Consider the following 72,089-nt stretch of genomic DNA (forward strand, 5'->3'; position numbering starts at 1 on the left):
TAACAATCTGATTCCATCATCAGCGTTTCTAGAGAGGAGATATAACTTAGGTTCCTTCATAATCATTGCATGACATGAATCCCCTCCTTCTCCAAATTCCAGGCTTATTTATGGACACAGAGAAAACTGAATTCTAGGGGTATAGATGAAGGGCACCTGACAAGAGTGATGAAATATGTAACTGACATAAGCACAGATGCTTGGCAGAGATTTCAAAATCTGTTGAATGAATCAAAAGGGCATTTCAGCAATCAGACTTTCTTTTCATAGTACATTGTCTGTTGTTTTTATTCCTTTGCACTTTATTTATAAATCAAACATGCCTTAATAATGCAACTCAATAGTTCACATGGATTTACTAAAGAAGAAAATAAAGTCTAGTTAATGTGATTTAATGAGCTTGTGAATTAAACCATTTCCTCTAATAATAGAAGGGGTTTAAACTTCTTATAGCTCATCTGGTCGTATTTTTGAAATTGTGATTTTCCAAATTCGTTTTTCTTTTTTTCCCGTTATATTGTCTCAGCAGTACAAAAAAGTTTAGATTCAAATTGAACACATTTTAGAAATGATTTTCTAGGAATTCATGGACTGAATTTATTGGAGTAGGTTAAAATCAAATGTGAATCAAAATATTTGAATTTAACTTGCATGTGTAATTCTTTAGTGTAAACCCTTTGTCAAATGTCTCAGACATAAAGTTTGAATTCATTTATTAAAAATAAATATACCCTTTGGTTTAGAACTCACTTTTGTAGGTACCCATGAACTTGCATAGACATAGGTCTGTAATGGGACCATTGATTCCAATGGAATCAAGCTCTCATTATCCTTGACCTAGTTATCTTTAGGAGAGTTATAATAACAAAACGAAGCTTTGAAATGCTTCTAAATTGTCCCCAAATATCATTTTAAAGTTATTTTCTTACAAAACTGCACAAGGTACAATCTTGATACTAGATACTGTATAAGCATGGCAACTCTATCAGATATGAAGAATTCAGTACATGTGACCAAACAAAGGAAATAGAAAAATACTCAATTAAAATCAATAAACTTTCCTGGTAAACTAAAGGTCCTTCATGAGATTGCTGAATAGATATTTTGCATTCATTGTTGTCCTATACTATCTGAGCAATAAGCAGTAATTATTAGATTTCTTGGCCCATCATCACATGGTTTTAGTCTGCCATCTGTAGGGTGATCTTATTGAATGCTTTCTTCTCTTAAAAAAACATTTTAAGGAAATCTATTCTTGGCATTGAACCCTTAACCTTTGCAGCTTTCAGGCTCATGAAATAATCTCAAAGTCTTCAAAGGCCATTTCCCAGGTTTGTTTGTCACAGAACTAAACTCAGAAAAAAGAAACATAAACAAAAACAGTAGTAAAGAATTGAGTGATCTCATCTAAATAAGCACATCTCCTACTTCCATATGCTTGATAAAAGTTTCTATGTATATCATGAAAAGGGGAAGAGAAATTCCTCACCACCTTGTTATCATTCTGAAGGAACAAAAGCATTTGAAAATAGGGAAGGTTAGAGGAGGCTAGGTGGCACAGTGGATAGAGCACCAGTCCTGAAGTCAAAAGTACCTGAGTTCAAATTTGGTCTCAGATACTTAATAATTACCTAGCTGTGTGGCCTTGGGCAAACCACTTAACCCTATTTGCCTTGAAAAAAAAACATAAAAATAAATAGGGAAGGTTAAAAAAGGGAGGTGTTATTTCTTTTCACCTTCCCTGAACCTAAAATTGGAAAGACTCCTCCAACAAGAGGGGCCTCAGTCAACAGTCTACAGGTAATAATAACTCACTTATGGAGGATGAATAGAGGTCACTATTTTCTCATAGCATTAGGTAAAGGCAGCTTTCTCACTGCATGGAAGATGTCCCTTTCTGATAAACATCTATAATCTATAATCTCATCAATTTGATTGATGGACTCAGACTGATAACAGATTTTCTTGATCAATTATCCACTACACACACACTCAAACATACACATGTGTGAGAGTGTACATATGGACACACATGTACACATATACAGTTTCAAATATATAACACAATACACATGAATCTAATATATAAGTGCACATTACATGTGCATATATAGACATATATATGTCTGTATATGCAAGCATGTATTTATGAAATCTGCTGAATTCACACTAATGTAGGTGTATTTAAAGAGTGTTCTATATACTTTGATTAGGCAAAAGTAATACCATGGAATGAATAAGAACAGAGATGCCTCAATGTATATAGGGAAATATATATCAACTCATGTAATTATCTTTCTTAAGCATATGAATTCCATGACTACAATATATAGTAGCTCTTAACCATCTATTTTTTTAATATCCAGTGACTTTATTCCAGGCAAATCATCAAATAAATTCCTCAGATACACAGTGAGTATCATATCATATATTCAGGACCTTTGAAGAAAGACATTGCATTTTTTTATTTTTTTTATTTTTTTTAATTTATTTTTTATTCTCATTTTGTACAAGTGTTTTTTTACATTAATAAAATATTCTTGTTTACAAGAAAACAAAATACCCCTCCTCCCCCATGGATATAGATAGACTTGTTTGGGCAAAAAAGTAAAGGGGAGAGAAAAAAATTAAAATTAAAAAAATAATAATAGTAATAATTGTAGGTATGGCCAGGTGGCGCAATCGATGAAGCACCAGCCCTGGAGCCACGAGCACCCGAGTCCATATCCAGCCTCGTAAACCCAACAATCACCCAGCCGTGTGACATGCAAGCCACCCGATCCCCACTGCCCTGCAAAACCCAAAAAAAAGAAAGAAAAAAAAGACCCAAAATAAAATAAAATAGTAATAATAGTAGGGGTGGCTGGGTGGCAGACAGAGCATTGGCCCTTGAGCCAGGAGCACCCGGGTCCAAATCCGGCCCCAGACACCCAAAGATCACCCCGCTATGTGGCCCCAGGCAGGCCATCCAGCCCCACTTGCCCTACACCCTCCCCCAAATAATAATAACAAAAATTGTGCTTGAGTCTTTGTTCCAACACCAACAACTCTGTCATGCGTGGATCTCATTCTCTATGATAAGTCCATCACAAAAGTTATTTCCATATTTTTCCACCGTTGCCATTGCTGATCACAACTCCCTCCTTTCTTATTTCTCCACTACCATGTACTCTATTTTCTCTTTCCTTTCACTATGACTCTGCTGTAGGATCGCTGAGTGGCGCAGCAGACAGATTCCTGGTCCTGGGGCCAAGAAGCCCTGAGCCCCCCTACCACCCCTTAGGCCCAGAATCCACCCAGCCCTGTGGTCCTGGGCAGGCCTTCCATTCCCAGCCCCTTGCAAGAAGTAAGAAAGAAAATGTGTTATATCTGGCCACTCTCCCCCCATGGTAACCATCTCTGATGAGAGCAAAGTTTCCCTCATTCCCCCTTGCCTCCCCCTTTCCATATCATTGCAATAGCTCATTGTAATAAAAAAAAAAATCTTATGTGAAATATCTTGGACTATTCCCCCTCTCCTTTTTCTTTCTCCCATTCCATTTCCCTTTTTTTCTATGGACTCCATTTTTACACCATATTTTATCTTTGAATTCAGCTTTCTCCTGTGCTTCAACTATAAAAGCTCTGTCTACTTGCTCTGTTAACTGAGAAGGTTCATATGAGTATTATCAGTGTCATTTTTCTATGCAGGAATACATGAAGTTCATCCTCATTAAATCCCTCATATTTCCCCCCTCTCCTCCAATCTCCATGCTTCACCTGAGTCCTGTATCTGAAGAGCAAACCTTCTGTTCAGCTCTGGCCATTCCAAAAGGAACATTTGAAATTCCCCTGGTTCATTGAAAGTCCATCTTTTTCCCTGGAAGAGGACATTCAGCCTTGCTGGTTAACCATCTATTTTGATCAAAAAAGAGTATTTACAATGTATGACCATTATGACAAATGTTTAACTTGCTTTTTAAGCTCAAATTACCTTTTCCAAAAGGAAAGATGGATGTTCAATATAGACTTTGCTGAATCAAATCATGGCAAAATAAATAGATTGTTTTATGTAGAATCAGGTATTCTTTAGTTTAAAATTTACATCTGGTATCAGAAGTAAATAGAATATAAAATCCTTGAGAGCAAGAACTACTTTAAATTTTGTCAATGTGGCCATTTTATAATGAATGTTTGTTGGATTGAGTAGAATTCACATAAACTTTTTGAGCATCAGTTTCCTCATTTGTAAAATCAGTATAATACCTTTAACGCTTCCTTCTACAAGGTTTCTATGAGACTCAAATTATATAATGCTTCCAAAATGCATTGTTGATTTAATATCATTATGGGGCGGCTATGTGGTACAGTGGATAGAGCACTGGCCCTAGAGTTAGAAGTACCTGAGTTCAAATGTGGCCTCAGACACTTAATAATTACCTAGCTGTGTGGCCTTGGGCAAGCCACTTAACCCCATTTGCCTTGCAAAAATCTAACAAAAAATGCATTGTTGATTTTAAAGTGTTATAATAATAACAATTATGAAATGCTTATATTTTTGCCCTTGACTATAGAGCAGAAAGAACTTGGTTGCTTCCTTCCTGATCCTCTTTTTGTAGTCTTCCTCATTTACATTTTCTGTTATTCAGTCTAATTAGATCCATTGACTTGAGACTCTATTTTCAAATAAATTTAAATGTGGCTATATTCATGGAGAAATTTAAAAAAAACTGTTAAGGAGAAGGGATGAGATTTTATTATACTTTCCCTACTTGTAGGTGTACTGATTACTCCACACCTCTAATAAAGATTAGAATTTACTAGATTAGACTATATTACCTATGTGTCCCTGAAAAAAAATGGCAAATCAACTCACAAATTGAATCTTATGACCTGTTTACTTTGTATTAAATGATATTCTGGTATTATAGGTTTTAAGTAAATTACCGAGTATCAGAGAAGTAGCAAGGAGAGGTATTCTGAATCCAAATCTAGGAGGCCATCCTGCCTTTTCACTTCTCTTACAATATTATTGGCATGCCTGCATGGATCTCAGTATCCCAAGGAGGTATATGGGGTGTCCAAGGAAGAGTTACACCTCTGGTGTCATGGCTGACCAAGCACTTTTCAGATATGCCTATCAACCTTTGATAACTACTTGGCACTCTACTCCCTACCTGTAACTCTAAGATGCTGTTGCATGTGTAGGAACTACATGCTGGTAAACTAACTGCAGATAGTCTAAACTAGATTATAAGTAACTAATTGGTCTCAAACCTGTTTTTCAATTAGGGGAATGTATACTCCAAGCACATAAAGATTTTCCCCAGGAGGAATGGACAGACGACAATTTATTCCAGTGTCCATGAAAGTACCTGAAGCAGGAATTGTGAAATACTTAGAACTTAGAACTTAGAGACTGAGGAAACTGAATATACTGCATTTTGGACCATTGGTAGTCATCTTGACTTTTGTGTTGCCACTGTACTTCACTGACTCTGGAAGAGACGGTGAAGCTGACAACTCTATGAAACTCTGTTTCACTTAAATATAATTCACACACAAGTTGAGCCATTTCCCGATGATGAAATTGGTCCTCTTTGAAAATGTAAGAACAATAACCATAATATCCCAAGGAAGCCATAGCTCATACATGTTTTTCATTTATACCGAGTTTCTTTTTTATAAAGGAATATCTATTCCCTATGTTAGTTATAAATTTCAAAGGGAAATAGAGGGAGAAGCATTTGTCCTTTCAACTTTTTCCTCTTTAAGGTGACTGATACTAAGAGCAAAAGACTGGTAATCAGTAAGTTGTGCAATTAGGGGTAAATCACTCCCTCTCTTTGACTCTGTTTTCTCATTTGCAAAATGAGGGAACTAACTAGATAATTTCCAAACTTGCTTCTAAGCTTGAAATTCTGTTTCAGAGAAAAGTGATTCTGAGTCCAGAAAAGAGAATCAGACTAATATTTACTTTAATTTCTCTTTTTATGAAGCTTTTGTACTAAATAAAACATAAACTTCAGGAAATATTTCTGCTTTTTTGGTCAATTATTAACAACTCAAATGAAGAGTCATTTTCTTTGTAGACATTTTCAAGGATATGTATTTGAAAATGAGTTGTTTTTCAGACTTTTAAACAATTTGATAGCCAGCCTCTTTCTTACAGATTGACTCCTGGGAATGATGGGGAAAAGTATCATTATGGAATCAGAAGAAACATGTTTAAAAAATAAAAATTTGTCTTAAAAAAAACTAGCCTGGAAGTACATACACAGAATGGTATCTGGAGTTCTTCTGTGTTCAACAAGGAAGCTATCTGGTACATTGATAAGGTATTATACTTGCAGTCAGAAAGAATTCTGACTCAAAAATTTATTGGTTTCATGATAGTAGTTAAATTGCTTGACTATATAGTCTCTTCTTGAAAATTAAGAAAATCGTCATACCCACATCAGAGGATTTTTGCAAAGATAAATCAGACATAAGATTTAACATGCATGGCAAAAATCAAAGGACTGGGCAAATATTAGCTATCATTTTTAACCCACATGAATGTGAGACTAAGAAAAGAGTTTCATTCTTTTTCTTCTTTTTTACAGATAGAGATCTATATTTATTACATTGTACCAAACTTAGCTTAAATTTTTGTTTCATCTGTTGCATAGAATGATTTATCTGTACAAAACCAGAAGAACAATTGTACTATGGTAAGTGACTACTTTTTTTAAAACTGAACTACATTAAAAGAACAATTTTGCTTCCTCTTTATGGTTTTTAAATTGATTTTCATTGACTTATATATTTATATTTGTATATGTATTTGTCTATCATCTATCTGTCTATCATCTATCTATCTATCTATCTATCTATCTTTCTATCTATCTATCTATCTTAATTATAACAGTCACATAACCTCAGATTGAGAAGGGGCTATAGAACTCTTTTAGTCTAACCTATATCTTAAAAAGAATCTCTTCTATGAAACCTTATGTTTGAATATCTCTAGGAAAAGGGAACATATTTCACTTTTAGGGAAGTTCTAATTTTTCTGAAATTGTAATTATTTTATCCTGCCCCCCCATTATTAAACTAAATTTTAGCTTAGCAATTCCCATGCTCTGCTCCTAGATGTGACTTTTGGGACTGAACAAAGCATATCTAATTCCTATTAATGTCAGAACTTCTAATAAATGACAATAGTTATATTTTTCCTAGTCACCAACACTTTAAGTGACTTCTGCACCAGACTAAAATTCCCAGCTCTTTCTCAAGACATGATCTTGAAAACTTTTGCCATCCTAGTCTTCTTCCTATGGAAGCTTTCCAATTTTCCAATTTTTCAATACTGTTTGCTTATAAAGGATAAAGTGGTTGTTCAAAAAGCATGGTATTTTCTTATAAATTTCATATGGTTTAGGGTTGTCATACAAATTGCTCTTTTTTGAAGAAATTTACCTGTCAAACAAACAAATTAATAAATAAATAAGTTCCAACTACTAAAGTCAGGTACTCTGTTATCTTGCTTTATCCTTGAAAAGGATGGTTCAGTAAGATAACATTTATTTACAAACACCTTGAGTTTAATATCCCATATTTACTTTCTGAGGTAGAGATGCCGAGCATGTCATTGCCAGCTGTAAGTTTTTTGCCTGTGTATGGTCTTTTAGATCAGACAAGAAAATCCTTGTCTTCTCTGTTTGGCTAGACATCAAAATATCCCTAAATCTCTGGAAGAATTGATATTGGTCCCAATTCTATCACTTAATTACAACGTGTTGGCAAGAAACATTCTGAATTATATGTCTAGTGTATGGATCATCCTGACAAAATGATAATTTTTTTTCTAAGCTAACAAACTCCCCTATTTTGTTTCCTTTTGGATCACCAAGTGAAACCAAAAGGACTTGTTCAAAGCCTTTGAAATACATATATATACATATATGTATATATATGTATATATATGCACATATATATACATATATATGTATATATACTGCCTGATGACAAGATCTAGTTCTTAGTTTGAAAGCGTACGTCAACTTGTACTGTAACTTCATCAAAAATAGCACTATTTGCCAAGAAACTGGTCTTAAGAACTTTACAAGAGCATCTACATGACTGTTTCATAGGGCATTAAAGTCATATTAGTGTGCAATGCTGCCAGTATCTATCCAAAGATCTCTCAAACTTTAAAGTTTTTTTGATTCCATAGGCAGAATCTTCCTGGAAAATTTTCATTGGTCGTCTGCTTTGTTTTCTTTTAGCCTTTTTTAAATTTCAGGAAAAGTAACTTCTTCTCTCTTTAATTCTAAAATGATTTCGGATTTCAGTAGAAGTTTAAAACTTGAATTCAGCAGAATATATGAAATATGTAATTTTATATATAGTACTCTCTGCAGAGATTCATCTCCATGCAATATGTTTGTGATGCTACCCATTATTTTTCAAAGTTATACTAGTATAGCTCAACTGTAGAATGTTCTATCAAGTTAGAAAGGCTTCTAAGACTAAAGTAATGAGTAATTCTTTCTAGATTACCCAACAAGCAATGGATGAAAAGTCTACAGGATTATCGAGATTTTTACCACAATAACTCATGAAGGAGATTTCAATGTACTATCTTTTAGGATGGACATGACAAGTCAGAATACAGTTGAGGAAAATGGAAAGATGTTGAGGAAGCTCAAAGATATTAAAAAGTCTTAAAAATAGAATGGATAAAATAACTATTTTCAGGTATTTAAATACATGTCATTTAAAAGTGGCATTAAGGATTTCACCAAAGAAATATAGCATCTAAAAGGTAGTGTGTGTTTTGGCTATATTGAACAAATAAGAGAAAATAATAGACGTCCCTGAATTGTGCTCTGAACCCTCCTGATAAAATAAAGCCCTAAAGCAGAGGGTTTTAGCTGATCCTTTGTTTTGGACCCCTGGAGGTTAGATGGATTCTTTGTGCAGTAATGGGGGGCCCAATGGATAGAGCAAAGGCCTGGAGTCAGGGAAATCTGAGTTCAAATGTGACTTCAGATAATTAATATCTGTGTGACCCTTGACAAGTCACTTTATCTTGTTTGCCACAGTATCCTCATCTGTCAAATGAGCTGGAGAAGGAAAAGACAAACTAATATTTTGACAAGAAAACCCCAAATGAAATCAAGATTGAAAATGACTGAATAACAACTACAACAGTGAAGTACTTAAGAAAGAATGTGCAATAATTTCATAAGATGAGAAGGGATTCACAGATAACACTTTGATTTTTTTTGAATTTTAATTTATTTATTTTAGATTTTTTTGTACAAATGATGCTTTTTATACATTACTTAAATATTCTTGTTTAAGAGTAAACATAATACCCCCTCCCCCCCAAAAAAATTAGATCCTGATGAGCAATAAAGTAAAGAGAAAAAAATTAAAATTAAAATGAATAAATGATAACATAGGCATCCAGGTCACGCAGTGGATGGAGCACCAGCCCTGGAGCCAGGAGCACCTGAGCCCAAATCTGGTCCCAGACACCCAACTATCACTCAGCTGTGTGACCTTGAACAAGCCACACCCAACCCTTTGCCCCACAAAAGCAAAAACAAAAAATCCAAAATAAAATAAAATAAAATGAATTAAAAATAAAAATGATAATGATGATGATAATAATAATAACAACAATAATAATAATTATTATTATTTTTATAGGGGTGGCCAGGGGGAGCAGTAGACAGAGCACCAGCCGCAGAGCCAGGAGCTACCAGGTTCAAACCCTGCCTCATACCCCCAACAATCACCCAGCTGTGCAGCCCCAGGCAAGCTACCCAACCACATTTGCCTGCAACCCCCCCAAAAATAATCATAATAATCATAATAATAATAATAATAATAATAATAATGATGATGATGATGATGATGATGATGATGATGAAAAATGTGCTTTAGTCTGTGTTCTAACACCTCTAGCTCTGTCATGGGTGGATCACATTCTTTATTATAAGCCCAACACAAAAGCTATTTCCATATTTTCCCCCCTTTGCCATTGCTAATCGCAGCTCCCTCCATTTGTACTTCCCCACTACCATATAATATATTTTCTCTCTCCTTTCACTCTGTCCCTCTTCTTAAATGTGTTGTAGGGTAGCTGAGTGGCTCAGCAGATATATCACTGACCCTGGGGACAAGAAGTCCTGAGCCCACATACCACCCCTTAGGCACAGCAACTACTCAGCCCTGTGGTCCTGGACAGGCCATCCAATCCCAGCCCCTTGCAAGAAGTAAAAAAGAAAATGTGTTCTGTCTGACCACTCTCCTCCACAGTCCATCCTCTCCTCTATCACTCACATCTCCCTTCTCCCTGTCCCCTTCCTCTCTTTGTTACTCTAGATGTCTATACCCCATTGAGTATATATGCTGTTTCCTCTCCAAGCCACCTCTGATGAGAGCAGTTTCCTTCATTTCCCCTTGCCTTCCCCACACCATATCATTGCAATTGCTCATTGCAATAAGAAGAAAATCTTATTATATGAAATATCTTAGCCTATTCCACCTCTCCTTTCTCTTACTCCTATTACATTTCTCTTTTAGCCATTGACTATTTTTTACAATATAATTATATCTTCAAATTCATCTCTCTTCTGTGCTTCATCTATAAAAGCTCCTTCTAGCTGCTCTATTAAATAAGAAGTTTCTCATGAGTATCATCAGTATCATTTTTCTATGCAGGAATACATGTAGTTCATCATCATTAAGTCCCTCATATTTTATGATTTTACTCCACTCTCTACACTTCACCTGAGTCCTGTATTTGAAGATCAGACCTGCTGTTCAACTCTGACCATTTCAACAGGAACATTTGAAATTCCCCTGGGTCATTGAAAGATCATCTTTTTTCCCTGGAAGAGTATGTTCAGTTTTGCCATGTAGTTGATTCTTGGTTACATTCTGAGCTCTTTTGCCTTCTGAAATATTATATTCCAAGTCCCACGATCCTTTAATGAAGTTGTTGCTAAGTTCTTTGTGATCCTGACTGCAGCTCTACTATATTTGAATTGTGTCCTTCTAGCTGCTTGTAATATTTTCTCTTTGACTTGGGAGTTCTGGAACTTGGCTATAATATTCCTGGGTTTGTTATTTTTGGGGGATCTTTTTCTCAGGAGATCAGTGGATTCTCTCAATTTCTATTTTGCCCTCTGCTTCTAGGATATCTGGGCAATTTTCCTGTAGGAATTTTTTTTAGCTTTGTTTTGTTTTTTGTTTTTGTTTTTTTTGCAAGGCAAACGAGGTTAAGTGGCTTGCCCAAGGCCGCACAGCTAGGTAATTATTAAGTGTCTGAGACCAGACTTGAACCCAGGTACTCCTGGGTCCAGGGCCGGTGCTTTATTCACTACACCACCTAGCAGCCCCACTGTAGGAATTCTTTAAAAATGATTTAAAGGTTCTTTTTCTGATCATGACATACAGGTATCCCAATAATTTTTAAATTTTCTTTTCTGAATCTGTTTTCCAGATCAGCTGTTTTTTCAATGAGATGTTTCACATTTTCTTCTAATTTTTTCATTCTTTTGGTTTTGAAATAGTGTCTTGATTTCTCATAATGTCAGCAGCTTCCCTCTGTTCCATTCTATATCTGAAGGATTTGTTTTCCTCAGAGAGCTTTCTTATTTCTTTTTCCATCTAGCCAATTCTGCTTTTACAGCATTCTTCTCCTCAATAACTTTTTTGAACTGTTTTATTCATTTGACCTATGCTGGTTTTTAACATGCTACTCTCTTCAGCATTATTTTGGATCACCTGGCCTAAGCTGCTGACTTCTTTTTCATGTTTTTCTTCATCTCTCTTTTATTTTCCCAAATTTTCTTCTATCTCCCTCACTTGATTTTCAAAATCTTTCTTGAGCTCTGTCATAGCCTGAGACCAATTCCCATTTTCATTGCAGTCTTTAGATGCAGAAGCTTGTGCTTCCTCATCTTCAGATTGAGTATTTTGATCCTTCTTGCGATCATAGACAAAGTATTTCTCAATGGTCTTCCTCTTTTGTCTCTGTTTACTCATTTCCCCAGTCCATGCCTAATCTTGGGGTGCTTTCTGAGCTTTTGAGTATTATTGAGACACCCTCCCACAAGGATCTCTGTGTGTGAAGCTCCGTCTTCCCTCCTGGTCTGTGAATTACCACAAGCATGACCAAAAGAATGACCCCTCTGCCACAGGACTGAGGTGGGGGGGGGGCTGCTGTTCTATGGGGGGGCCTAGATTGTGATCAGGATCTGAATGTGGTCAGAGCTCCAGAGTCCTCTTCCAGGTACAGAGGAAAGACCTAAGAAGTCTCTCTCCACTCCACTTCCCTTGGTATGCTCAGCACTCAGGGCTCAGTTGCTTGGAGTCTCCTACTTACAGTCTCTGCATCCTACTGGTTGCTGGATCTGGGCTGCTGCAGCCACATTGCTTGATGAGTGTCCTGAGGGATGGACTTCAAGTGATTGCTCTGGCAGAGCCCCACTCCCATCTTCTAAGTTGTGCCTGGTTCTCCCCAGGGTGTAGGTCAGGAAGCTGCCCCTGCTGCCATGAGCTGCAGCTCCCAGGCACCCTGGGGCTGCCTCCAGGAGGCTGAAGTTCCTTTACTCTGGAGGCTGCTCCTCTAACCCCATGGAGCAGAGCCTGAGCCTTTCCACTATTTTCCAGGTTACTTGGTTTGGAGAATTTCCTCACTGGATATTTCTGTGGGTTCTTTCTCTTGAAAATTTAGCTAGAGTCCTTATTTTATAAGTCTTGAGAGATCACCTAAGAGAGACTCTTCTCCTGTTGCCATCTTAGCTCCTCCCCCTCCATTTTTAAAGAGAATATTCACATCAGTATCATTTTTCCGCTCAAAATACTAATTAACAATTCCTTTCTCTTAAACCAAACAGGAAGAAAATAAACTAGTGAAGTTATAGTGAGGTAGAGTTAAGCTTAATTTAAAGAATAATTTCCTAAAAATTACAACTTCCAAATTCTATGTGGTTTGCTTAAGGGAAAGAAAAAATTTTCAATTATAATTTTTCTTCAAATTGAGGCTGGAAGTTCATCTCTTGGTAAATAATATAGCATATATTTATTTTGTCTTAGAGTGATGCTTGTTCTAAGTGACTTCTAAGGCCTCTTTTAATTTTACAGTTTCAGTTAATTGCTATAAACAGTGATTCTGGATATGACATCATTGGAGAGTAAAATAAAAGGTTCAATTATTTTTTCTAAACATTTCAATTCTATTACATTCAGAATGAAATACTGAATTTCTCCAAATATATCATACTATTGAAACAGAGAACATAAGATGAATCATTGCAAAAATTTAGCTTACCTTCAGATGCTTAAAATGATTCCAGTTTTAGGATCTAGAAAAAATTGAAATGAAATCTTAGAAGTCATTAATTCCAATACCTTTCATTTCACAGATGAGAAAACTTGCGCTCAGAGAATTTAAATGACTTGCCCAATATCACAAGGGCAAAAATACCTGAAACAAGAAGAGATTTCCTTGAGACAGATGACTACTTATGGTCCTTCTTTGAATTCCCAGTGTTTAGGGAAGTGATTAGGGCAATTAACAAAAGTTTGCCTTGCTGTCTGATTGATTTGAATTCAGATCTTCAAGACAAAAGATAGAGTTCTCTATCCACCATACTACATTTCCTTTTTTCCTGTTTCCAGCAGCTTTGATGCATAATGTATTAAAAGCATATCTATTTCGTGATTAATGAAGCATTGGCAAAAATTGAGTAATAATAATAATATAACTGACTGAAAAACATAGAGGCTATGCTCAGTAAAACTGAACTGAAAAATCATTTTTCTCTTCATATCAGCTGTCTTGATCAATCTCAAATATAATGGACATGAATTGGGCTGTTAGTCACATCAGTTGTACAAATGGTGGTCATTCACATTATAGAGAAGTATCTAAAATTGTCTTTTCTTCTCACCATTAGAACAGCATGCTAAGACAGTCTTTTGCTTCCATTTTTCACTTAAAGACATACTGAAGTTGGTATCGAGATTCATAGTCACTCAACAAAAAAAAGGGAAATGTAGATGAGGGCCTAGAATGTTTTTTCTTCACTTTTTTGTATTTATTGACAAACTTTCCTTTCTGAGTTTATTATATTTAATGGTTCATGGATAAGTCATGCCAATTCAATGGTACTGTAAGAATGATTTTAGTGGTGCAACTTCTCCATGTGAAATTATTGAGAGAGTAGCGCATTATGATGAGCTTTAGTCCCTAATCCTAAGAAAATCTTTTCATTGCCAGACTAGAAGGCAAGCCTAACTTTCCACTCTGCAGTATTTTATTCAATTATATTATAAAATAATCATAAAATATGTAAAAAATAAAATATGTTATTAACTAAAATATAATTATATTATATTATAAAATAAAAATAAACTATTAATTATCCTATATTCTAACAACAATTTTAATTAGCTCCTACACCGCACAAAATGTGACTATGCCACTTCCAGTTTTAGTAGGAGGTATTATCTTATACTGTGCAATTCTTTCATGGTGTTATGCTGAATTTGCTGCAAAATTCTTTTTCTTTTTTAATATTGTTCTTAGATTACATCTTTACCCTGTAGGTAGTTATTCAGGATACATTCTAATTTCTTTGTGTATAGCCTAGATACAATTAGAGGAAACCAAATAAAATTTTGCTCTTAATCTGCTTAATCTGGTAACATATCGGTAAAGTAGCAAACAAGAGATGTTCCCTTATTGTAGATTATGTACTGTTGAGTTTGTATATGTGCAGGTGTGTGTGCTTGTGTGTGTGTGTGTGTGTGTGTGTGTAAAAGGATTGGGTAGGGTTTAGATAAAAGGAATTAGGGATGTAAGCCTCAATAGGAGGAAATTGTAAGGCTATCCAAGGTGATATTAAAGGAAGTACAGCAGAATGAGGGAGGTGATGGTTCTTCTGTAATCTTACCTGGTCAGGAAAATTGCAGTGTATTCAACTGCAATTCATGAATTTTTTGAGGGATAACAAAGAACTAGAGATTATGCACTGGGTAGTCAGAAAGATGGACAAAGACTGGAGACAGCATGACAAGTTTGTTGTTTTCCTTTTTGAAGAGAACTGAAGAATCAATGTAAACAAAGGGGTGGTATCTTAACTTGTATGTAAATTGGGTTTAAGTGAGGCAGATTTGCTTTAAATTCTCAGCCTCACTATTCCTAAATAATCTATGTCCATTGGCAGGATAAAGTTAAAATGAATAGAGCTGACCCAAGATGCAGAGAATGACTTTGGGGTATCCAATTCCTGACCAAGTTATAAAAGCTCCATGGTCCCTGTTTCATCCAGATTCATGGACAATGGAACACATTGTTTTCAAGATCTAATTCTCCTGAGGGAATTTTTCACATATTTGAGATAGATAACCCCTGGCCTCAACAAGGGCTTTGGAGATCTGTCAGTTACCATCAATGTGGTTTAAAGGCCCAGGAGATGGTTTACTGGGGTATGGCTATAGAGCATACTATAATTTCTTTGAGCCAAAGATGAGAATTAGATAAGAGATGGACACCAAAGGAGGACTCAGCAATCCTCCAAATCAGTTTATACTAGTTTTACCTGAACACCCCCAAACAAACACCTCAGCATGTCAAATAAAAGCCAGGAAAGTGAACAGGAGGCAATCAACATGGAATAGAGAAGCAATATGAAGACATATAAGCAACTGTCAATTATATGAAAAGCTGTTACATGGAAGATAGAATAGACTTGAGCTTCAATGCAGAGGACTGAACTAAGAAGCAATGGGTAACAATTATTTAATTAAATTTAAATTTAAATTTAAAATTTAAAAATTTAAATTCGACATGAATGAAAACAAAATAGGCAATATGCCTAGTGTTTATAGAGTCAATCTTTGAGTCACAAAGAATTGGATTTAAGTCCTACCTCAAATGAAATGAATGTGTGTAGACCTGGGTAACTTAGAACTTTTCAAAGTTTTAGAAAGTATTAGCTTTCATTGGTGGCAGTTGTTTCCTTATCAAGGATCTCCTATCAATAGAATTTTAGGTTCAAGTCAAAAGAAATAAAAAAAAAATCTTATCAATTAGAGCTGTCCAGAACTTCTTTGGGAGGTAGTAAATACATCTCATTGATGATCTCAAAGTAAACATTTTCTGATCAAATTCCTGTGATATAGAATAAATTCTTATTTAGTTATAATTATACTAGGTGGAATCAACTGTTTAACTCTACTCTTTTTTTAAAAATTCTATTAACAATAGCTCAATTAGGATCTGACTTGGTTTTTATATTTCTTTTCCAATAAGATATGTACATTGTTGCTTGTTTAATCCAAGCTCCAGATTATTCCAATTTGTGATTGTTTTCAGCTATTACCTTCTTGCCCCTATTTCCCCCAAACTCTATAGAATAATAGTACTATTAATCCCATATTCAGAAAAGTATGGCCTCCTTTCTAAACTTATGTTCTTTGTTAGGTTGTTACAAATATATATGTATCCCCTTAGGCAGAAACAATTTCCTATTGATTTAGGGAATAAAGGATGTTAACTGTGCCCCCATTTTAATCTCCTCAGGCACTACATATACCTTTAGAGTATCATATATCATATATCATCATATATATGAGAGTATCATATATAATCACTGGATGCAGAATCAAAAGGGAAGCAGGTTTTACCACTTACAAATGTTTTTACCTTGGACAATTAACTCTCATTAATCATTCCATCAACCAAGTAACCAATCAGGGAGCATATACTACATAAGTACTAATGATAGCCAGTACTCTACACTGGGTTCTATTCTTGATCTGAGTATATAAAAGTTATTTAATCTGGAGAAACAAGAAACACATAAATATAATGGTATATATGTTCATGCACACACATACACACACACACACACACACACACACACACACACACACATATATATATATGTCACATTAGAAAGGAGCAGTATTCAGAGTTTATAGAGAATAAAACTGGGGTAGTGGGGTGGAGCAGTGAATAGAGCACTGGCCTTGGTGTCAGGAGGACCTGAGTTCAAATCTGGCCTCAGGCACTTAATAATTTAGTTGTGTGACCTTGGGCAAGTCACTCAACCCAATTGACTTGCAAAGGAAAGAAAGGAAAGAGAATAAAAATTAAAGAGTTTGGCACATGCCAAGATAAAAGAAGATGGTTTTCTGAAACTTTGTCACACTGCCTCAGAGAGAGGTGGTAAACACACAAACATACACTAATATGAACATACATACAGAATATGAGAAAAGATGAACATGACATATATTCATTTGTGTGCATATATGTATATGTGCATGTACACATATGTATGTGTGTATATAAACAGCTATTTCTTCCACATCATAACTTTTCTCATCATGGTTTTGATATATCACAGGTTAGCATAAGAAATAAAATGGGATTCTTTGGGACTTTTGAAAAAAACCTCAGATGATATGCAAAGGACAGGAGATAACAGAGAAAAAGTTTAGAAACTCAGAGATGCATAAATATTTAAAATTTTGTAAAATATCAACATAGCTCATATTTTAATATAAGGATCAAAATATTTTACATAAAATTTTCATATTGTGGAGGTGCTGAACCTTTGATGCTCATGATGTGGAAGGGATAAAGGAACATATAATGAGAAAAGAGAACATATATGTATGTATAGGCATGTGTATAACATATGAGTTAGTGCCATGTATATGTATATATGCATGTATGTGTGCATATGGTTTACCTGTGTCTAGGCTGGCTTTTTATATGGATATTTTATTACCTGGGAGGCCAGAAAAAAATGCATTTTGTGTAAAATACAAAGAAAAGTAGCATGAGGAGAAGCAAGAAACTTTGCTGAGTTCACTTCAGATAAAAGTACCTACTCACAGTAAAGTTCTCAAAGAATGTTTTTCTTCAGAGGGAAAGGTATTGACTAATGGTAAAGATAGCTGCAGTGATTTTTTAAACTAGCAGCTAACTAGAATGGTATTATTTCAGACCCAAAATGTTATTACTGGGAATTTCTGAATGAAAAAATGGTGTACAAATATGGGACTCTGATATATGAAATATTTGAGTCATGTCTTTTAGATAGGTGAATTTTTGGTATTCCAGTCTAAGACATAAATGGGTCACTTAATGAGGAAACATAAAAATCTGGAGATTAGAAGTCAATGATAGAAAAAGGGGAGTACAAGAGAAAAATCAGAGAAATTAGAGAGAGAAGAAAAGATGCTTATATAAATGCCAGTACATAAAAAATAACAACAAATAACAACAGAAACTTCCAAAACTGAGAAGTTTGTGAAGCAAAGATGATATAAAAGGAGAATATCTGGTAATATGGCTCTGGTGTTTATAGAATATGTACATACACACACAAATACACCTACATATATAAATATCCATGTGATTATATGTTTAAGCATATAGGCTATATACCAATATATGTGTGTATACATATACAAGCTTACATATGTATGCATGCATGAATGCATGTATTCATACATGTTCTTATTGTAGGTGGGATAGAGGAGGGGAAGTGCAAGGGTCCTGCCTCCATGGGGTCCTTGGAACCTGACAGGAGGGATAGAGTTGGCGAAATGAGTTTAGTCATCACAGGGGTTAAAGGCAGGAGCAGGTTGTCTGACTGTCAGCTGCTTGGCTTAATTTTTATAGTCTCAGAGTCATGTATACATCAAGCAAGCAAGTTAAGATCATTTCCTTGGTTACAAACGTGTACAATTTTCATTATCAATCATATAGTTCATATGGTTACAAGTTTGATCATGTAGTTAATTTTTATCTCTGCTCAGGCCATGATGACCTCAACCTGTCTGCTACCTAGTTTGTTGCTGCACTGTAAAATTATTAATTCATTTAAAGTTATTAATTAAGCAATTCATTTAATGGAAAGCTTTTTATATTTTCTGTGTAAGTAATGTTCTTCAATACACTCTCTTAGCAATCTATAGTGAGGGTTTTTATGCTTATCCACCCATCCGTTAACTCTTACAATAACCAATTTTCCTTTCAGCCCTTGTTGGTAGAAACCACGGTTACTGTGACTATTTTATTTTTTCCCATGAAACTAAGGCTGTTAGACTTCACATATTGGTCACCTATACTAACTATTCTCTCATCATCTTTTTCATACATTCCTGTGTACGGTAAGGGGGGGGAAAGTGTTAATTTCCCTGGAATTCTATCTGACCCATCTTGTATCTGTTTTCCCTGTATATATTTTGACATCTCCTTGGAATTCCCACTGTTGGGTTTTCCAGAGATTTCATAATATTGAAGCCTTTTGTATGCCTCAGGGAGAGGCAGTTCTATTAATTTGAACAGAGTTTACAATCTGTTTTATTCAAGGAATTTCTCTGAAATCCTTCCTTTACAATCATTCCACAATTAGGGAGAGTAAGTATTGAAATCAATAATAGACCTATAAATATTGGTATACATGGAATCCCAATATATATATTGAAGAAGGAAATGTTGTTCCATCAGGTGGTGTGACTTCGTTGAGTCTTCTTGCCATGACTGTGTCAAACAGCTTAGAGACCCTGGCTCCCAAAAGGGAAGGACAGACTGTGCCTTCAGATGAAATTTCCCTGAGGGAAAGACTTCTTTATTCTTGTGTTTCATTTAACTTGAAAGAGGGGAAACTCCTAATATTCTTCCCCATACTCCCCTTTATTACCCTTTCAGGATTGAGCAGTGAAATATTTCAGAGCTTATAGAGAATAAAACCAGGGCTGTTAGGTGGCACAGTGCAGAGAGCACTGGTATTGGAGTCAGGAGGACCTGAGTTCAAATTCATTCTCAGACACTTAACCTAGTTGTGCAAACTTGGGCAAGTCACTTAACCCCATTGCCTTGCCAAAAAAAAAGAGAGAAAGAAAGAAAAGAGAATAAAACCTAAAGAGTTTTGCAGATGCCAAAATAAAAGAGAACAGCTTTCTGAAATTGTCACACTGCCTCAGTGACTGCCTTAGCAAATAAACAGATTTATTCAGATCTCGGATTTGATATTTCTTAGTTAATATCAATTTAAACATACATACACACAGACAGAGAGACAATGAGACAGAGACAAAGAAAGAAACACAGAGAGAAGTAGAGATAGTGAGAGAGATTGGGGTGCTTATTCTACATTCTCTACATGGCTATATGTATTAAATAAAAAGTTATTTTGTAAGGGGGATAGCATTAGCACCTGGGAGATCAGGAAAAGTGAAAAAGTTTTCTTGAGCTGAGTTTCAAAAGAAATAAATTCTAAGAGGCTACACAGGTAATGAGAATGTCATATATGACAATTTATCTAGACTACAGATTGAGTGAAGTTCAGTAATAAATGATAAAATTTGAAAGATCAATTGGAGTCAGTATGTAATGGATTTTAAATACCAAATAGATGAATTTGTTTCTTATCCTCAAGTTAATGGGAAGGCACTATATACATTTGGAACTGAAATTATTCATGTGTAATACTTTCAACCTATTTTGTATAGTACGAAATAATATAACAGGATTGTCTTTCTTTAGGAACATGCTGTATATAATTATTATAGTCATACATAGTAAAAATACACATGATATATAATATATAATATTTCTGTGATACTTTGAGTTTTACAAAGTGAATTACAAATTACAAAATAAGTTAATATTTCTGTGATACTTTGAGTTTTGCAAAGTGAATTACAAATTACAAAATAAGTTAGGTATCCCATCTCATTTTGAAAATCATCTTGAGAGATAGGTGATATTTTACAGATCAGGACACTATTGCAGATAATAATTAAATGATATTTTTAGATCACATTGTCAATACATACAGGTCCAAATTTCTGAGAATAAAGAACATTTTCACTTATTTCAAATTCTCAATATCTCTTTCCACTGGGCCAGAAATTTGCATAATTTTAAGTCTGACAATAGAAAATTTGAATCTATACTACTTATAATTCAAGATACATTTTTTTCATGCTAAAAAGGACCTAACTATAAATTTTTTAGCAAAATTCAAATTTATATCTATCTCTGAGTTTAATTTTCCTTTCACAAGATTGTGTAGATGCTTCCATTCAAGGTCTTCCCCATGTCTTAGTTATTAAAGATATTTTAGTTTAAAATTGCACTAAGAATTTTGAGACATCTTGTATATTCACATACCCCATTAATGTTTTCTTCTGATGTTTAAAATCACTGGGGTCTTTTTTAAAATAGCATTTCCCTCAATGACATATAAAACCAATTCTTAGGATTCTTAAGTTCCAAATTCGATCTCCTACTTTCTTTCCCTTCTCCCTGAGATGGTAAGCAATCTGACATAGATAACACAAATGCAATTTTATAATACATTTCCATTTCAGTAATTTTGTGAAAGAAAAATTGCAGCAAAGAAAGAATGATTGAAAGAAAGGAAGATAGGAAGGAAGGAAGAAAAGAAGTAAAAATAATATGCTTTGATATATATATTCAGGAAACATTCATTTTTTTCTGGAGGGAGATATTTTTTATCGTGAGCTCGTTTGAATTATCTTGGATCATTATTGCTGAAAATAATTAAGCCATTCATAGCTGTTCATCATACAATATTGCTGTTACTGTGTACAATGTTCTCCTGGTTTTTCTTACTTCACCATTTCAGTCCATATAACTCTTTTTGGATTTTTTTGAAATCATCCTGCTCACTACCTTTTCTAATAGTACAACAGTTTTTTTATCATAATCATATACCACAAATTGTTTATCCATTCCAAGTTTTTGGGCATCCCCTCGACTTAGAATTCTTACTCATCATAAAAAAGACCTATTATGAATATTTTTGTACAAATAGCTTATTTTCTATTTTTAAAGTATCCCTTTGTGAAACAAACCTAGTAGTGGCATTATTGGATCAAAGGGTGTTGAGAGTTTATTAAGTTTATTAAGAAAGAAAGTGAAAAAGGAAGGCCCTCTGGCCTATGTTCAAATTGCTCTCCAAAATGGCAAATGATGTGTTTGCTTCAGCAGCACATATACAAAATGACATGTGACATTGGATTCTTTAAGAACAGGTTAATTGAATCATTGTTTTAATATCCCCTCCCAAGTTGAAAAGGTTATCATTAAAAACCCAGTGATAAACTGCATATGCTGCTTTGAGATCAGCCAAGTGCTCCTCATAGAAGCAACTTTAATTGTCCAACTGTGAGGGCAATTGAGGTACTAAGAGCATGACTGAGGTACTAAGAAGCATTAAAACATTTAAGGATAAGAAGTAAGGCAGTTTTTTATTCACTGATATAAAAACCTGCAACTTCTCAGTTCTTTAGTCTAACCATCAAGTGTAGGCAGTGACTCAGATTTATATTGGTATTTATGCCATAATTAAGAGCCCAGAACTCTGATGCTCATTCTATATATCTGATTGCTATGGATGTACCGATTCATAGGGATAAAAATGTAAAAGGGCCTTAGAGGTCATCAAGGAGGCAACAGTTAGATTGGCATCAGCCAACACACACTCCCATTCCTCTTATCAAGTTCAAGGGTATCATGATTACAAAAATTTGCTAAACTGATTATGAACTTTTTATATCTATGAAATATGAGCATTTTATACCTTGCATGTCTGGCTTAGATAAAGCTGACTTAATGAGTTAATGTGAATATAGGAACTTCCTAGTAAAGGGGGTAAATAAATGAATAGTAATTAACATGTAATTTCTATATGGGTAGTTAGGAGGCTCAGTGGATTGACCATTGAACTTGAAAGACTAATTAAATGAATTCAAATCTGGCCTCAGACATTTGTTAGTTTTGTGAACATGTGACTACTTAATCTTATTTACCTCAATTTTCTCAGCCATAAAATGAGTTGGAGAAGGAAATAATAAATCCCTCCAGTATCTTTGCCAAGAAAATCCCAAATTGGATCATGAAGAGTTGAACACAACTGAAATGACTCAACAACAACTATGCATTTCAGTAGATACTTTATTATCCTGTCCACATTCTTCTCTATAATGCAGCCAACTTTGTGTCTGCAAGGTATTGGCAAAAAAGCATGGGTAAAATCCTTCCTGTTTCACCTGGACAGCATTGTATAACTACTAGTCAAATAGCCACAATATTAAAGATACTGCAGCCCTAAATTCTTTGCCAGTCCCAATTCTCAAAATTAATTCACTGATACCAGAAATCTATGGTTAAATCATGGGGACACTGGAAAATATTTTATATTTTTAAAGTAAACACAGTGATAATCAGTATCTGTCAGATGTTAGGAACTGTTAGGTCATGGAAATTTGGCTTTGATATTAGATTGTGCTATATTTTTTTATGATATTCCCAAATGTTTGAGTTAAATTATGTTTATTTTTGCTTTTGAAAATATAAATAACTTTTTGAATTTTCTCATTTTCAGAGGCATAACTTGGTGAAGTTGGACTTTAGACATGGTTATGATAAAAAGAAAGTACCATAGAAAAATCAGTATTGCACAGGAGATGAACATGATAGTGTCCATCAGATTCCAAGATTTGAGAAGCTATCGTGTGTCTAACTTAAATATTCTATTAGTACTTTTTGGTAGTTAAGAATGAAATAAAAATACTAATTTTTCAACTGAAGAATATTTTTTGAATAACTACTGAATAGTTAAGATATAAATACTTATTGAGTTTTTTGAACTATTAAGTAAAAGGAAATGTTAGACATTTTTTTTTGGCTTTTGGGTACCAAAATAAAATTACTAGGACACAAAGGGAACTGTGGATGAGAAAAATCTGAGTTCAATCTAGCCTCATATACTTACTATCACTAGGGTGCCCCTGGACAAGTCACTTAATTTCAATTTGCCTCAGTTTTTTCAACTATAAAAGGAGAATATAGCATCACTTACTTTGCAGGATTTCTTTGAGGCTTATAGGTATCTCTATAACTGATATACAGTAACAGTTCACCATAAGTCGCTTAGCTTGTTTTATCTAAGTCAAATGAGATTATATTTTTAAATGATATATCAGTTTCTGACACATAGTGAGTGCTTTTGTTCCTCCTTTCCTTATCATTGGCAAGGAGATATTTTTCTCAATAACTCTTCTAGCACATTGATTAGGGTACTGAATTCTGAGACTGTTTACTCTGAGCAGAAGTAGGGATATATCCTAGAGGGTCTCAAACTCCCTCAAAACTTTAATAATAATAAAAATAATTAATAGTAATAATAATAATAATTCATACATGGTTTTTCTGCCTTTGAGATACTTTGTGAACATTAATAGTTCACTGAAATAATGATTTCACTCATGGCTGCATCTCTTTTACTAGTAAATGCAATGAATGATTAATTACTTCTAATAATATGTAATGCTTGTCTATGTGTTGATCTGTTTTCTAAAGACCAACATTTCATTGAAAATGTGCATCCTGTGATGGAGGTGTTCATTATGTCTTAATATTTGATAAAGTAAGGTCCTATTATGGGACTTGAAAAGGCTTGACTACCTCATTAGTGTTATGTGATCATTCCATCATCTCACTAGTTTAGAAATGAAAAAGATCTTAGAGGTTATCTATTCAAAGTCACACTTTTTTTTTAAATGAAGAAACAAGATGCAAAGAGTTTAAAAAACTTCCCAAAGGAATTTTGATTCCTTTTCTACACTTTCTGTATTCTTATCAAAATAGCTATTATTATTTTTATTTTAGGCTTTTGCAAGGCAAATGGGGTTAAGTGGCTTGCTCAAGGCCACACAGCTAGGTAATTATTAAGTGTCTGAGGCCAGATTTGAACTCAGGTATTCCTGACTCCAGGGCTGGTACTCTATCCACTGTGCCACCTAGCCTCCCCAAAATGGCTATTATCTTAATGTCATAATGTTTGATAGTCCAATAATATCTGCCAAGACAATCAGAGTACTCTCTACTTGAATAAAATATCTTAAATTCAAATGTAAATGTTAAAAAAAATTCTAACATGCTCCATATTTGGAGAAAGTAAGTCCATTTGCAAAACTTTGAAACTTGCCTTCATTGATCTCAGTAAATAGGAATCACAAATGTATCATATAATTATGACTGACACTTTGCAAGGTATGTATATGGTTACCTAATGAGTATACAGAAAGCTTCTATGGTTGTTTATATATTTTGGGACAAGTGCTTCTCAATCTTTTCACTTTTTACGAAGAACCATTCATAGAAATAAGACTTTAAGACTACACTTCTTCTTTTTTTCCTTTTTCTTCTTCTTCTTCTTCTTCTTCTTCTTCTTCTTCTTCTTCCTCTTCCTCCTCCTCCTCCTCCTCCCTCTTTTTGGTTTGTGCAAGGTAATTGAGTTAAGTGACTTGCTCAAGGACACACAACTAGGCAATTTTTAAGTGTCGAAGACTGGATTTGAATTCAGGTCTTCTTGACTCTGGGACCAGTACTCTATTCACTGTGCCACCTAGCTGCCTCCCAATATTATACTTCTAAAGGTGATATTTTATCCTGGCATCAAAAAATTTAGGATAGCACCATCCTCAAAGGAAGCCATATCAAGAGCGTGTCAATAATAATAAACTAATAAATTATATTACAGGCAGAAATGACATTAAATAGAATCAGTTGAATCAATATACTCTTCCTCTTTCCCTTGTACTTGTAGTGAGTCAATATACTACTATAAATGCTGCTGCTGCTCTTACTACTGTAACTATCACCATTCCCAATAATAATTTATAAAGTAATTTATATTTATGTAATGATATAAACACAGAATCTTGCAAATGTCACTTTACATGTCCCTTAAAACAATCCTAGGAAATAAGTTATTTTTTATAGTTGATGAAGATTAACATTAAGAAACTTGTCCAGGGTCACATAGCTAATAATTTTGAGGCTCTCTTCAAAATAATTCCTTCCTATTACCAGGTCTAGCACTCTATCTAGCACTCTAGCCACTCTAAAGCAGTGGTTTTAACTAACTGCCAACATACAGCTTTCCTAAAATGCAAATTCAATCTTGAATAATTTGAAGAATTGCTATACCTACTTATTTGCTTTGATTTTGGAGACTTTGAATGCACAGACTCATAGCCAGTAAAATTCTTGGCTGAGAGAAGTTCAAGGAATCTAGTTAACACTTCAGATCGTGAAAGAAGTGAAACAGTGATAGAATATCTAAGTTCACTAAACCTTCATTAAATTAGCAATTTTACTGAGAAATTCAGGAGCAATTGGGAAGCAATTATGCTTCAATTGAAGTAAAAAAAGAAGTAGTGCTCCTGATGTCAGAAAAAAACAAAAACAAATATAAAACTCATTAAAAGGGATGTGGAAGGAAACTGTGTCTTCATATAAGGCACCCTAGCCAATGAAGCTGTATAATTATAAAACATGCATATACCTGGGGGTATAAAGTCTAAATTCCTAGAAGAAAAGTTGAGTAAATTACAAGGAGACACAGACAACAAAATTTTAATAATGGGAGACCTCAACCTCCCTCTCTCAGAATTAGATAATGCTATATACAAAATAAAGAAGGAAGTTAAGAAAGTGATTAAAATCTTAGAAAACTTAGATATGATAGACCTCTGGAGAAAACATTGGGGACAGAATAGAACAAACATTTTTATCTGCAGTACATGGTAACTATCCTAAAATTGACTATTACTAGGACATAAAAAGCTTATAATCAAATGTAGAAAGAGAGAAATAATAAATACATGCTTTTCAGATCATGATAATGAAGGGTCATGGAAAGACAAACCAAAATTAATTGGAAACTAAATAACACTTTTAAAGAACAATTGGATCAAAAAAAATCATAGAAATAATCAATAATTTCATCCAAGAAAATAATAAAAATGAGACATCATACCAAATTTTTGAGATGTGGTCAAGGCTATTTTTAGGAGAAATTTCATATCACTAAATGCTAATATTAAAAAATATATAGAAAAAGGAGATAAATGAATTGGGTATGTGACTAGCAAAAAAAACTAGAAAGAGCACAAATTAAAGATCCCCAATTAAATACCAAATTAGACATTCTGAAAATTAAAGGAGAGATTAATAAAATTGAAAGCAATAAAACCATTGACCTAATAAACAGAACTAAGAATTGGTTTTATGAAAAAAAACATTAAAATAGATAATCTTTTGGTTAATCTGATTTAAAAAAGAAAGAAGATAACCAAATTGCCAGTATCAATAATGAAAGCAAGAACTAACCATCAATGAGGAAGAAATGAAAGAGGTAATTCAGAGCTATTTTGCCAAACTTTATGTCAATAAATTTGATAACCTGAGTGAAATGAAAGAATATTGACAAAAATGGAAACTGCCCAAATTAAAAGATGATGCAAAAATGCTTAAATAATTCCATTTTAGAAAAAGAAATTGAAGATACTATCAAGAAACTGCCTAAGAAAAGGTCTTCACATAACAGTGGATTTACAAGTATATTCTAACAGACATTTAAGGATCAATGAATTCCTATTCTACATAACCTATGTAAAAAAATAGGAGAAGAAGGAGTTCTGCTAAATTCCATTTTTGACACCAATATGCTTTTGATGCCTAGACCTGGAAGGACCAAAACAGATAATGAAAATTATAGGCCAATTTCCCTAATGAACACTGAAGCAAAAATCTTAGTAAAATTTTATCAAAGAAATTGCAGCAAGTTATTAGTAGGATAATAAACCATGATCAGGTAGCAGTTATACCATTTAGGCAGGGATGGTTCAATATTAGGAAAACTCTCAACATAATTGAACATATCATTAAGAAAACCAACAGAAATCATGATTATCTCAATAGAGATGCTGAAAAAACCTTTTACAAAATGCATCTATTCCTATTGAAAACACTAGAAAGTATAAAAATAAATGGAGTTTTCCTTAAAATAAAATAAATAGTATTCATCTAAAACCATCAACAAATATTATATTTATTGGAGATAAAATAGGAGCATTCTCAGTAAGATCAGTGGTGAAATGAAGATGCTCATATCTAGTGTTTCAATAGGAATAGTTTTATTTTGTAAAAGGTTTTTTCATGGGCAAATGTTATGCAATTTAAATGGTAATTATATTTTTCATATAAAGGAAACTGCCTGAGCAAAGGAAAGGAAGACTGCAATCACTTATTAAATTTAAGTATTAAATGCTTTTTAAAAAAATATCTTATTTTGTCCTTATATCAACCTTGGGAGGTTGGTGGTATTATTATTACCAATACAGCTGAAGAAATGATTAGAGTCATATAGTCAGAAAGTATCTGAGAACTGATTTAAACCTAGGTATTCCTGACTCCATGCCTAAACCATTGAGCATCTAATGGTACTTACTGCCAAGGGACCTATCGATAGTCAAATTCCTGACAGGGAATATGACTAAGATTTTCTTTTCCTTGAGTCTGAGCAAACAAGAACTTCAACTATTCTTATATGCCTCTTTCTTCAACTGCAAGTCACTGTCAATTACTCCAAAGTTTCTCTGTTAAGTCTGTTTCTAACTGCTGATTTTATTTGTATCTAAGAATTTGTTCTCCCCTTGACAGTGGAATCAGGAGGACAGAAGTTTGAATCTAGATTCTTGACCCTAACTAGCTGTGTGACCCAGGACAATGATTTAACCCTGATTGCCTTGCATCCAGAGTCATTTACAGTTGTCCTGATTCATATATGGACTCCTGGCTCTGGAGGAGAAAGTGAGGCTGGTGATTTAGCACAGCACCCTCTCATTCAAATCTGATTAATGTGCTTGTCATGCCATCACCTCCCTGATGTTGTGGTCTTCTTTGCAAATGAAGTACAAACATTGTATTTGTATGATTCATAAAAACTTCTTTATATTGTATGCTCAGATATTAATAACTTGAATCACAAAGGGCAAGTTAGCAATCCAATGACTAGGTAGAAATATGCAAAATTCAACTAAGTTTAAGATTTAAAAATTTGTCAAAAATGTTCGGGTTTTTCTATGTCTCAGCTATAATTTTAAGAAGTATTTTTAGTTTGACATATATCAATAAACTTACATAGGCTCCTAAAAATTGTTCAGAGATTATTCACATGAAAAGAGTTCATAGACTTTTAGATTAATCAAATAATTTTTGTAACCTGATTACAATTCCAGGTGGTTCCTAAGGGAATGTCTCTGAATGTATAGTAAGGTTAAACCTAAGTTATCACTTAGAATTATTAGCTAAACCACCTGGAGTGACCTAATAATAGTAGTAGAAAGATGTGCTCTGGAGAGAATATGCTTTGTTTCTTTTACCCTTGTGGCAAAAGTGAAGTAGTTTCTATCCGAATATTGCTAATTTATCAATTAATTATATCTGGTGATTACATGTTCATGTTGCAAACTCTGATGAAATATAAGCTTTTTTGAGGACAGAAATTATTTGATGTTTTTGTGCTATTATTACTCAGCATTTACTTGGTAGCTGACAATAATTGATATTTACTATGTCTTTTTGATTAATTACCTTAAAATTTTTTTTTGGAAGGCAAAAAAGTTAAGTGACTTGCCCAAGGTCATACAGTTATGTATTTGTTAAGTGTCTGAGGACAGATTTGAACTAAGATCTGACTCCAGGGCTGGTGCTCTAGCCACTGAGCCACCTAGCTGTCCCCATGGATTATTTTTATTTTATTTTATTTTTTTAAAATTATTTATGGGGCAGCTAGGTGGAGCAGTGGATAGAGCACCAGCCCTGGAGTCAGGAGTACCTGCATTCAAATCCGACCTCAGACACTCAATAATTATCTAGTTGAGTGGCCTTGAGCACTCCACTTAACCCCACTGCCTTGCAAAAAAAAAAAATCCTGAAACAAAAAAAGAAATTATTTATAAAAGTAAAACATTAAAGAAGTTCTATTTTTTTTGGTTTTCATTAAGAGATGAGGAAATTAAAGCTATCCCTCCCAATTATAGCTATCCTCAAGATGTTTGCCCAAACAAAATAAAACAAAACAAAAATCAAAACAAAAAACCTACTGCTTTCCATGGTTTTGAACATTTTTCTCTACATGAATTAGTTTGCTGAATTTATGATCTCTTGAAATTTTGAAATATATTACCTTAATCATATAGTAAATGGAAAAAAGAGAAATTCAGTGTGGTTTATCTAGAGCCAAGTTGTAAGTTTAGCCAAAACTTATACATGTATATATGTATTATTCTACTCTTTCCTCCCTCTCATTCTTTCTTTCCATGACCTCTTCAGACTGGGTGAGCATCAATCCTTCAGTTGTCTGGACAATTCCCTTGTGTTACTTCCCTTGTTTATAAAAGTCATGGGTTTTATGAAAACAATGTCAAGTGATTATGGAAAAATGCATTCAGCTGGCCTGACCCTGCCAGCATTGCAAGCACAGTGGTAGGAGAAGAAAAAATGGGGGCAGCTGCCAAACAATGCATGCTGTGAACATGTGGCCATTTCTGGATTTCTAACAACAGGGAACAGGAGAAAGAACATGTGCCTTTATGGATTGACTTTTTCTGTTTCCCAGATTTTTTTTATCCAAATATATATATATATATATATATATATATATATATATATATATATATATATATATATAATTTACTGGCAAATCAAAGCTTACAAAAGGAGAAAGAAGGTGTTAGGAGTAGCTAACTTGTAACACTTCATTATTATTCGAAGGTGGGGAACAAATAAGAGATGGATGACTTCAACTTCGGCAAGTTTAAAAAAAAAGGAAACCTGCCATTTGCCAAATGGTCCTGCTAGTAATAATTAGTTTGAGCTGCTGAGAAAATGAAACACTGCCCCACACCCAAACTATTTTATTTCTTAATTTTTCATGGAATTGGGCGCTAATCATTTGCTTCAGTCCAGTTAAGGACAGCCACGTGCCTGGCTCTTGGACAGGAGTGCTGTAACACTCAATTCTTGAGAGCTGATGATTTTCATAAAGACTGCTATTTTTCTACATTCTCTTCTTCCCTGAGGCCCAGGTGGACTCTTACTTATTTGTCCAAGGATGATTTGACCACTGCAGTTTCTATTAGTCCAAAAGGGCAGAATCACATGAAGTGAGGGCTTACTAAAATCAATAAGAATAATAGAGACTACAGCAAGGATGTGCTGATAATTTTTTAACAATCAGGATGCCCACCAAAAAAAAGTGTGCGTGACACACTTTCAATTTTAATCTGTATTATTAGCATTTTTCCATCACTTAAGGCTGGGCAATCAAGGAAAAAAATAAATTAAGCCCTGATTTGTAGCATCTGATTATTTTTGAGGTTTAAATTCTCCCACTAAAAATTTAACAATGTACTTGAAAGGTGATATAATTTTGTTGTAGCACTCACATGAGCCAAAATCATATATCACATCATGAGAAGAAACATGTGGGTAACTGTATGAAGAGATTCCCATAAAGATGACCAACTACTGTGGCTACAGTTTCCACACACTTTCTTTCCAGTCTAAATGAATTAATAGAGTCTCAATCTAGGCTTTTCCTGCAAGGTCACTTCTCTCATAAGATGACAAAATGCATAGAATTCCAGACCAGATGTCAGGAAGAACAGAGTTCAAATCCAAACTCTGATATACACTAGCTATATGATTCTTTGCAAAACACTTAACTCTGCTTCAGTTTTTCCATCTGTGAAATGGGAATAATAATAACATCTTCTTCTTACAATTGCAATAAAGATCAAATGAAGTAATTTTTGGAAACTTTTTTTGAAAATCTAAACATTATAGAAATGCTATCATTATTATTATAAACACACAGCATTGACTTCATGTGAGGCAGACTTCAACTGAGGCAGAACATAGTATTCACTTGTTACTTTATTAAATAAGTTTTACAGAGTTGTCTCAGCCAATAAAAGGATAAATGACTTGCCTAGAATCCCAAACTGACTTGTCAAAGGCTGTATTTGAACTGTATTTCTTATTGTAAATCCAGCACTTTATCTACTATGCATTGGCTGCTTTTCCTTCTGTACATTTTTTTTAGGTGTGAACAAGATGTTCTAGAATTTCGCCTGCTGAAACAAAGAAACACATCTTCTAAAGTTTATAATCTTAGAAAGTCTTCTAAAGGTCACAGTGAGACTAAATCACCTGCCATAGGTTAAATAGTAAGATTATGTCTTCCTACTATTTCTCTCAATCTATTTTTTTCTCTTTTTTCTCCTACTTGTTTTCGTTCTTTTTCTCCTCTTTCTGTTTGGTAAGAAAGATTACTATAATTAATTAAGTGTGTAAATGTATGCAAATACATGCACATATGTATTTGCATACACTTATACATTTATACATTTTATATTTATATATATACATATAAATATATATATATTTATATATTTGCATACATGTATATATTTATATACAAATACAAATATGTATAGACATATATACACACATACACACTCAGTTAAATATAGAATCTACACTCAGTTGAATATAGAGTCTATCTTAATAGGATAGGAGGAGAAAAGACAAAGAGAATAAATGAATAGGAATAGGAATATGTATGTATATATGCATATATGTGTGAATGTGTGTGTATTCTTTCCTTGAAATAGTTTTCATTTTATTATTCAAATTTATTTATTTTCAATCATATTCCATGTATATTTTTAAATTACAAAAATTTTCTTCCACCCTTCCTTCCCATCCCCCTTCCCGCCATGGTGAAAAATCAGGTTACCATTTTACATGCCTATTTGGATTAACATGTTTACAAATTAGTAATTTTCAGTATGAGGAATTAGGATTAAGGGAAAGAGATACATAAGAGATAATTTTTATGAAGTGTCCATCAGATTCTGAAGAGTGTGTGTGTGTGTGTGTGTGTGTGTGTGTGTGTGTGTGTGTGTATGGGGATAATACAGTCCATAGCTGGTCTAATGAGGGTGTGCTAACTCTCTGAACTGCTGAGAGGTGATACTTCCAACAAAGTTGATCATCTAGCAGTGTTGTTATTAATGTCTACATTGTTCTCTTGTTTCTACTCCCCTTGCTCAATATCAGATCTTGTAACTCATTCCATACATCTCTAGTCTTTCTTTGAAATAGTTAAGATAAGAGTGACATTCAGACATTTCTGATCACTCCCCTCATTTTTCTTTTCACTATTTAAAATTCTTCCTTGTGTGCCTTTTTTAGAAGTATTTTTTGAGGTTATCCTAACAAAACCAACTTATACCTATATCTTCTTTCTTCATAGAAACTAACAGTCCTAATAATCATTGCATTCTTTAGGAGTCACATGCATGATCTTCACATACAGAAATGTCAGCAGTTTAAACTTATTTAGTCTCTTATGAATTATCTTTTATGTTTAACTTCAAAGCTTCTTTTGTTCCTGTTTGAATGTCAAATTTTCTATTCTGCTCTAGTCTTTTCATCAGGAAAGCAACTGGATGATGCAGTAGGAATAACACAAGTCCTGAAATCAGGAGGACCTGAACTCAAATGTAGCCTCAGATCACTTACTAGCTGCATGATCTTGGGCAAGTCACTTTACCCTGATTATTCTTGCATCCAGGACAATCTCTAGTTGTCCTGATGGTTCTGGTGGAGAAAGTGAGACTGGTGATTTAGCACAGGCTCACCTCACTCACATACAACTCACATACTTGTCATGGCAACTTGTCATGGTCTTCTTTGAAAATGAAGGTCAAAACATTGCCTAGGAGTACTCTATTTCATTTATTATCAACTTTTTTTCCTACTGAGGGTTACACTTAATTTTTTGCTGGGTAGATTATTCTGGGTTGCAATTCTGGCTCCTTGTCTTTTAGAATATCACATTCTAAATTCTCTACTCCTGTACTGTCATCTGATGCTGACTGTGACAACTAAGTATTTGAATGGTTTATTCCCAGTTTCTTGAAGTATTTTCTCCTTGACCTGGGTACTAAAATGTGACCATAATATTCTTCAGGATTTTCATTTTAGAGACTTTCAGCTGTTATTGGTGGATTCTTTCAATTTATACTTTGCCCTCTGATTAGAAGAGATTTTAGAAATTTCCTTCTGGAGTTTCTTGTTATAAGATGTATAGGGTTTTTTTTTTTATCATGACTTTCATATTCTCCAATAATTCTTAAGTTATCTCTTCTTTATTGATTTCCTGTTTATTTTAAATAGATATTTCATAGTTCCTTCTATTTTTCTTAATCTTTTGACTTGTTTTATTGTTTCTTTGACTTCTAATTGATTAATAGCAATATTTTATAAATTGTTTTCCTCACTTAGATTTTGTATTTATTTTTCCATTTGTTCAATTCTGCTTTTAAAGTTTTTTCTTTAGTGTTTTTCTTTTTCCCAAGCCTTTAATTATTTTTTTCATAATTTCTTGTATTTCATTTCTTTTCCAAATCTTTTCCTCTGTCACTTTTATTTGATTTGGAAAATCATTTAATATTTTTAAAAATATTTCTTTATCTTTCCTATAATTATTATTGAGTTTGTACCCAATTTGCATTTTTCTTTAACACTTTACTTGTAGATATTTTGATATTGTTATCTTTTTAAAGTTTGTTCCTTGATCTTCCCTTTCACCATAGCAGACTTTTTATGGTCAGTTTTGATGGCTATTTCTGTGATTGTTAATTTTATGGCCTGTTTTTTGAATTTATAGTTAACGTTAGAGTTGGCTTTATTCATTTATGGAGGAAGGTATGTTCACTGTCTATATTTTCAAACTTTTTTTCTGGTGCTCTTTTCACAATTAGATCTGGGGAAGGGGGAATCTGTAAGTTTTCAGTGATTCCAAAGTGTCATGATATGGGGAGAGATGTATTTTCTGTTACCCTGGTATCTTTTCAGATCCTATCCAGAAAGAGCTTCTGAATCCTTTTTACATCACAGCCCTAAAAATACAGTGCAAGCCACACCAAGAGCCAGCAAAAGGTTCCTCTGTAATCTCTTTCTGATCTATTTTTCAATCTCTTATTGTTTCTGGGCAATGAGTCCTCTCAAAACTCTTGCTGTTCCTGTCATAATTTCTACCTCCAATGCATTCAGCTGTTAGCGTTTCCAATCCTGGACTGACCAACTCTCTTACCCATGTGATACAAAAAACTCTCCTTCCAACCATATAAGCTTTCTTGCAAAGAAAAAAATATCTCATCTTAACCCTTCACTGGCTATGGAACTCCAAAATTTTATTTAATTCATTATTTTAAAATTGTTTGGAAGGGGATGTTCAGAGAATTAGGTTATAATGATCCCTCTGCTCCATCTTATATCTGTCCTTGTTGTGTGTTCTCTGAAAGTCAGGACTTTAACCCAAGCCTTGTTGATTTTATGTTCTAGCTAAAATATAATAACCCCACCTTTTTCCCCTCTCCCTCCTTCTCATCACCCCTTCCCCTGCCATGAAGTCCTAGAGGATGGCGCCTGTAGTAGAAAACTAATTCCATGATTTTGTAGCTATATTTTGTCTTCAGTTCTGGTTGTTAAAAATGGAAATTCATTTGAGGTAACAATACTTGTCATAGGCAAATAATTATATGTGTTGTATGACTGGTCATTCTTTTCTCTCCATTTAGTGAAGTGAAAATTCTTGAATAGCTGAAGCTAAAATGCCCTTGCTCAGTAGGTCTTATTACTTGGTATATCATTTCATAAATTATATCTAACCCAGTGATTTACATAACAAATTACTAAGAAATAATTATACAACTTTTAAAAATGTAGACTTTCATAAGACCAAGTGATATTTGGTTTCTCACTACCGAAGTAACAAAATTACTTGATAATTATTTTTCTTACAGTGAGGCTCTTAGACATTTTTATTATATTTCCCTTTAGTTGGTCAAGCTCTAATTCTTTGTCCAGGTCATTAATTTCCCTGTTTAATTCTTCAGTCAAACATATATGATTAAACTCTTCTTTAACCCTCTTAATAAGGAGAATTTCCACTGATTCATAGTCAAAGATTATGCTATGAGGTCACTTTTGATCTCTATTTTTTGGTTCACTGAAAAGTTGTGGCTGCTTGAAAATCAAAACACATGCTATGAGTTACCCTAAGAATAGTTTTGTGGTACTTGTTAATCTCATTTTTGCCACAACTGTCCAGGATGAATAGGCAACACCATGATATTGTCAAGCCCAAGTTTAACTCACCATGAAATATAGAAATAAATAGTTGAGTTATGATAAAAAACTAACTTTTTTCTTGTTTTATTTTCTTAGACAGTTTAATGACCCAGGAAATGTAGGTATTATTTTTCATTTGTGGTAGTAAGTTCTGTAGTGAACTGGCTGCCAAACTCAAATCCGGAGTGAGGCTGGGATTAAAATTCTTTTTCCTAGGTCCAGTGATAGTACAGAAATAGTTTCTATACCTAGTCTTTTGGCAATAATGGTGTTCAGTTTTAATATGGAGCTCTCTCAGTAAGCATCAGAGTCCTCTTGTGGTTGCCATCTAGTCAGCCCCTACCTTGCTGTTTAAGTCTAAGAAAAGAGAAGAAACAGATTTTGTTTTTTTGGTCATGTAGTAGAAATGGTTTTGTATCTGTTTGGTTTTTGTGTGTACACATACTCAGTCTTTTATAATCCAATGGTAACAAATGAGTGTCAGTTAAACCAGAACTCTTATTTTCATAGTTATTTACTGTCTGCAAGGCAGTTTCCATGAAACAATAATGTGAGTTTATTGTACTCATTTTACTAATGAAGAATGTAAAATTCAGAGTGTAGAAATGACTTGCTCAATAAACTCAATAAACTCAATAAACAGCAAGACTATATTAGTAGCTAGAGATAAAACTCAGGTCTATTCATTCCACATAGAGATTCTCTAGCAAACCCATGGTGACAAATTTTGACTGAAATCAAAAAGGTCTGTATATTCATTGTGTTATTTGATATTTTAATTACTTTAGCAATCCACACTAGCTTAGGTTACTATATTTAGATCTTTAAGGGATTCATTCTTGTCTCCTTTTTTTTCCCTTCCTTCATTTTACAGATTATGAAACACAGAGGTGAAGTGATTTGATGAAATTAATGGTGAGTCACAGAAAAGCCATAACTAAGAATAATTGTTCTCATGACAGGTACCACAAATTATGACCATGATAAACATGAAACGCCAACTTTTTTGGGGGGAGAGTGGAGCATGTTATCTTAAGACAGAAGCACAAACTTGTTATTAGGAAACTGATGACTGTTAAAAGGAGAATGTCAGCGTGCTTGGGATGGAGAAGAGCTACTGCTATCTTGAAGTGTCTTTATGTTGAATATTTTCATATCTAGGTGCTATGTTTTGTTGCTTCTAGGACTGCTATCACATTAGCATTCTGGGACAAAACCCAAGGCCCCTTTACCTGGATGTTTAGGCAAGGCCCTTTTATTTCAAATCTAGCCTTCAAATACACTTCATTTAATAATAAATGTTATAACCTAAATAAAGATTCCAGTTACTTTAATTTACATTACTGATAAGTCTGCAAGAACTTAGATTCATTTTTCATCAATAAATTGATCAATAAACAATTATCACATACCTAAAATATGCCTTTGATAGAGACTGGAAGGAAGACATTTAGGAAGATCTCAGGTAAATAAATACCTACATAAAAATTATATGGTATAAGAGAGTGAAATATCTTTTCATATAGTTTACTAATGCAATTTTAGTTTTAAAATACACCTAGATAGTAGCAAAGGAATAAGAAGGCATGAAAAGTAGGGAGGAGTGATGAGTAGCCTCTGAAATACAATGAAATATTATTTTCATGGGCACTAATGATACTTGCTATTTGGGAATTCTATGTAAATAGTTATGTTGAAAACCAAATCAGGGATTGCAGATCCGATTTTTAATTGTTACTATTGGGCTATAGGGAAGGTACACATTAAATTAGTCTTTATTTCTGATGATGTGTCATATTTTCAATCTATGACTTTTGTTCTCCCTTTTTTAATCAGTTCACTTTTTCCATCTTGTTTTCATTTACAGAACAAACACCTTAAGCAACATATGAAATTTAGCCTATATTCTAAGAGGCAATATTTAGGGATTAATATATTATGGTTCTTTTATGTTGCTGTCATTAACCATAATGAGTAACTTTGGTGAGATCTTCACATAAAAAACCCAACTAATGCTTGTTTAGCATTTGTCCTAATTGCTTGTCTTTTTGAATAAGAAATTATTATTAAATTTTGAATAAGAAAGTATTTTATCTTTATTATTAAATTTCATTTTTTTATTTTAATTTTTATTGTTTAAATTTTTATCTTTATTATTAAATTTTGAAAAAAGAAACTAAGGGTTTTTTTCTCTTTGGAGTCCTAGAAGAATGCTCCTTTAAAGTCTTATTTTTATATCCCATATCTCAAAGTAAAGTTTAAGGCACTCAAAACTCTAAGCTGTGTATAGATACTGTTTGCTTCCTAAAATCTATTTCACCTAAAAAAATGCAGCAAATGTGAAAATTCTCTAGTGGCTACAATTTTATAAAGGGAAATACTGTTAACCACAAAAAGAAACATAAAATTCTCAGTTACTTAACTGAATTTTATAAAAAAGGCATTGAATTAAGCAACATTTGTCCTTTCCTCCAATTTCTTGTTTTAAAATGCAGATCTAAAGTATGCACTCTAGTAGAGTTCATTTTGTTAAACAAAAGTGTAGGATTCAGTTGATATTTAGAAAAAAATCACTCAGTTTTCTAAAAAGAGTTCTTTATTCCATTTTTTTTGCTTAATTGAGAAACTACGGTGATTGTGAACATGATGGGAATATGGAAAAGATTATTATTTCTGGAATTATTGAATTATATTGAAAAGTCTGTTAAAATTTTGTTTACAAATCATTTAAGAGGCTGTCTTATTTTGAATTTTTCAAAGTTAAATGGAGTTTAAACTTGACAATATAAGGCTAAATTATTTTATTTTGAACAGCATATCACTAAAAGAACCAGAGATTGATTCCAGGTTCTGACATTTTGCATCTCCTATACCTTTAGATAGTTATTTAATACTTCTAAAACTAAAGTTTGTCACCTATAAATTGAAAGTATTGAATTACATAGTATCCAAGTTCCCTTTTTTTTTCCTATACTGCTTGTATTTTTCAAATTATTATTTTACCAAAATGGAAGAAATGCAAACTAACTATTCCTATTTCATATCCTTCAATCACTGCTCAAAGAAATCTTCATATGTCCTTTATTTTAGATGAGAAAATATAGAGTACATACTTAAGTATTGATTTACTTTGCCCTGAGAACTCTTATTTCTCACTTGCTATCAAACAGTAGAAATCAAGATGAATAATGGACTCCTGATACTAAGAATTTTTTATGGTGGTGACTATTTTAATAGTTTTAAAATAAGGAATTGAAGCTACTAAAATATCTGAAATAGCCTTTAGTTCACAAGAGTATATGCTCATATTTGCATATGCAAATGAACATCTGTGCATGTAAATGAGATAATTACATCTGTAATAACCTGGCTTTGATGGCAACTTGTGTACATACATATAAATACAGACTTTGCACATGTAGTAGTCCCACAGATGTAAATTTATTATATGATTGAAATGAATGATAAATATGATAGAAGTTGAATATATGAAGGAGAATACTACTAGAATTTTTTGCAAGCAAGATTAGTGAATACAGAATTAAAAGACATTGGTGTAAATCTTAACTCTTTATTTTGCTTACTGACTGATCTTGAGCAGATCACATATCTTCTCTAAGGTTTAGTTTCTTCATTTGCAAAATGACCCCCTCCCATTTTCTTTGCTGTCTTGTTTGTGGGATCAAATGTGTTGCTCAAAGAATTAATCAATTAGTAGTTGATTAATAGTTATTGAGTATATTCTGTGCCAGAAACTGATCTAGATGCTGGAAATAGAATCATAGGATTAAGGTAAATATGTTGATTCGGATAAATAATCAGAAGCACTCTGAGTTTTTGCAAAAGATAACATGTTGATGGGAGGAATTGAACTCAATACCCAAGTGGGGTAAAAGTTGTCAAATGGATTGCCTTGCTTCCCCACTCACACAACCTTATACATTAATTCTACTAAACAATTAAGGTCAATCCATCCTATCCTGGTGAATAGAGCATTTGAAAGAAAATTAAGAATGAGTCAATTCTTTCCAATACATAAAGTTGCTTACTAGGGATATCCTCGAATCTCCTCATTAAATTAAGAGCTAATGCAATCTACTAAGAAAACACAGACATAGTAGTTGAATGATGGATTTAAGATGTGAGAAGACTTGCAAAGTCCACTGGAGTAACAAATCCCAAGATTGCTGATTTTTAATTTCAGATATAAAGTTTACAATCAAGAAAAACAAAAGCCAATAATTCAATCATTTATTAAAATCCTTCTATGAGAAAAATACTATTAGGGACAAGGGATTAAAAAGACAAAGATACCACCAATGTATTTTCATTCTATAGAATATGTTTCTATGTACACATATAAATATAAACTAATTATATGTTTGAAAATAATTTCTCCTCTGCATAATTAAGAATTTGCCTATGAAACTGAACATTGGAGAAGTATAGAAAGATATATAACTGCTAGTTTATACATTTTAACTCAGGAAAAAGTAGAACTTATTGTATACATTATTCCTAAATCATCTTGTAAACTGAAATATTCTAAGCGCTATTTGAATGAAAGGTTTAAAGCCACCTGAACAAAAGGAGTTTTTTTTTTGCATTGGGTTATTTCATTATGGTGAGGAAAGTAATGTCAAGATCTCTGCATTTCAATAATTTGCAATTAGAGATGAAAGGAGATTTTGTAGAAGCATACCAGAGATTAAATTTATCACCAAGTTTCAATCCTTGTTCTAAAAAATATGTGACCAATTTCTGATAGATCTAGGCTGGCATCATTAACTATCTTCTGTTGCATAAGACAGAAAAATCATGAAAGACATTATCTGTATCTAAAGAAGAATTGCTCAAGGAAAGTGAAAAAATACAATGAAGATAAGTAGTGTAGAAGAAATATTGTGTGTGCTATAACCTTCTTAGTCCTTATATTCACACATGCATATATGTGTGTACATACATACATATCTATATGTGTGTGTGTGTATCCATACACAGGCACACACACAAACACATACACACACACACACACACACACACACACACACATATATATATATATTATATACATATACATATAATACAGAATTCTATTCTTGAGCCAAACATCAAAAAGTCATATTGAATATGAATAAAACTTCTGTAGCTGCCTATGCTACACATTATTATAGACAAAAAAGTAAGGAAACATTCCCTGTCCTCAAGTTGCTCATATTACAATGGAGGACATAACTTGGAAACACCTATATAAATAAAAGATACATTGAAGGTTAAATAGGAGATAATATTAAAAAAACTATACTAGCATATAAAAATACTAGGAAAAGTCTCTTGTATATAGTAACATAATATTTACATTTAAATCTTCCAAAAGATACTCAGTTTTACTGAACTGACATAATAAGAGGAGTACAATTTGCATTCAATTATTGTTGTTCATCACAAGGGTAATCTCTTGAATTATGTGTGAATTGGTTATGAGTGGGGAAGAACTGTGCAAAATCCTTTATTTCACTCTCTACTCTAAGTCACTGGAGTCCAGTGACAGGATAATTAGCTATGGTCCAAGATGAAATAGATGACTTTGGTATTTCTAAATAAAGATCTTTCCCAGATCTCAGTTTGTCTTAAGCCAGCTAGTTCAATGATTGAGTTAAAAGATGATTCAATTTACATCACAAAGATATCAGTCTGAGAAGGGAAGACCTGCAGCGTTTTTGTCCAAAATAGGAAAATAATATTTCCAACCATTTTAAGTCATTAAAATCTTAACAAACACAAATTTTTGAATTGGTTAGGGTCTTTATTGGCAATTTCAGTGAAATCTGGAGTGAACCGGGTTTTAAAGTTGTGGTCTAGTAGACCCATTGAAAACACAATGGGTTTTTTAAAAGTCTGTCTTTTCAAAGCTATATTTGAACAGACTAAAATTGAAAACTAAGCAGGACAAAGAATAAATTGTTGAACCTTTGTTCAGAAAAGAAGGAGGAGGAGATGAAGAAGAAGGAAAAGAAAGAAAGAAAGAAAGAAAGAAAGAAAGAAAGAAAGAAAGAAAGAAAGAAAGAAAGAAGGAAGGAAGGAAGGAAGGAAGGAAGGAAGGAAGGAAGGAAGGAAGGAAGGAAGGAAGGAAGGAAGGAAGGAAGGAAGGAAGGAAGGAAGGAAAAGTAAAAAAAAAGAATATTACCTAACATCTACTCAAATTGACATCTTGATTTCACAGAGGGCAGTGACTACTACTCTTAGATAACATGATAAAGACAGTTAATATAAAATACTCTCCTAAAAGTCTTCCAACAAATAAAACCTTCATGAGACAATTAAGTTTACATTTAGACTACTATAAATTTTGACCAAATTTAAATGAGGTATGAATTTACGAAATATGTGTAACAATTAATTCACAATACATTCCTTGAAGTCCATCTCTCTGTGCAGAGATTTCATGCAGAATGACTTTGCACAGTTCTAGGCAAGTCAAGACATGACCTTTGTGATGACATTGGTCATTTTCAAGAAGGAATGATGATCAGCATTTGCTTATTGAATGATTAATCAATTGAAAGAAAGATTGGATTGTACCCCTGAGTCCCTGGTTTCTTTTATTCAATAGCAGCTGATATTTTACATCTCAGTTACTATGAAAATATATCTTCTCTTTTTGCTCTTGAATGCTGAAGAAAGTCACATAGCTATGTCAGGATGGTCCATCATAGATATACATTATATAGTCTCAACTGTGCCCTTACTACTATGTGATATTCATTTTATTATTTCATAATTTATTCTTCAACACACACTACACAGTGATTTTTTGAAAACTTCTATCATTTCTAAAGTCTATAAGGACAACCCTTCCTCCCCTCTTAGTTGTGATCTTACCTCATGCTTTCATATTTCACTAAGAAAATTGTGACTATACACCAAGAACTCTCCTGTCTCCTAGACACCTATCTCAAACTACTTTAATTACCCCTTATTATGTTCAGTTCTAAGAAAAAAATATTTTTCCTTCTTAGTACCCCCCCCACCATTATTGTGAATGAACTCATCCTTTCCTATCTTCTTTGGGACTCATCCAATTTCATATAATCCCTCTCTGTCTTTCTATCCTACCCCATTTTCATTTTCATTTTTATGAACCTAGTCTCCTTTCCAGATGCATACAAATATTTTAAGTCAGCTTTCTCTCTTAATAAAAGAAATAAACAAATAAATTTAGCCTGTTTTCTAGTTTTCTCTTCAAGTTTTTTTTTTCTGCAACCATATTACCTTCTTTTTGAAATCTTACTTTGTTTTTGTTTGTTTGTTTGTTTTTGCAGGGCAATTGGGTTATATGATTTGTCCAGTTTCAAACAGCTAGGTATTTATTAACTGTCTGAGGCTGGATTTGAACTCAAGTACTCCTGACTCCAGGCTGATGTTCTATCGAGCCACCCAACTGTCCCTTGAAATTTTATTCCGTATTTCACTATTACAGTGAATTGTTTCCACTGGGGTAATAAATGCCATTTTATTTTCTAGAGCTAATGGTCTTTTCACATTGTATTTGTGCCATCTGCATCTTTTTTACAATGTGTACTAATTTCACTTCCTACTTTCCACGACTGGTTTCTGTAAAAATGTTCTGTTATTTCTCCTTTCATCTGCCTATCTTCATTATCTCACCTGCTATGTAGTCATGCATGTAGCCTGCCTAAATTTGTTTGTGTGTGTGTGTGTGTGTTTGTTTGTGTGTGTATGTGAGAGAGAGAAAGTTCTATCCTGAGCCCATTTGAGCTCTCTTTTTATAATACCTTTTTGTGACTTCAGCAGCTTCCATGGATTTAATTATAATATCTATGAAAATAATATAAAATAGATATTTTTAAATAATCTTTCATTAAGGACAATCCTATAAAACTTGAATTCTCCTGGACATCTACAAATGGATCATCTCATTAACACTTCAAATGTTTAAAGAAGAATTTCTCTCTCTTTCTCTCTCCATATATATATATATATATATATATATATATATATATATATATATATATATATATATATTTGTTTTTAACATTCAGTTTTTCAAAATTTTGACTTTGAAATCATCTTTCTCCTCCTGATCCCTCCCCACCCACTGAAAAGCAAATAGTGTTATTAGATCAATTATGTATATATATATAGACATGCAAAACATATTTCTACTTTAGTCATCCTTCCAAAAAAAAAAGAGAAATGAAAGAATCATGTTTAAATTTGCACTCCAAATTCATCACTTCTTTCTTAAGGTAGATAGCAGTCTTTTGGAATTGTCTGGGATCATAGTCCTTAGCCATGTAGCTAATTCTTTTAGAGTTGATCATCATTATAATATTGCTATTACTATGTACAATGCTTTCCTGGTACTACTCAGTTTATTTCACATAATTCATATAAGTCATCCCAGGTTTCTTGGAAACCATCCTGCTCATTATTTATTATGGCACAATAGTATGAAATTATAATCATATGCCAAAGCTTGTTCAGTGAGTCCCCATTTGTACATCTCTCCAATTTCCAATTTTTTAACCAACTCAAAAAAGAGTTGCTATAAATATTTTATATGTGCAATTTCCCTCCTTTGCTTTCTTTGAAATACTTTTAATATCAATTTTCATGTCTTAATCATTTACACATTTTTTACTTTATTTCTAGTAGTGCCTCTTTTCCTCCAAAATATTTTTCTAGTTTACCTAAGAAACTTTTTTGGGCTTATTAAATACTAGGTTATTAATGTAACTTACTACTGTTAACTAATCTATTTCACTGATCTACCTCTTTATTTCTTAGGTAGTATGATTTTTTTTTGGCTAATTCCCACTTTGAAGTATTGTTTGAAATCTGGTATACCTTAGATCACTATCCCTCATTTTTTGTTGATTCCTTTGATATTCTTAATCTCAATCTTTTGTTCGTCCAGATGAATCTTGAAATTGTTTTTGTTTTTGTTTTGTGTTTTTGGCTAATTCTAGAAAACTATTTTTATTGATATGGCAATGAAAGTGATCTAAAAAATAGAATTGCCATTTTTTGTTAAATTCCTTGACTTACCCTTAAGAATTTAATAATTCTTCAGTTGTTTATATCTGTCTTGTGTGAAATGTGTTTTGTAGCTTTGTTTCTGTAGCCCCCAGATTTGTCTTAAATGGTAGATACACAAGTATTATCCTCTATTTGTAGTTATTTAAATCTTTTTGTGTTGATTTTCATGCTTTTTCACTTCAATTCTTAAATAACTTTCATTCAAGATTCAGTTCAAATACCAATTATTTCAATAATAGTTCCTTAATTCTTCAAATTCTCAGTGTTCCTCTCAAATTAGATTTTTGTTTGTTTTTGATTTTTTGAGAGGCTATGTTGCCTTAACATATATATGAATATATTCTTTCTCCTCTGTTATAAGCTCCTTTAGGGCAAGGACTTTTGTCTTTGCATTCCCATTACTAATTAAAGTGGATGACACAGATTAATTGCTTAATAAGTATTTATTGAATTAATTGAAGGCTTAAAAGCTCTACCTCTACAGTATGTTGTGCAGTAGCCCAAATCTAAAATAGGAGCTAGAAAAACTTACCATTTTTCATTTTTTCCTCATAAAATTTGTTGAATTTATTATGATATTAGTTTTCTAATTGAAATTCTAAAACATTTATTTGGTATTGGACTTATTGAAATATTTGAGTTAAGCTGGAAATAAAATGTGGGCTTGGAAAGTTAGAAAGTCATCTGGCAAAAAAAAAAAGTTAACAGTTTCTAGAACCCTGTGTGCCTTTGTGCTTTATTATGATACTCAAAACAAATCACAAATTGCTCCATTATTCAAAATGACAATTTCTAAGTTCCATAATGTGAATTTGTACCTTTGGGGTATTCTGGAAACACAATAATCAACCAAGTATTTACTCTTAAAGTTCAGCTTTCCATACTTGCACTCATTTTACTCTTTTTTAATTGAAATAATCTAAGAGTTTTAAATTCGGAAGCCTTTGCTGTTGTTCTTGTTATTCATGGATCTCCATGATATTTTCAGAGCTGCTTTTTAAATGTTATAAACACATTCAGATCAATGTATCTTTGTGTATATCTATAAACTTTACCCCATAGATTTTCTATGTTTCTAGCTTTTCATAGATATTATTATGGTTAATTAGGTAAATACTAACTATTTAAAATATTATTAAAATAGTGTACCTTTTGCTTCACATTCAATTCTATTCACTCTTGGAAAACTAAACTGAATATTATTGGTTGATCGCTCTTTACCTATTGCTATAATGAACTCTCTCAGTGGAGTAACTTCAGTAAACTCAAGGTTATTGTAGACTGTAAATTAGTACAGATCAGAGATTATTCATGGTTCAGAAGACAACTTTCCATGGGTGAAAGGGAATGAAATCATTTAGTATGGTCAAATGTAATTATTATAATTTGGATTTTACTAGATCAATGGAAAGACACTTATTTTCTCAAGAAAGGCGTCCTAAGATCATATGTCACTTTAAGAGATCCAGCAAATCTTGAAGTTGAATTGCATTCAATAGCATAAAATTAGATTTGTATAATGGTGACAAGAAGCCACCTTGTCTATTCTTTGTTTTATATATGTGTATATATATATATATATATATATATATATATATATATATATATATATATCTTTGCTAACTAAACTATTGGAAATGGACAAACACAACTTTCCCAATGATTCTTTAGGGTAATCACTGAAACTGAGCATCCAAGACCTGAGAAATATTGATATAAACATCCAGAGAGGACCAAAAACAATAACAACATTTGGACATTTGGTTTGCATTTGAAAGGATCATTATGATAGAATTGGAGGAAGAATGTTAAATAATTCCCATAGATATGTGATATATACTCTTTGCTTTTAGCCACCATGTACCTTTCCATTGTCTTTTGTACTATCCTTAACTTCAGTTTTTTTCAGTTTGAAGTAATATTGTATATCATCAACTTAGGTTTGCTGATATTAATTTGTTTCAAAGTGAGATTTAGTCATGAAAATAATAATTTCCAAAGACAAGTAAATTGACTCTCTTCATGTTATTTAATTGTGACTTTAGTTGATTGTCCATTTGCATTGACCAGTCAAGGTATAAATACTCATTGGTAAGGATTATATATTGCTTGTTTCACAGAGGAAAATATACATATTCTTCTTTTTCTGCTTGCTTTTTTTTTTTCAAATAAACCAAGTCTTTCAGTGTCTGTGAATATAGACTAAAATAACTTGGACTTTCTGCTTTCCTGTAGGTAATTTCTTGTCATCTGTTACAGTAGCAAACTTCTCTATTCAACAAATATCTTTCTATTTTGGAAGGATGAGAGTTCGAATCCAGCTTCAGATACATGCTACTTACTAGGTGTGACCTTGAGCAAGCCACTAAATCTGATTGCCATACATCCAGATCCATCTCCAGTTATCCTGATTTTTGTCTGGCAATTGGACCCAGATGACTTTGGAGAAAAAAGGCTGGTGACTAAGCACAGAACTCCTTCCCATTCATCTACTTGTCATGGCATCACCTCTCTGATGTCACGACCTTCTTTGAGAATGAAGAACAAACATCATCTTCTATTTTGGATCTCTTAGAATAATCAAAGGTTCATTGAATAATTTTATTGCTGATTTAATATTTCAGGTAATCATGCATGTGTTTTTTTAAACCAAATACATAGTAGACAATTTGTTGAAAGAAGACCTTTAAGGTAGCATATTGTTTTACTAAAATAATGTATTAATATTTTAAAACAAATTGGAATCCTTGAAATCTCTGCATCTTTCCTCAATTCTTTGATAATATCTATGTAAGCTACTATAGTTATTGATTACTGCTTGTTCCTTTATAATACCTTCATTAAGAATGCACTCTATCAATCTAATAATTTTATACAAATAAAATGAAATATGAATAATGTAATAAAAGTAAAGTATAGGATCACTTAGTTATTGTGTTCTTTGACTTAGCCTTTTGTGTTGGGGTTTTCTTTTGATGAAATAATTTGAGATGCATTTCTTATCTTTTGATATCTTTAAATATCTAGAGAATTGATCTTAAAGACCACAAATTGTGTCATTTCCAACAAAGATCTTCCCCATTTATATTTTGAATAGCCAACTACTTATCCCAAAATTGTTTCCTTCATTTTCTTTTTTAATTCATCAATTACATAATCTAGGATTATCGTGTTCAAATTCAAAAGTTGTGTACCCACCATCCTTGTTTGTGAAAGTAACTGGACCCAGAATTAAAAAAAAAAAATTCTACTATTGATCTTTTTTGCTGTTGTCCTAGTTTCACACTCAGATACCCTCAGGATGACTTTGTTCAGTAGGAACTGTCAACAAGCTTTCTTTAAACTTACTTTTTCCTTTCATTGCTTCTTACTATTTTATGATGTAACAATGCCCATGATCTTTGAACATCCTTCTCCAAAATATTTTATAAATGAGTTTATACTCTAAACTGGTAATACATTTGGCATTTATATCACTCTGCTTGGCAAGGGGAACAAGTATTTCCTGTCTGAGGCAGCTTCTAATAAAAAGAAAAAAACCTTTAAACTATGGGTTTGTTGCATATTGTTAATATTTTGATGTTTATAATAAAATGTACCAAAAGACAGTCCACTTTTAAGCTATTAAAGTTTTGTTTACATATCTATACATACATGCATATGTATGCATGATGGTTTTAGAAAAAATACATATATGAATATTTTCAATACATTTTCACATAGAAGTCAGCAATTTAAAGATTTTTATATAATATAGGAATATGTGTATGTATATATGTGTAAGTATCACTCAAGTAGTAGTAGAGGAAGATTAATAGACCAAAAAGCAATTCTTATTTATAAAATTAAAATAATCTACCAAAAATATGGGTCCAAAAGTGGACTGAATAGGAAATGGTACATTCTTATCCCTGATTGTTTAGAAAAAATCCTTCCTGACTTTATTTTCATGTAATATCTAAGTTTTTTTTGGGGGGAGGTGGTTAATAATGTACTATTTTGCAGGCTTCTATTTGCATGTAAAAAAAAACAGAAAAAAAATGAATCACTAGGTTCCCATACATTCATTCAACTATAATTATAGTGAGTAAGGAGTGCCACGGTTCTATTTGATACATAATATGCATGCTTATTTCTTAATATCATGGTACAGAATATATAATAATCTTTGGTAGCAGATTAAATCAGAGGCAGGTATGTAGATCAATTTACCTGTGATTTCTTCATTGTGGTATAAATTACTAGAAACTATATAATGGAGTAGGAAATCCTTGTTCTGATCAGTTAAGAATCCCCCCCCCCCATTGAGTCTGCTACAGCATTCCACTTTCATGCCCCCAGATACAGTTTCCCCCTTTTTTAATCTTAGATCTCTCTTGGTGATCGTTTTATTTCCAGACAGCAGGTAATTCCAATGTCATGCTGCGGGATGTTAACAGGGTAGTACCAGATCTGGCATTAAAATGGAACATATGACATGTTCATCAAGTAGGGGAAGAATTGCTTTTATTTCCATTTTCATACCAAAGTACAAATATGGTTACACATAAATCAGACCTCCCCCAAAGTACATTGCACATGTTCTGTAGTTTGTAAATAAAACAATAAACTCTATGAGTGTGCTTTTATATCTTCACATCCATATGTGTGTGGAAATTCAAAGAAAATCTGGGTTCAAGTCCTTCCTCTGAAACATAATGGCATTTTGACTTTGACCCTAGGTAATCCTTCACTCTCAGGACCTCAGATAACATCTTAACACTATAAATTTCAGTCAAAATATTAGTCTGAAAAGCTAAAATATACTTCCTCCTCTGTAACTCCCAACTCCATGGAGATAAGCACAAGCACTATGCAATAACAATGTATCCATAAGATATATATATATATCTTTGTTTCTGTTTCCCTCTCTCTTCTCTCCATATTCTCTGTCTCTGTTTTTCTTTTTTGGTCTCTGTCTCTATTCTATAATCTCTGTTTCTTTTGTTTTCTCTCTGTCTCTCCGTGTATGACTCTGTCTCTGTCTTACTGCCTCTTTTTCTCTCTCTCTGTCTCTCCATCTGTTTTAAAAGTTCACAAATATCAGATAAATAAGTCCTGATAAAGAGCAAACCTTTTATGTTGCACATGAGGGTATTAAAGCATTGAAGAATAAGGTGAGTTTTTCAAAGAACATGCATGGCATCTCAAACAGTTTCCTGATCGCCAGTTGAGCATTCTTAGATTATTCATTCTTTATTACCACCTTTCCAGCCTAAGTATTAAAACTATCTTTAATTACTACTAATCTGTTATTGCTTTTGGAAGCTTAATACTCACATTATCTTCCCCAGACTCCTCTTTTGCAATACTTAATAAAAACCTTACAAAGTTATTCCTATATGCCATATGACTTTGTCAAAATATAAAAGAAATATTACCTGTGCTGACCCAGGCTTGACATATTATTATCTTATATATAGTTAAGAGACACAATGGAGGCTGTATTAGTCAGGAAGACAAGAGGTCACATCTGGAAAAAGATATTAGCTATGTAAACCAATATAAGTCACTTGACCTCTGTCTGCCTCAATTTTCTCATTTCTAAAATATGAATAAATAGTTAGGTAATGGAGTGGATAGTGCACTGGGTCTGGAGTCAGGAAGGCCAGAATTTAAATATGGTCTCAAACACCTAATAATATTGTGACTCTGGGTAAGTCACTTAACCTTACTTTTCTCATCTATAAAATGAGCTAGAGAAAGACGGGACAAACCACTCTACTAATTTGAGGAAAATTAAAACAATTGAACAACAATAAAATGGTAATAATTAATAAAAATAATAATAATCAATAATAATAAAGACAAAACCTATCTCCCAGAGTTGTTGAGGAAATAAATGAGATAATATTTTTAAATATTCAAAGCAAATCATTGTTTTGACCTCAGGCACAATTTCTCTAAACCCATTTCCATATGTGGAGCATGAAAGAATTTGACTAGCTATCTTTGAGATCCATTTCAACTGTGTATCTATAATCCTTTGATCTATTTTTCTGAGAATTGTGATCTTCATAAATTGATATCATCCTATACACACAAAAGCACAAAGTCATCAGATGGATTGGCCTCCTAATTTTCAGACTCAGTAGTAAAGAAGAAATTATATAACTAGTGAATAGAGTACAGGACTTAGTGTCAATGAATTCTTGGTCTAGTTCTGTTGCTGAACTTTATTAATTTGGGGAATTGTGAACATCACTTAAGTTCTCTGAGACTCAGTTTTCTTCTGTGAAATCCTGTAGTATGTACTTTGTAATGGTCCAAGAGTAGGATCATAAATTAATACCTGGAAGGGAAATTACTGGCAAACATGTCCAACCCCTCATTTTACAGTTGTGAAAACAAATGTACAGAGGAGCTTTTAGTGATTAAGATTTCAAACTTAGGCCTTCATGTCTCAGAGCAATGCCTAACTTACTCCCTTAACATGTCACAATCTATCACAAGACTAGAAACCTTCTCTGTTCAGTAGAACTTGTCTTATCTTGATCTCTAGAAGCACAGACTTTAAAAACCCAAGACTATCTCGGGACTCAGACAAAGGGTAAGGATTTTAAGAGAGGCTGAATAGTACTGAAAATCTAAAAATTAGTTTCCAATTTCTTTATTAAAAACTCTTAACCATTTATGTGCATTCCTTTGGTGCTTCTCTAGCATCTTAAGAAGAGTGTACTTCAATAAATTTTCTTGGTTTTATTTACCCCTATTGAGCAGAAATAGTTTATTCAGGCTCCAGAGATGTCTAATATACATAAAACAGACAATATCAAAAGAAGTATTTACTTATATAAACTGTAAGGTATTGGGCAATGGGGAAGGGGAGCAAAGGTATAAAAAAGACCTTTTCTTCCCATAGGTAGCTTGGGACATTAAAATATAACTAAAAATACCAAGTAACTGATTGGTCAATAAATCTTATTATTTAGGACAGGCAGGGATTATTTATCTGAGATCTAGCCCCTAGGAAGTCTGTGGATAAATTTCAGAGAATTTTTGAACTTGTATGGAGAAAAAGCACAAAACATCTTTATTTTCATTAACTTTTAATTGAAATTTTCCTTTTTTTCTTATAAATGAAAGCAATATATATTTTTTCTTTTGAATTTAATATTTTATTTCCACTCAATTACATGTGAAAACAATTTTTACAGTATTTTTAAAATTGTGAAGTCCATATTCTCTCCTTCCCTCCTTCTGCTGCCTCCCCCATTGAGAAGGCAAACAATTTGATATAGGTTATACATGTGCAGTCATTCAAAGCATATTTCTCTGTTAGTAATGTTCTAAAAGAAAATACAGGCATAAAAAAAGTGTGATTCAACCTGCAATAAGATTTCATCAGTTCTTTCTCTGAAGGGGGATAACATTTTTTGTCAGAAATCCTTCAGTGTCTTGAATCATGTATTGCTAGGAATACCTATGCCATTCACAGTTGATCAACATACAATAGACGATATACCTAATTCTGAGATGGTGATAGGCTTCACCAGATTATTGAAGAATTAATAGCACATTACCATCCGAGTTCCCCCATCCCCACTCCCCAAAAAAGAGTTAAGAAATTCCAGGTTAAGGAAAGGAACGATCATTTAGCATTGCTTGAGAAAAATTATGGAAAATATAGGATTTGAAATAAGAATAAGGCTTCTTTTGCCACACTGAACAACTTATTGCCCTTATAATAACTTTTACATTTCTCTAACATTGTTCAACCTATCCTCTTTTCTTAGAATCATCCCTACTCACCTCAGCGTGACCTCTGAATTCTTATATTTAAAAGAATAACTGAAATGTGGAATTATTTTTCTGATCACTCTAGTACAAAATACACCCCTTCCCTTATAATTTATATCATATTGTATTTGAGGTGTTGGAAGCAATAGTTTGGGGCAATCATACAGTATGAGCTTATGTTCCATAGTAGATACAGAGCTGATAGAGTCATGAAGACCTGAGACCAACTTACACCTCTAATATCTAATAACTATATGACCTGGTAGGATTACTTTACCATTCATGTTCTTGGCAATTCTCTATCAACTGCTTTGGTTGGAGGAGTTTCCTCACTATAAGGTACCCTATACCAGTGAAATCACAGATTCTGCCATAACAAAGGTGATTAGATAAATAGATAGCAAAACCAAATGAATGAATGAATGAATGAGTGACTTTATAGAACAAGTTTTGCATTAGAAAAGTAAATCGAGATTCTATAGTATGAGTATGATCAGTTATTAGTTAAGTTAGCAGTAAACAATAAATTGGGTCAGTGGTCCATCTCGATGACCAACTTCCCTGAGGTATGACTCACCAGTCTTCATATAATTTTTGTAGTACAGAATTGGACTGATGGGGAAGGCAATGCAATTGATTATACGGTAAATATTATTGTAGGGAGTGGGAAAAATTAAGGGTTATTTTAAAGAATGTGGACTAGCACCCCGCTCCCCGAGGATAGTGATCACCCTTCTCTGGCAATAAACAAATGTTTATTGTTTTATGGGTTCTATCAGCATCTCACAGATATTGTTATAGGCCCTGGTTAGCAGAATCCCTGGAACCTGGAAGGATTTGTCAGGGAAATATGACACTTCTAAATTGTAAAAAAAATAGGTAAGGATTGAAAACATCCATTTTCTGGATAATAACTATTTAACCTGTATCTTTAACAGAGAAAAATTTGAATAATTATAAATTTAATAAAGAAAAATCAGTTAAAGTCATACTGTAGAAAGTATAAACAATGTTATTTTCAGTTAATTACCAATGCGATATCTTTTTCAAGATAGTGATGATTTTTGTGTTTTCTGACAGATCCAGGAATAGAAGAAGGAAGGATGGGAAAAAAAGGACAGAGAAAAATAAAATGTCACTTCCAGCTGAGAGGAGAGGGGGGGAGAAAAGCTTTTGTTTTCCCAGATATTCTACTTTAGGGTTGTACTGGTGAATATATAACAATAGTCTTTCCTAAAAAACAAAAACAAAAAAACCTTGACACATTTTAAGCTTTCTCTGTATTATTAACAGTTTCCTTTTTCTAGGTATAGGACTATAATCTGATATAGGAATATTATACATATTTTTGCATTTAATATAACCATATAGTAAATCAACATTCAAACCTTTGATAATCTTCTATGTAAAAATGCTCATACTAAACTTTTAACAAGTAACTCTCTCAAGTCATTTAGAACTAGCTCTGAAACTGGTTTACCTCTTTTTCCAATTCATCTAACCATCTAACTCCCCAATAAAAACAAATAATCAAAAGAAAAATGAATAGATGAATGTCACAGAAACCTCACTTTTTCTGTTTGAGATTAGCATATTCATCTATCACAGCTCTCCAAAGTACAGACTCATCTTAAAACTCTAATGGCTACTGTAGTGCTGCTAAGTTTCTCTTTCCATATTCTAACTTTTGCTTTCCAGTATTGTTGCAGTCTGTCCCAGATAAGGCAATGAAGTAGGCAAAGTATGCTTTTGGCAATACCCTTCTTCTCTTTACTCTCTTCTTTCAGGTTATTCTTTCTTCAAAATGCACATTTCTCTCAGCTGTTCCAGTTTTGTCATAGGGGAACAAAACAGCTGATTAACTAATTGAAAATGCAGCTTTGCTTCCGTTGTTTTTTTCTTTGTTCTTGAGGAGGATCAATGGCATTATAAAGTTAATTCCTTGACTGCTGGTGGCATTGCCTCCCACTATATTTTCAAAGGGGATCAAAGAAAAAGAACAATTTTTAAAACACATGACATTCTCATCTGCTGATATCAAAATGGTTTGGAGTTAAAAATGGTGAAAGTTGCCTAAATACAATGACAAATTTTCTAATATTTAAATTTATTCAAGAATGGAAAAGTAGTGAGCTCCCTATTCTTGGATGTGTTTGAAAGGAGAATGGAACAAAACTTGTAATATCTATTTAATTTCTGAATTGAGAGAGAAGTTGGCCTGATGATCTCTAAGTACCCTTAAACTCTGAGACTTCTTTTCATTCTATTCTCTTCCATTCTTTCCAAGTTATGAAATGTGTATTTGAAATGGGAACAAAGAAGGCATCTAGGTGGCACAGTGGATAGAGTGCCAGACCTGCAGTCAGAAAGTCTCATTTTTCTGGGTTCAAATTTGACCTCAGATACTTTTTAGCTGTGTGACCTAGAGAGGTCATTTCACCCTGTTTGCCTCACTTCCTAATCTGTAAAATGAAAGGAGAATGGAATGGCAAATCACTCCCATATCTTTGCCAAGAAAACTGCAAATGTCACAAAAAATTATACATGATAGAAACGACTAAACAGACAAAATTGGAACAAGGTACTAGGCTAAGAAACTTAAATAGGTTACTTAATATGACTGGCACCTGAGCTCTAGAGAGAAGATAGTGGAAGGAAATCCAGGTAAGAGAATCCAAGTAGTTCATTTTATCTCTGAGATAATGCCTTCAGCATTCTTACTGTTACTTCACTAGAAAGTATCTAGATCAGTGTGCATTTAAATTAAACAGAATTCTTTCTATAAGATGAGTTTGACATTTGATCAGAGGTCAAGAAAGTGTTTTAATAATTAAGTGTCTTGAATAGACACATGGTTATTTTAAACTCAGAGACATTGCCACAACATTGTAAACATTTATGGAACAAATGAGCCTGTGTTCTTCTCATTCTGAAATTAGGAAGCTATAAATGGCACAGTTAACAAAAACACACATTTTAATCGTCATTGCAATTTGAAAAGGAGTATTTATCAAGTGTCATTAATTTGCATGATTAAGTGTCAAGTGGGTGATTCATAAATTTAGGTTCATTTTAAACAGCAGTCACATCCATGAATAAGGGTCAAGAATCAGACAAGGTAATCTCAATTAAACTGTATGAAATCTTTTCCACAAATTTTCAACTCTATCCAGCAATACACAGTGAAATGTAAAAGGAACAAAACCAATAGCCTTATGCAAATGTATGCCGATTCTCCCAGGCCTACTCAGCTCCAAAGCATTATTTACTAGAAACAGGAATGCACCAAGGAAGAACAAAGACAGCCCTCTCTGATGATATATTGTGCTCACATAAATAATAAAAATGGCCAACTAATTAAAAATATTCCAGATAGTGAGCTCAAAGACTAAATGTGATTCCTCTGGATACCCTCTTGGGTGTGTCACAAATAATGTAGGGAAAAGAGAAAAGTAGCATAAGCATTAGGGAAGGAAAATAAGAGGTGGTGGTGGTGGGACACCCTTACTCTGTCCACATCACTGCTAGAGATACAACAATTAAAATAAGATAATAACTGAATGCATGTGGCATAAAAAGACTTTAAGTGTCTTTATTTTTAATATGATTGCATGTAGTATGTAATGCTACAAACAGGAAATTGTCTTGCATATAGTAGAACTTAACACAGTGTGGATGAATGCTTCTATAAGAATTGTAAACAAAAATCAGATAATAGTGTTACTGCTGCTGAATCATCTAAGCATTTGTTATTCCCTTCTCATTATCCTTTTATTAGTTTTTTTACAGTGCTAATTTTTTAATAAGTTTTGAGGTCAGAAGTTAAACTAACACATACTTGAAACTTTCTTGAGTAAACATCAAAGAGAATTCACTACCAAGGAATCATCACTTGGGAACAGTATGTTGCTAATTGTCTCAAAAGAAATACTTGAATTAAAAGAATTTTCCTTCTACTGTGACCATAGAAAAGTGGTTTGGAACTAGAGACCTTACAACAGTTTAGCCCCTGTGAAACATATTGCTAGCATACCCCAACTTATACCAGTGCATTCATTCCATTGTTTCTTGCATATGTGTCCCTGGGGTCTGTGGAGTGTTCAGGGAGGACTAACCCTGAGGTTTGAGGGTTTGCCAAGTTCTTTTCAGGGTTAATCATCCACCTTTGATGTCTCTTTCACCCAGCTCTCACCTGTGCTCCAACAACTAAAAATAATAGTACTTATCCTTCTTGTTTGAAGAGGACATATTGTCATATACATGATGACATGAATTGTACATGATGTTTATTATAGTGAGAGGAGTATTGTGCAAAGACAACCTTCTCACTGCCTTTTCTAGAACCATTTCACCTCTTGGCCTGATGGATAGGCAATAAAACTTTTGATGATGTCTGGATTCTGTGGGAATCCTAGTATTGATATTATTTTTAATATTATTACTATATTTTATAATAATTTCTCTTATATTTATTAATAATATTTATGTTAACATATATATTAATATTGACAAACAAAAAGTGAGGAAACTTAAGTCATTTGTTCAATTGAAAAGTACTTCAGCTAGACCTTAAAGCTTAATCTTCTATCATCAAGTCTAGTGTTTATTACACTATACTGAACTGTACAATTAAGTTGTTTGGGTCTGTTTGCTTGGTTGGTAGGTTGCTTTGATCTACATATCTTACAAGGACTGAGAAAGCACATAAACACTTAAGGGTATTTAAGTCATTGATATATACAAATGACATTCTATCAAAGTTTGCAAAAAAAAGCACATATATCAAATGTCATTTTACAAATAAATTTCACTTAAATCAGGGAATCATTGGCATAAGCAAGAGTATGCTAGTAAGTGTTTTACAAGGGACACACTATTGTAAAACTGTATTAAAAATATCTATTATTTCAGTGGATGTAGGGTTAAATCAGGTTGAGGGTAACTGACAAACTCAAATTTGTTAGAGAATTGAGGAATGTCTTCTACAAGTGAATACCTTCTCCTGGAAGAATCAGTGGAGGAGAACAATTTTGACCCATTGGCCATGAAGATGACTAAATTGGAGCATTTAGAGCTTGGTCAAACATTGAAAATGCCAAGGTCATTCATTGAAACATGGGCCATCTTCAGTTATATTGATTTTTGTTTCGACACTAGACTTGATGGACACTAAAAGAAGTGAGGCTGATGATTTTGTACAACTTTGCCTAACTTAAATCCAGTTTGTGAGCAAGTCAAAACATAACATTGTGATATCACTGGTCCTCTTCAAAAATGAAGTATAAATAACTTTTTAACCAGGAAAGCCAAAACTTCCATTGGCTTTACTTTTATTCTGAAAAATGAAAAGGTTGCTCTATATAACTATTAAATTCCCTTCAAGTCCTAATCCTGATTTTTTCTATGTAGTTATACTAGAATATTTTCTTAGGAATGAATCATAGTATCTAAATGGGTTAATGTCCTATCCAAAGTACCACCTCTATTGTACATCATTTTCTATTTCTGAAAAACAGCTTGTGGTCTTACTGATTACCATTCAACAAAAGGAGGCATTTGACTTCTTCCAGACTGCCATTTTTTAAATTTCCTAAAAGTATGTGCACAAAGCAGGAAGGGAGTAGGGGTAGGGGTTGGATTTCTTGTATGGAACAAAGAAAAGAGAATTCAGAAAACATATTAAGTACAAGTAACCGAATTGTTAACTAGTGTTTGGTGGGATGTGTGTTTGGGGTATGTAATGTGGGGTTATAGGATTTTTTATGGACCTCAGTGGCTCTTTTTAAGCACCCATTTGAATTTAGAAGGACAAACTACAAGTTATGAAGAGGTGATTATTTGATGGTATACTACTCAGGTTTTGGAGGGGGGGTTTTTTGAAGTTACTGAATTCAAAAATTAGACCTTTCTAAATAGGAAGGAATAATGAGATGCTGAGCTAAACATATCAGGAAAATGGGAATGGGGAGACAAATAGAATCTTTTAATATACAAGCAGATATATGGGTGGGTCATGGCATGACCTTTTGCTTAAGTATGCCTTAAGCATTTCCTAATTTGTGTTGTTTCAGAATTCCAAGACTACCACTAGCCACTGCTATCAGGAAAGCCTCACCTGGTGCATTGTTATAGACCTTAAGACAATAAATATTAATGGTGAAGAAAATTGCATTTTTTCCAGTCCAGCACTTGTTGTATCATCCCCTCATCTCAAAGAACCACAAATCAAATCTATCTTTGACTTTTGTATATTTAACTTTTAAGCGGTCAGAATTTATCAGAAATTTTATATTTTACATCTATTTATGTGTTCAAGCACATATGCCTGCATCTGCAATGCAAAATGTAAAAACCAGTTTCTTATCCTCAAATTAAGGAAAAAAATAAAATTTTCAGTTACATTTTTAATCTTAAAAGATTCTTTGTTCTTTGGTGTTTCCTATACCTTATCTAATTTATTTTCATAATCACTGTCTACATTCCAATAAACCACAGCTCTCTTCCCCCATGCCCTTTTTTCTAACTTCTACCTTCAAGCAATTTTCCAAGGGTTTTTTTTTCCAGGAACAGAATTTAGTATCTCTGCCAAGCATTAAGTTGAAAAGGTTTTACAAATTAGCAAATTAACTACCATACATCAGAGAAATATAAACATGCCTATATGCATACATATACTTTAGGCTATCTCATTCCAAAATTCTTGGCTTGAATTATATTCTTTGAATGTTCAAGACTTCAGCTTTCCTCATTAAAAAAAAAAAGTCTAAGAATGTTATGCCCACACTTAATATGATCAACCTACAGTAATGCTTTTTAAACTCAGTTTTATATGTAATGACCTGAAGATATTAGTTCAACTGCTTTGAGGTAAAGAGTTTAATTATTATCTAAAAGTTCATCATTTATTTTTATGCAGTTTGATCATTAAGGCTGCCCCATTCTATAATTTTTAGAAAAATATTCTGAGAACTAGAAGAGTAATTGGAGATTCTAGTTCTGAGAACGAAAAGAAACCTTAGAGATAAAATGATTAAATCATTTTAAAGGGGAGACTGAGATTCAAAGGGGCTAATTATAGTCCAGAAAATCTAACAATCTTGAGTGTCTTAAGCACTTACTATAAAAAGGTGCTGTGCTAGGGAACAGTGATATAAAAGCAGCATGAAAGTATCTTCCCTCAAAAAATTTAGACTCTGCTTACATGTTAATATATGCTAATGGGTAAGAATGCATTTGACAATTGAATAATACCAAATAGACACTTTCTGGATATATTTGCATATACACTGAGTTTTTTGAAGGAATACAAGGATTTTATATATATATATATATATATATATATATATATATATATATATATTCAAAGCTTAGACCAAAGGCATTGAGGCAAGAGATGGAATGACAAATTAAGAAAACCCCAAATAGGTCAGTTTGACTGGAATGGAAAGAGAAGGGAAGTAGTATGTAAATTATTGGAAAGACTGACCAGAATCTAAGGAAAGGATTTGAAGTTACAAATAGAAATATTTGTAATTTACTCCAGAAACAATAGGTAGTTATTGAATCTTCTTGAATAGGGAAGTGACTGGTCAGATCTATGCTTTAGGAAGATTATTTTAGCTCTAAATTATTATATATATCCAGATTTTAGATTTAGATTATTTTAGGTAGATGCAAAAAGTTTTGGAAAAATTATCTGCCTAATATTTCACAATCAGGAATGGTATATTGGTTTTCTTGCTTTTTGTTCCATCCTTTTTCCACATTATCATGAAGCTATTAATGCCCTGAATTCAGTTTACTTTTCTTCCTTTTTCAGCATGTTATTTTTAGCTCCTTTTTTCATATTTGGGAAGCTTGAAAATACCCAAACTCATTTTGGGCTTAATGCCTTAGGAAAATATCTCAATGAATGAATCAATGTCAGAAATGTGTGACTGTTAAGATGCTTTTTTATGTTATGCAAGAATAATATTCTGATAAGATGAAGAAACTTGGTTATACCCAGAAACCATCTATAAATTATGAAGGTAGTTTGGAAAAACCTATATTATAGAAACTGGAAGGAATGTGGAGTTCTAGCTGAAACCCTTAAGAAAGAACTATGTGATAAGGAGGTATAAGAAGTAGTAAGAGGAGTATCTTTAGAGTTTCAAATGGACTGGAAGAAGTTGAACTTCCTAACTTTCCTTTGATATTTTAGTGCATTCCTGCATCAATCAGCAGCAGCCTGAATTGGCAAAAACAAGTACATGTGAACTCAAAAATGATTACCACTAAGAGGAGTTTTTTGAACACTTCACAAAAGAGAGAAAAGGACCTACATTAACTAAAAGTTCCGTTATCTCTTCACAAAATGGGATTAAATAATAACTCCTGACTCCTCAAATATATCTTTGTAACCCTGAGTGGTTCCCTTGGGAGAGCTGCCACAGAACCTAGAAATGCAAAGGAAAACAACCTGATGTTCCTTTCTCTGTCCACAAGGGAAAAGTTACAACTTCTGCTACTCATAGAGCTTTCTAAATTCTGTGTAAAATAACCTCAGCTCACAAGAAATATTCCACTCTTTTTAAAAATCATTACTTATTTGTGCATGCACTTTGCTCCTCCCAGTATGTCCTTTACTTCATCTACTAAAGGAATGAAAACATGTACAATTCCATTCAGATAGATCACTTATTATTGTTGACCAATCTCAGATTTCTTCCAATGCCTCTGTTGGTTGAAAATATGTAGTAGAATCTCAAAACCAAAAACATTCCCTCAGGGTGCCCATTAGGCAGAAGGGCAGCACAGTTGTAAACAATCTGTTTTGTAAAGTAGAGACATGCGATAAGGAATACAGTGGAACAGTATTTCTTGAATATTTCATTGATTAATGCACAACTTGCAGACAGGGAGAAAAATTTGGAAGACAATCCTTCAAAAGCATTATCTCCTCGAAGTATTTTCATTCGTTTTCATCCCTATCTTAATATTTCAAATAGAAAAGGTTGACACATGAACAAATGAGGAAAGGCAATGGAGAAATTCCATCACATAAATGAAATAGAGAACAAACCACATCACTCAGTTTTGCTTGCAGAATGCTCATTTTAACTGATTATTCAGAAAACCCATTTTATAAGCCTGCCCATAGGCAAGGAATTATTTGCCTCACATTAACTAGAAAAAAAGACACAGATGGACAGAAAACATAATTGAGAAAGAGCCATCTGTCTTACATAGATAGACAAGGTACTGTCCTGCCTGAAGGTAGAAGTCTGTCCTGGACCTTTAATCCCATCACCAGCTTCTGTGCTTTATACCCCTAAAGCATGGCTCCTCAAATAATTTACAAGGATCCAAATATATGTACTAAAATGTTTACACAGGGTTCATAGATTAGAGTTAGAAGGGACTTGAGAGTCATCTAGTACAGTTGTCTTGCTACATAACTGAGGAAAATCTAATTCTAAAGAAGGTAATTGATTTGTTCAAGGTATTAAATAGTCAAAATCTGAACCCCTTATCTCTGACACCAGGTTCACTATTCCTCCCCCAGTTGCCCCTCATCTGTTCATCTCCATTGAGAGTACATACTCTGTATATAATATATATACATAGATATTCACAGTGCCCCCATTAGAATACATTCTTCTTGAGAAAAATTACTGTTTTTGTTTTTCTTATTTCTTTGTATTCATAGTATCTTGTATATAATGAGTGCTTAATAAACACTTATTGCCTGATATTCCAATGCACCATGCTGCCTCCTATGATCAATTTTGCATGAAGTTGAACACACACACACACACACACACACACACATATATATATATATATATATATATATATATATATTTCTGAGTTGAAATGATCTTTTGCTACAGAATTCTAGACTGTAGGATGAAGTCTAGAAGAGTATAGTCAAATAGGAAATAAAGCTAAGGAAAAAATGACAATTTAAAGTTAATCATAGAATTCACTCTCATGGAAGTAGGTCACAAGGCTAATTCAAAGATGGTTAACTATAATGTTATACATAGTAGAAAATACATTGGAAAGAATGGATCTAAGAGTTCTATGAAGTTCAAAACTCACCTTTGTTGATCTCCAATATAGTTGTTAATGACAGCAAAATATTCTTCTTCATGTTTGAGTGAGGAGGTTAATCAATAGTCAAACCATAGGACATCAAATTAGAGAGAGCCTAGTACTGTACTACTGAGCCAATTACCTGATCTCAGTGACCATGAACTTTCTCATGAATAAAATGAAGTGAAATAGAAAGAGATTCTAAAATATCTTCAAGCTCTGAATCTATGGCTTCATTCTCAGTACACAATCATAATCCTTCAGGATTAAAAATAGCTTTTTATGATGACAAATTAGGGATACACTGTACTTCAGTGCTATGAAGACCTCTTTAATGTGTCAAGAAAACAAATTAGAAGTATTTTTTCAAATCACCTTGTACCAAACAACAAAAACAAAAAGGAACAAAAAAATGGATTTGTACACACATATACACACACACACAAACACACAGACACACACACAAACACAGACACTCAGACAAATATACTCATCATAAATTGAATTTAAAAAATCAGAATGGACAGTAACTTTATCATATACCCCATTTTACAGAAATTTAGATGTTACAGAAAAGAGTACCAATTTGCTAAGATAGCACAGGTGATAGCTACCAAGATAAGTAATGGTAGAGTCAAATTTTCAGCTGAGACCTCTTGACTCCAATCCAATGCTCTCTGCTTATCTATATTTTGTCTAAGAAGAGAAGTTTTACATTTTTAATAGTTATAGAGCATCAAAGAACTTAAAAATTACTTTCCCTACTTTTTCTTTTCCTTACTGACAGAAACATCATGTTTTAGTCAATAGAATCAGGAATTCCTAGATTCAACCCCGTTTCCAAAGCCTGAATCTCAGGGTGACTTGTTTGGGAACAGCCAACTAGTACAACATTGAAACAGGAATTCAACCTGATCTTTGAATTCTACCCCCAAGCAATACACATTTCATTAGGAGAGAGACAGACAGAAAGATAGAAACAGAGAGACACAGAGTTTAGTCATATACAGGAAATTTTACCTCTACCATGTTGTTGTATATATACGTGGCGGGATTCATATATGGATTTTTTGACTATTTGTTGGAATGAAGTTTTCTTTTTTTTAGCCTATAGACATTTATTACTACAATGAAATTTCTTTTGATGACTGACTCCTTTTTAGAATGATTTATTTTCACATTTAAATTCCAGTGATATATACTAGACAAATGTATTTTTGATCCACTGCAGGTTATTAAATTGAAATAGTTACAAATATATTTTTGAATAAGAAAGAATCAAAATATATACCTGGAGCAGTTAGAAGATCCAGGAATCTGGGCAATCTGGATCATTCTCATCAATATGTTGCTCAGTGTCTAAGTGACTCCAAGTCAGGACTCATAACCCTTTTTGCTTCTTGAACACCTGTGGCAGTCTGTTGAAGTCTGTGAACTTCTCAGAATAATATTTTAGAGACATAAAATGAAATATAAATGATTATTAATAATACCAAATATGTTGAAAGAATTATCACAATAATTTATTTACTGGGGAAAGGCAATCAAGGTTAAGTGACTTGCTTAGGGTCACATGTTATTGTCTGAGGCTATATTTGAATTCAGTTTATCCCGACTCCAGAGACTATGTACTATCTACTGTGTCACCTACCTACTCCTCAAAAATGCTTTTAAAAAGAATTTCATGGATCCCACCATAAGAATTTCTGCCTAAGTCAAGCATCCTCATGGTATAGCCATGTGATTCTGAACAGGATGAAACTTACTCCTGAACCTCACAGTTCCCTTAACCAAAAATTATGCAGGTTACCCACCTTAGTGAGTTGTTGAGAGTAAAGTACTTTCTTTTTTTTTTTTTTGTTTATTGTTTTGCAAGACAGTGGGGTTAAGTGGCTTGCCCAAGACCATACAGCTAGGTAACTATTAAGTATCTAAGGCTATATTTGAACTCAGGTCCTCTTGACTCTATGCACTGCGCCACCTAGGTGCCCCAAGAGTAAAGTACTTTTACATCTATAAATTAAAATTTAAATCTATAAAGTATAGCTCTGTGGCTGCAGAACTTTTTAAAAATGTTTTGACTCAACTAGATTCTGAGATCAAAGACAGCCTTGTTTTATATGTATGTATATATATTTATATCGATATAGATATAGATCTTGATATTGATATCGGTATCAATATAAATATATACCAACACTTAACCCAGTTTGTGATACTGGTAAGCCTGGAATACTTGCTTTTTAATTCAGTCTTATGTTTGAGTTCAAATTCTGATATTTAATACTTATTTGATCCTAACTAAATTATAACCTCTATGAGTTATAATACTATCTCCCAGTCTTATTTTTCTCATCTCTAAATGGAAACCAAATGCCTCATAGAGGACTGCTGTAAGAAAAATCTTGTAGTGCTACAGAAATAAATGTACGTTCTATTTTACCATCACTATGAACATAAAAGTGCCGTTTGAGTTTTAGTGTTTTGGTTTATAAGGTTTGCAAATATACTCATAATCCATTTTGGGGACACAAATTTGAATGCAATGCTCATCTATAGTATTGGACTGACAGCATTTAAATTTTCCAGTTTCTCTCTAGTGGTTCAGGCAAAGGTTCTTAGATCACTTCACAATACACCTGTTGTGCACAAGCTTTCTCTGAGACCAACATATTTTCATCCTGAAAGTGATAAATGCCCTTTTCATAAGAATAATAATTAGAATTTATATAATGACTTAGGGTTTGCAAGTGATTTACATATATTTTCTAATAAATGTATTACTTAATTTCAGCCATTGTCTTTGCAATGGTTAATGGTTTAAAGGAACTGAACTATTGTTAATCTGAGCTAATCTGAATGTATACTGTTAAATTTTCTTTTTATCTAGCATAGTGTAAATTATCTATATTCATTTATTTATACTGTGCAATGAGGTTACAGAACTGACTGTCAATCTGTGTCTAAATGTCAAGGTTCATTAAAATAATAGAACAAATGACACACAGGAAAAGGGAAAATGGAGAATAATAAATAATCAACTGAGCAAGTAACATTCCACTTATGCAAATCATGCTCATTTCTATTTCAATGCCAAAAACAAGCATGACTATGAGACTGTTCCATAAACAATAGATAACACAGCTGTTCCTCTGAAGGCCATTTTAAAATTCATTCCCATTAATTAGAAAGCTAATTCTAGTAAAATCTCCTCTCTTTAACCTCCATTGATCACCTAAAAAGATGTGCACATGTTACTTGTAAGAAAAATGTTCTAACAATGCTCTGATATTTGATTTCAAATGAAGAACCCCTGCACCTCTTGCTATACCTACATGGTAGGGGACTGACACTTTGGATTGATTCATACTAGTAGATTGAAATCTTCATTTTCTATCTTGTGAGTTGATTTGGCCCAAAAGTTCCTTCTCATGAAGTAAATAGTTCTCATGTTCCAACTGGAGACAAAACTAGAAACAAAGACTTTGATGGCTGACCAGTCTGACACTGAACCTTTTTGGAAGTTATTTCTGGATTAGAAGGATATTTTCCCCATAAGAATCAAAAACACTATCCCTCAGGGCATATTGCCCTAATTTTATTAATTTCTGCCAGACTGTACCCCACTCTGAAACTGAAAATATGGAATAGTTCAGGGATGGTCTTTATTTTGTTAACATACAATAGGAATGAAAACATGTTGTTATTGCTAGCATGGTAATACTCTGAAGAGATCTGAGACAGGACAAAAATAAGTGTTTCCACAATAATATACTAACCGTTGTTCCTAAAGTCCTTGGTGGTCCATTATTAATAACTCAAACAGTCTATTTTCATAGTCAGGAGCCATCTCTTTTCAGGTTTTATAACTACTGAGACAGGGCAAATTTGACCTAGCATTGGACCAACCATAATAAGACTCTCAAATCATGCCTGAAAGCAAAGTGAAAGAAAAATGCACCCAAAGACCAGTTTAAATATGCAACTCAAGAGATCATAGGTTCAATGTCTGTTTTCCAGTGATAATGAAAGAAATTTGCTAAAATTCTATTATTATTTTTTTTTGTAATACATTTTTGAGGAGGTGTGCAAAAGAGCAATTTAAAGGATTTCCAAATAGACAAAATTTGGGAGGAAAAACTAATGAGAAAAAAAAAGTGGACACCTGAGCAACTTAGTACTTCGCACAATATTCATTATTAAACCATGATGTTGTATAACACAAATGTGAACTTCCCTTTGAAAATCCCATCAGAATGGGAAAAGTGCAAGCTTTTTGCATTACTTTCAGATCACTTGATTCTATGGATTATTCATAGCCTGATTTAAGTGTTTATATGTTAAACTATATGTTATGTGTTAAACTATACCAAACTTTTAAAAAAGATAGTTTTGATAGAGCAATCAAATCTTGCATATATATATATGTATATATATACATATATATATATGGAACTTTCTTTTTTTTCTGCCAATTTTCTTATAGACAGTTTATTCACTGGGAATTCTTTTGACATGTATGCACTTTACAAAAGATTTTATACATACATATATATGTTTGTGTGTGTGTGTGTGTGTGTGTGTGTGTGTGTGTGTGTGTGTGTGTGTGTGTGTGTGTGTGTGTGTGTGTGTGTGTATGACTTTGATCCTTGACAATCCACTCTTCAATAGCTCTACATAGTTTCGACTTGACTGAATGATATTTCACCCTCTAGGATAAACTGGTCATTTCTAATCTTATTACTTGCTGCTAACCTGCACACTACCTCATTCAGCTTCCTTTCTTCTTTGATTACAGGACTGGACAGTAGACTACTAATCTCCTCCATGGTTTTACTTTGGCAGAAATTGGACTTTTAAATCATTCCAATATTCATCTTCTTGATTTCAGCTTCATGGAACAAAATATCCCAGTATCCAAGTACTTCCTATAGTTTTGTGATTTCATTCTGTGTGTTGTTATTCCCCATTAAATTATAAATTCATTGTATGTAGGGATCTTTCTTTTTCTTAATTAAGTCTCTTGCACTAAACACAATGCCTGCAAATAGATGCTCAGTAAATGTTTATTTTTGTGTGTACATATATATATATATATATATATATATATATATATGTATGTATGTATGTATATATATTATAGTGGTTGTCCCTCCTCTTCTGCTCCACCCCTCTCCTTTATGGTGAGAAAAAAAACATATTGCCTCCTAATTGGATTGTTGGCAAAAGTGAGTTCAAATCATGTCTCAAACAAATTTTGACTATTTGACAGATTTGTAGGCAAAGACTATTAAAACTATAAATTGCAGAGAAAGTACTTACCTGTCTAGGTCTACTGGAATTTCCCCAATAGAAATGAAATCAAAGATCTAGTTTCTATCTGCAATATTTTTTCTTTGCATAATAATTATTTAGAGCAGATGATGGTTAAAAATAGGCAGCAAAGTGAACTGAGCGATGGAATTGGCGTTAGCAAAATGAGTTCAAAACTTCTTTCTTACAATTAGTGGCTGGACGACATTGGATAATTGATTTAACTTCCTTGCAATTCAGTTTACTTGTTTTCAAAATATTGATGAAAATAGCATTTACCTGATATAGGTGTCAAAGTCAGATAAGATAGCAATGTCAGACTTAAAGAGTTATAAATGTTTTTATTTTTATTATTTTATCACATTTTATTATTTTTACAAGAGACAAAGTCAAGAATGAGAGTTATGACTATTTTGATCTTTTTCTAGAAAGATGTTTAAGAAAATCTCTTCTCAAAACATACTCAAGTATGTAAGTAATAAATGTTTTGACCTAATTAGAGGGTAGTTCTTGACTGAACAATGACTAAACTTAGAGCAATTCACATTTAAAATTGTCTTCCAATTATAATCACATCATTATTTATAGTACTTGCAGTTGGAATGAATCAGGTTGTTTCTCATTCAATTATTTTCCTGGTAAGAATCACTTTCCTCTACTATAGACCTCTCCTACCCTGTATAACCTTCTGAAGAAATCTTAAATCAAAAGTAATGTATGCATGATTAATTACTACATTATCCTTTTAATGGATTTAATATATACAGTAGGAAAGTATGAAAATATTCATTTATAGTTGATTAAATTATATTTGGTGATTTTCATTTATTAATATTTTTTAAACTTTGGCATTTGGGACATGGTCTGGAATTTTCAAACTTTCTTTTTTCTTCTCCTTCCACCTACAAAAATGTGCATCTCTGTATAGTTGATACAAAATCAAAACTATTAAAATTTTGAATTGCCATGACCTCTCCCTTCATCTTCGTTGAGAAACTTCTGACCACTTGCTCACTTTTCAGGTTATTATAATAATCAGACTGTCAGAAAGCAATTAATTGTATACATACTCTTTGTCAGGCACTATAAAATTTAATGGGGGTACATATATACAAGTTAGATTGACATTCTCTCCCTGCAAGGAATTTATATTCTCATACAGAGGAAAAACTATTATTGGGGAATGATAACCAGGGAAGGGTTTTTTGGTTCAAATAGTCATGGAAATTGTCAGTGAAGCCCTAGGACAAAAATTATCATATTATCTAGATACGGAAAAATAATTGAAATTTGATTTTTGTTCACAGAATAGTATGATAGGAATCTGGTGGGAGAGAAGGGTGAAGGAGTAGGATATATCAACTATTGGGTAGATGAACAAATACCTACATGATATTCATGTATCCTCTAGTAAATGGTTGGATGGGATGTGAAACATGACTTGCTGTGGGCTAAGTTCAGTAAATTTTCTATCTGATTAAGTGAATTTTATGTTACTCAGTTATTCACTAATCATGATAACCTACTTTCAGAATGAATTACAATATAAGTCAAGAATATTTGTAGATTTTGTGAGTTAGTTTTTATGGTTCTCTGATTTGGAATCCAAACTTTAATGTTTCCAATAACTGCATTACTAATCTTAGCTAAAAGACTTAGAAACAGAGAGGGTGGGGGATGGATGTGTATGATATCTTCTTTTTGCAAGTCAATGGGGTTAAGTGACTTGTCCAAGGACACACAGCTAGGTAATTATTAAGTGTCAGAGGTCAGATTTGAACTCAGGTACTCCTGACTCCAGGTCCAGTACTCTATCCACTGCACCACCTAGCTGCCCCTGTATATGATATCTTAAGATAGTGATTGCATGCCACTTCTGGAAAACTAATTCTTATAAAATTTTCCTGACAATGATGTTTACAGATTAATAATCTTTGGTATAATGAATTAGGATTAAGGGAAAGAGACACATAAGAGATAATTTTTATAAAGTGTTCATCAGATTCTGAATGGGGTTTTTTGCATATATTCTGTTTTGTTTTGTTTTTTTTTTCTTCCTCTGGATGGGGATAAGATAGTCCATAGCAAGTCTAAAACAGTTGTCCCAGCTTTCTGAACCACTGAGAGGGAGCTGCTTCCAACAAGGTTTGCATTTTACAATGTGGTTGTTGATGTTTACATTGTTCTCTTGTTTCTATTCCCTTCACTCAGCATCAGATCCCATAAATCATTCCATACTTCTCTGGAGTTTGAACATTTATGGTTTCTTATATAACAATATTATTCCAAGTTACAGTACCTGAATACTTCTAGAATTTGATACAAATAACAAACCATTTTTCTTGATTTCATTTCTTCCCTTCATTCCCTGGACATTTATTCTCATGATTCTCATTTCCAGTCCTCTAAAATTTCTTTCTATATTTTCAGCTGATATCTAAAACTCCTTAAATATGAATAATTTTTTAGTTTTTACCTTTGCCAATATCTCTATAGGAATCCTTTCCCCTGGTGATCTCTTCTGCTTGACAACCCCATTTATATCTCTATTCTCAATCTCTCCTCAGAACTCCATTCCTATATTTCTAGATTTTTCTTGATTATATTTCATTTAACTCTATATTAAAGACTATCCCAAATTAGTGCCACTCCCTCTTCCTTGAATTTCCGAACTCATTTCATACTTCAACCTATGTGCATATGCACTCACAGTTTCTGAAAGTGCATGCTATATATACTACTTTCCATTTTTCATATGCCACAATTATTTTCAGTGAAGTTTCTTTCTAAGTAAGCATCCCTGATATTTCTTTCATACATCTTGTATCTCCAACCATAGAATGCAAGTTGTTGGGAAGGAGGGACTGTTGTTTTGTTTCTCTACTGTTATTCCATGCAGCAAAATTATGATAGGTAATTAATGAATAATTATTAAAATTGAATTCAAATCTAATTTATGATATGGGGCAAAATCCATTCATGGGGAATCAATCAATAAGTATTTATTAAGCACAATTCATATTCCAGGTACTGTGCTAAGTAAAATAGACACAAAAAGTAGATACAAAAGGGAGTGCCTGCCCTCAAGAATCTTTTAATCTAATGGAGAACCAACACACAAACAGACTCAAGAATACCTCTAGTCAGGATATATAGGAAATGATTCAGAGGGAAAACTATAGGATTAAGATGAGTAATAGAAGGGTTCCTGTAGAATGAGGGATGTAATTGGAACTTAAAAAAATCAAGGAGATCAGGATTTGGAGTATAAAGATATTCTAAGTATTAAGGATAGACAGAGAAAATGCTCAGAAAAGAAAGATGTAGGGGTTTTTTTGAACAACCAAGAGGCCAATGATACTCAATCAAAAAAGTACCTGACAGAGAAAGTATAAGAAGACAGACTGGAAAAATTAGGTTATGAGTGACTTTGCTTGCCAGACAGATCCCTTTAGTTTTGTCTCTGGAGATAAAAATGGAAGTTAGGAAGTCAGTATAATTTATTGGGAGGTGGTGGTGATGGTGACATAATAAGACCTGTGTTTTAGGAAAATTACTTTAGTAGCTGAATGAAGAAAGTACTGGATTGGGGCGATACTTGAAAAAGAAAGATCCATTGGCAGACATTTTCAATAATTCAGGATGAAATGATAAGGGTCTGCAATGGAAAAGCACCAATGTCAGAATAGAGTAGGAAGAGTATTCAATAGACTTTGCAAAGATGAAATCTATAGACCTTGGTAACAGCTTGGAT

The sequence above is a fragment of the Macrotis lagotis genome, chromosome 4 (genome assembly GCF_037893015.1).
Source record: "Macrotis lagotis isolate mMagLag1 chromosome 4, bilby.v1.9.chrom.fasta, whole genome shotgun sequence".
In the NCBI taxonomy this organism is placed as follows: Eukaryota; Metazoa; Chordata; class Mammalia; order Peramelemorphia; family Peramelidae; genus Macrotis; species Macrotis lagotis.